This window comes from Molossus molossus, unplaced genomic scaffold (assembly GCF_014108415.1).
Source record: "Molossus molossus isolate mMolMol1 unplaced genomic scaffold, mMolMol1.p scaffold_m16_p_8, whole genome shotgun sequence".
Lineage (NCBI taxonomy): Eukaryota > Metazoa > Chordata > Mammalia > Chiroptera > Molossidae > Molossus > Molossus molossus.
The window spans coordinates 77,435,542-77,507,630 of NW_023425402.1; the positions used below are offsets into that span (position 1 = coordinate 77,435,542).

A 72,089-nucleotide genomic window follows, 5' to 3' on the forward strand; every position below is an offset into this window, starting at 1 on the left:
TGGTATAATTTTATAATCAACAAAAGCTGAACTATCAAGAACAAGTTTACACATATATCTCAAAGAAACTGTGAAATGGCTCCATAACTATACATAATCTGAAATGTTAGTGTTTCTTTTTTATCCCTTTTAGTTATTTTGATTAGTCTAACAGTAGAAAGCCATGCAACTATCGAAAATGCTATTCATCTCAATGTCATCAAAGTGCGTCTTTGATAACTACCAAAATTAATGAGATCTACGTATTGTAAAATTATCAAACAGATAAAACAAATTCATTTATTTATCCAGCTATATGTTAGGCAGGCATGGAGTCATTTGGTTTCCTAAGCCAGTTCATTTGGTTTCTGTGAACAGAAAACATCCCCATGAATGTCCATGCTCTCTAATGAAACAATGATTCATCTTTTGATGGTTGTTTTCAACATTGTCATGCTTGAGAGGTTACGTGCATCTTGAGAACAGCCTTTTAAAACTAGGTCTTGCATTTGAAGTGGTTAATTTGCTTTTAGGAGTCAGATGATATTTACCTGACATTTTGAACTTTTAGCTTTTCACATTTTTTAGAACTATTATTTGCCTTTAAAAAAACAAAACAAAAGTAGAAAAGAAGGCTATTGGAGCAGCTCTACCTAGATTTAGTAGCTCCTTGAAATTGTAGAATCACTCAAATGCAAACATGGATAAAGTATTGCCTCATGTGTTACAGTTTTCTAGTTCCTTATGTTTCCAAACAACCTAACCTCATCCTCAGTTCTGCGGACTGAAAGATAATGGTCTGTCACACAACTCACCTTAACTGGGTTTTGTTCTCCAAACTACATTTTTTTCTCCTTCTATAACCCTAGGTATTATAGAAGCAGACATGTACATGATACAACTAACCTCATGTAGTTTTTATATTTGTACTTCCTTTTCTCAGAGAAATTGCTGGACCAGGTTCAGCACTACAGTGAGGTATAAGAGGTTAAGTTATACAAGTACTGGATCAAATCTTTATTTAAAATTTTGATATTTTGTTCATCATGGATTTTTTGCATAAATTTTGATTTGTAAAATAAATATTACATTAAAATAGTATTTATCTTTATTTCTGAGGTTTGGGGAACTCCCTGAAATCTCTTGTGTTTCAGATACACTGGATCCTTCTCCTTTGTGCAAATTATTTGCATATTAACATGGCTGGCTGCTTGAGTCATTAGAACTTTCAAGTTAGAAAATATATATTTCAAAGAGAAAAATAAATATTCATTATTTTACCAAAACCAAGAAACAAAAATTACCTTAAATCCTATCAGATCATAGTTTAAGTATTTACATTTACAACTGAGATCGGATCGGGATATGCATGAAGCCAGTCCATGAGAATAAAGCTGGGAAATCAAAAGGGAAAATGGACAAGCACCCAGGAGCAATAATTTTAGCTACTTTATTACATTATCTTGGTATGACTGTTCTTGTTCTATCTCAGGCTGGGAGCCTTATCTCCAAATGACACTGTGGTCATGTAGTTTTCAAACTATCCCCTGGCAGCAGGGGAGGAGAGGAGGACGAGGAGAGTAGGGAGGGCCTCAGAACCTGAAGTTGTGTTAGCCAGAGCGATTTTGCTGTGTCCATCGTGTGCATTGGCCATCTGATAAAGAGTCATTTTGAAAAAAAAAAAGTCCTCCCCTAAAAAAAGATAAATGCAAAAATGTCCTGGGGTGAGGATTAAAAAACAAAAAATAAATAAAAAACAAGAACCCACACATTTAATCATGGAGAGGTATAACAATTATAGGGGTTTTTAAACATGCATTTTAAAGACATAAATAACAGTCTTTAGTTTTATCTAATTGACTTGAAACTGGATTCCTCTTTGCTGTTTCTACTAGATCTTTGACAAGAGTTGTATGCAAGTGTGAAAAAATTAGAACTATAAAAGTATGTTTTCTTAATCTTGTTTTTTAGGGGTGCATATTTGCATTATGTTACATAAACTTTGAAGTTTATAAAATTTTATTTTTATTACTACTTCTTTTGTGATTTTTTTAAAATTAATTTTTCTCTTCCTCTTCTTAGTTCCTTATATTCAGCCTGAACAAATAGGACTCATTTGAAGGAAAACAGTCCCAGATACAGAGTGAGAGGAACAGCAAAAACCATATGGGAAACTGGATAGAAATGAGGTTAAAAGTATCTGGTTTTGATTTAAAATTTTCCCAAAATAATAGAGTGTGCATTCAGGCAGGCCTAAGTCTAAAAGACACCTTGAAACTCAAATAGATATTTATTGCATTTCTCCCACCATGTGCAAAACATTGTGCAAGATGAATGAGTCACAGTTCATATCCTCAAAAGGTTAAAAAAAAAACCCAAAAAACAAAAAAATGAGGTGCGGAAGAGAAGGCAGGCAGTAATCAAAAATTTATAATGTGAGTGATAAGTTCAACAATAGAGGTACATCAGAGTGTTTTAGATCCCAGAGGAGGGAACCTACCTAGCCCATGGGGGCAGAGAAGGCTTCTGGGAAAGGGATGTCCAAGTTAACCCTGAATGGATGAATAGGTGTTAGCCAGGAGATGATGAGGGGCATGAGGGTAAAGAACTTCAGCCACAGGAGCAATATGAACAAGACACACAGGTGCCATTGCAGGGCGTGCCTGCAGAGCTCTAGGATTAGTGCAGGTCAGACAGGGGTGAGAATGAAGGGGAGGTAGATAGGAGTAGGGGGGTGACTCCTGGAGTGTATCATGTATTCTGTGAAGGGGCTTGGAATTGATCCTGTAGGTGATGGGGAGGCTGTGAAGGATTAATCATAGAATGACCATGAGTAAATTTACTTTGAAATAATTCTGCCTGCAATCTGTGTTAACAATGGATTTATAGGAAGCAAGAATGAGTATAAGAACATCATTTTTGATGTTGTTCAGTAGTTCAGGAAGAATGAATGGCAGGCTCAACTAGGGCAGTGGGAGTGTGGTGGAGGGAATTTGCAAAGCGCCCTATTTCCCTGAGTACCTAATAGGAACACTGCCTGTTCCTACGCCTAGTATTTTTAATCTTCCTTGTGTCAGGTGCTAAGCTCTGAGACACAAGGTCCATTCTGGGAACAGGAATTATACCGGTGTAGTTTATTTTTGGGTTCTAGGAGCATGATGGTTGGATTTTTTCCACGTGGTGGGGGTTGGTTCTGGGAATATTGGTACAATGCCTCAGGGCATTTAAAGAAGATGCAAAAGACGAAGACATATTCTACAGTCATATCCCAGAAGTGTGATATGTTTTTACAAACTCCCAAAGGTGTAGTCATATCAAATATTTTCTTTTTTCTATAGTTCTAGCATCACAAAATTTTATTTTCAATAAACAAAATATCTATTGAGCCTAGTACTTTTTAGGGTCATTTTTCAATGTCTACAGATATTTGCTGTAATGGTCAGTCATTTTGGGGGGATGATTTTCTCAACTTGACGTTAATTCCTAAAAGCATTAATGAAGTAATTATCCACCGCATTTTGTAGCTGATAATTTATAAGGCTGCTTGAAATGAAGCCTTTTTGATTTTTAATAGAAAATTTTAGTGTAGAATTGGCTGCTTGTCCCAAGAAAATCAGGCAAGTCACGGTGTTTACCAGTTTTAATTCAATAAAAAACAAACAAACAAACAAAAACAGACAAAATGCGTAAAGTTTGGTAATATAACTAGATTTTTACTTTTTCTGATTCTTCATAAATATATATTTTTATTTTGTAGGAAAGAAAGTTTATCAGAATTTCTTCCTAAACCTGTCTTAGAAAGAACAATTTAATCAGCGATTTGTAAGTATCCTTTTCTTTTTTATTGGGAACTTAAATATTGATTTTGTGGAAGAAGTAGTTCCTTCAGTAAAACATTTGACAAGATATAGCTATTCAATCTGAGCTGGCATGCAAAATTTGAATGAGAAAACACACACACACACACACACACACACACACACACACCCCACACACCTTAAAATGCAAAACAAAGAAGTCAAACCTCAATTGTAAAACCTTCCCAAATCGATCTACAGCTAGTAAAGGTTTGATTTATATTTTGGCAATTACTCTTCTTGATGTCATTTTCTTTACTGCTTACTCTTTGTGAAAATATCTTTGTGTCCACATATTTTAGAAAGTCTGTAACATCAATGAGAAGGAAGAGGAAAGGGTAGGGTGTGAACACAGGAAAGGGAAGAATACGTATTCTGCTAAAAGTTATATGGCTTTGGGCAACTTTTTACTTTCCATGAACACTTTTAGTGAATTTTTTATAATTAAAGCTTAGTCTCATAATAACTAAGGTCCATTCAGTTTTGTCATATTTGTGAAATGCCAGTTATTTAGATAAACACCCAAATGGTCAACTCAGTTTGTCCTAAAAATGTATTTATAGTAAGAGCATTTCATATTTTATTCCTTGAAAGATGTTTCAAGTCTAATGTAGTCCCATCCTGGCACTAAATCAGAGTCAGCATATTGAGTTGAAGAGCTTAGAGCCCAAGGCCCATGCTGTAAAGACAGATTAGAGAAGCAGAGTTAGGTAATGAAGGTCTGAAACTGGGTAGGTTCCTCACTAGGTGTGTAACACCTTGGACAGTTCTGGGCTTCTCAACTGTAATAAATAGTTGTGTTTGAATGTTGTTGAATGGAAATGATGATTACCTTAGATGATCTTATGGTTCCAGGAAGTCCCTAAAACATTGTTGCTTGGTAGTTAATAGTTATTTTATCTTGTTTAATATGGGATTATTATAAATATTATAGCATTCATATTTGTACAGTACTTAATAAAACCAATCAACAGGAACTGAGACAGAATTCTAACATGCTTCATCAGATAAGATCTCAGAAAATTGTTTTTTTTGGAAGGTATACTGAACTCTTAATTATGCATTCTTTAGCAATATTGGCTGTTTCTTAGCTATGTGGCATTAGTTTTCTGTTCCAATGTATCTGTGAATCTTGTGATTTTGGGTAAGTTACCTGAATTCTTTAATGCTTCAGTTTGTCAGTAAAATGAGGGTAAAAATGCCTGTTTTGCCAGGCATTTTGTTACTGTGTTAACAGGCTTGTTATGGGGATTAAATAAAATGATGAAACAATACAATCTAAATAATAATATAATAAAACTATGCTACAATCATATTTTTTTCTCTTTACTATATTGTTTCATAGATTTAAAGTTTTGTTCATGTAATGATCTTACTTTGTCAGCATACATAAGCTATTTAATGGATAATGTTGGTGTTTATTAAATCATTGAAAGAACTGTTAAAATTCAGATTGTTGGCCACATTCCCAGATATTTTAAACAAGCATCTTAGATAATTCACATAAAAGTGATCTACAGGCTACCCATTGAGATACATTAATTTTTCTTTAAAATGATCCCCCAATTGCTGTTGATTATCAAAATCATATGGGCACTTTGTAAAGTATATATATATTCCTATGGCTTCTCCTTGAAGATTCTGATTTGGCAGGCTTTGGAACTTGTGTTTTCAGAAAGTTGCCAGGCTGATTCTGATATTTGCAAACCACTGCTTTACAGTGTCATCATACCTTTAACATTTTATTGATAAAACCTTGTGTTTACCATATGTGGATGAGGGGAAATCATTATGGGTACGTGTTTCAGCTAGTCCAGATCAAGTTTACAGGAGTGGGAAGAATGACTTTGAATGTCTGCATTTGCATGCACAAACCAGACTGACAGTCTGCTCCCCCTTGGTTGTATCACAGCTTTATGGAAGTCCAAGTGCCAAGACCGTAAATTGCAGAATTCCTGAATAAGAAAAGACTCTCAGAGACCATCACTTTCAAACCTCTTCCTTTACAGAGGAGGAAAGAGGGCTCAGAGATTTGCCCAAGACCACAGGGCAAGACCTAGACTTACACTTGGATGTCTGCCCCTAGATCAGTTCCATTCCCATTACAATTCCTTGGCTCTGATTCTGTCATTTCAAGAACCTGAAACACTTGTGAAACCAGTTTTTCCGGTGCTGGTTGTAGTCTTCAAGGCAGGCACAAAGCTTTCCTACCTAATTGTCCAGCTCTCTAAATGTGAGAGCTTTTTTTTTTCCAACTCTAGTTTTCTGCCATAAATAAAAAGAGGCAGGCAGCCCTGGCTGGTTTGGCTCAGGGTTAGAGTGGACCAAAGGGCCGCAGGCTCGATTTTTGGTCAAGGGCATGTACCTGGGTTGCAGGTCTGACCCCAGGCCTGGTCAGGATTATGTGGGAGGAAACCAATCGATGTGCCTCTCTCACATCAATGTTTCTCTCTCTCTCTCTCCCTCCCTACCTCCCTTCACTCTATCTAAAAAAAAAAATCAATGGAAAAATATCCTAGGGTGAGGATTAACAACAACAACAACAACAACAAAGCAGTCCACTGAGGGCACGAAGGTACTTATGAGCATAGGCAGCCTGTTGCAGAAGTGGCACCATCTTCTCTGCAACCTTCATTTCTTAAAAAAATTTTTTAAATATATTTTTATTGATTTTTTTTCAGAGAGAGAAATATCGATGTGAGAGAGAAACATTGATCAGCTGCCTCTTACCTGCCCCCACTGGGGATTGGGCCCACAACCTGGACATGTGCCCTGACCTAGAATCAAACTGGGATGGCTCAGTCAATGGGATGATGTTCAATCCACTGAGCCACACTGGCTGAGCTTGACTCTTTTTCTTAGCTAGAGCTGTCCTTGCCTTTTCTCAAACTCCCTGACTCTTGATGACAGCGCCCTCATTATTTTAATTTGTCTTCTTATTCTTGCATAATTTTTTTCATGGTGTCCCTTATATCACTTAACTTGCCGTTATTTGGACACTATTCATCTCTGAGCACCGTTAAATTCAACAAATATTAAGTACTATTTCATTCCAAGAATGGTCTTGGGTACCAGAGATGTGAAATGAACCCAGCGTGGTTCTAGTTTCAGAAGAGGTCACAGTAACATGGTGAGGGAGACTGGTATGGAAAATACTGTAAGAGCACTTGATCCCATAGGAGACTTGAGCCACTTTTTAGAGGAGTCAAACAAGGCTCTGGCAAGGAGGTGACAGTGGTCTGTTTTGGGTTCCAAAGTCAAAACCCACAGTGTAAAAGTGTAACATGTTGAAACCACACGAAGAACATGTTTCCAAAGCTTAATGAAGAGAACTGATGTGGTTGAGATTTTCTAAGGCAGGTGTCAGCATGATGGAGAGAAAGCCACACTGCAACACGTGCCAGGAGACCTGGGTCTTCTTTCTCCTCAGGCTGCCACCCCCAATCTATATGACTGTCAGCAATCCAGTCAGACTCTCCAGGCCTCATTCGGCTACTTGTTCAATTTATTCAAATAACGAAATTCTTATTATAGGCTGTCCTATATGCCAGGACACAGTCAGGCGGAGGAATGGTGTCTCCCAGACAAAGTGCTGTCTGGACTGAGGCCTCAATTTTGAGTAGTTGTCAACCTGGTGAAGAGAAACTTTGGAAGGAGAGCACTCCAGCCAGGAGGAGCTGCATCCATACATTGGCCAGAACATGAAGGTGAATAGGCAGCAGTTTCTTTCAACTGCTGGATCAGAGGGCGGTGAAGGAGGTGAACCTGGGAGTAGGCAGAGTGTAGGTTATGTAGAGTGTTTTGAGGCTAATGAACTGGGTGACGTTTTTCTGGCATAGGAGAGCGAACAAAAACCTAAATAGTGAGATTTGCTTGGCAATGTAAAAAAAAAATAGACTAGAGGACAACAAGTCTGAGGCAGGATAATCAGTGAAGAGGATAATCTAAAGTAGAGAGGTTGACAACTTTAACTAGGATAATAAAAGAGGATGAGCAGAGCAGCTGGTCCATCAGTTGAAGAGCTATGTAGAAAATAAAGTGTATACAACTTCATGACTATGAGGAATGAGGGAGAAGGATGCCTCCTGAACTTCTACCTTGTGCATCTGGTTGGATTATAGTGCTGTACACTGAGAAAGAAAACCCAGGAGGAGAAAAAGATTTCAAAAGGAAGATGAAGATCTCTAACATGAGTGCATGAGACTAGCTGATCTCTCCTGGGGTTGTTCAATATTAACTGACCTTCCACATGCTGAGAATATCACACATGCTGTCATATTAATCTTCTCAACTGCAGGAGGTATTATGTGCCCTTAAAAGATGTGGAAGCTGAGGCTCTGAGAGCTTAATACCTAAGGTTTCTTAGCTAATAAGTAGTGGAGCCAAAGTTCAGATCAGTGTGCTAAGCCAGGTGCATTTTCTTCTGCAACACCCATACCTTGTATTATATCACTTAGCCTTCCTTTGGACTCTGACACATATAATTCTGTGCAAATAGGTCACTTGTAGAACACAAGCAACCTTAGACTTTATGGGGTGTTAAAATGAAGGCATGAACTCTACCTTCTAATTTATCATTCTTTCTTACTTGGAATACTACAATTGCCTCCAAATTCATCTCTTGAATCCACTCTTCTTATTTTCCAAATCTATCCCATTAGTTGCAGCCAAAGTGATCTTTTTAAAGTTCAGTTTTGATCATCATGCCATAGCTTTAAAACCTGCAGTGTCTTCCAATTGCTATTAGTATAGACCAACTCCTTACCATGCCTTAGTGATGTGGCTCCTGCTAACTGGTCTACTTCCTTCAGTTACTGAAATGTCTTGTACTCTTTTCCTTTCTCTATACTAGCTAACATCTATTCTTCCCTTCTATCTCAGCTTCTTCTGTCAATGAGTCAGGTTCTGATACACAACACTTTGTAATTTCTCATCTTAGACTTACCACAGTTTGTATTTATACATGGATTTGTGCCAGGCACATAATTGGCACTCAATAGATATTTTCCAAGTAAACTAATAAATTTATAAATGAATGAAGGTGATTCAGAATTAACTAATTTATATCTATTAGGTAAATTTCTATGTAGAACTGAAGAAAGAACATTTTATTTTATTCTTATTAAATAAACTGAGTTTCTATCATATACAATATTGTTTTTTTGATACCTCAATAATATAGTATTTCCCCTGATATTGCATTGTAATTGTTTTTCCTTTCTGAAGTCAGTTTTGTTTTGCTCGATAAATGAAGTTAATTCCAACAGCATAGGGGTAATTACCGAATTGACATTTTTTGGATTAAATCAATTAAATCAAAGCAATTAAAACTTGGAAATGGCAACTATAAAATAACAATATGTCATCATTTAGTGTACCAATGAAGGATGGAAGTGTGTTATAATTTGTTTTTAAATGTCACATCTTTATTGCACTTGCAAATTAAATGAGGCCTTTCCATCCTAGCTTTGCTGAAAATAATTTAGAATTTTTAGGAGTGATACATTGTTTTTTTCTTTCTAGAATGATTCTCTGCCATGTGACTATCATGGTCTAACAAATGAGGCTTGGATAAGGCCTAGGGAAGGAGGCCACTAATGTGTCAGCCTGAGCCCTCAAGCAAAGGTGGGCTGTCAGTGCTTAAAATTGGCTCCTAGGACTCTGGACTGAACAAACGATTGGACTGTAGGATGGAATTTAGCATGAGAGATGTTTGTATTCTATTCTCCAGATAATATTGCTGAGATACACCCCACCCTCGAAAACTGTCTACTGAACATTGACCATCATAATCATCTAGTCTTTCAATCTCTAAGAGCCAACTGAGAGAATTAAACACAATTTTTTGGCTTTAATAATTTATAATTCTACATCAAACTAAAAAGCTTCTGCACAGCAAAAGAAACAACCATCAAAATGGAAAGGCAACCCACTGTGTGGGAGAACATCATTGCCAATGATACATCAGATAAGGGGTTAATTTCCAAAATATATAGAGCACTCATACAACTCAACAAAAGGAAGACAAAGAACCCAATTAAAAAATGGGCAGAGGACCTAAATAGACACCTCTCCAAACAGGACATACAAATGGCCAAGAGACATATGAAGAAATGTTCAACATCACTATCATCAGAGAAATGCAAATTAAAACAACAATGAGGTGTCACCTCAAACCTGTCAGAATGGCCGCCATCAACAAATCATCAAACAAGTGTTGGTGAGGGTGTGGAGAAAAGGGGACTCTAGTGTACTGCTGGTGGGAATGCAGACTGGTGCAGCCACTATGGAAAACAATATAATGTCACCTCAAAAAATTAAAAATTGAACTTCCATTTGACCCAGTGATCCCGCTTCTAGGAATATAACCTAAGAAGCGTGAAACACCAATCAGAAAGAATATATGTACCCCCATGTTCATAGCAGCACTATTTACAATAGCTAAGATGTGGAAACAGCCCAAATGTCCATCAGTAGATGAATGGATAAGAAAGATGTGGTACATATACACAATGGAGTACTATGCAGCTGTAAGAAAGAAAGACTTCTTATCTTTTGAGACGACATGGAGGGACCTGGAAAGTATTATCCTAAGTGAAACAAGACAAGCAGAAAAAGATAAATACCACATGATCTCATTTATATATGGAATATAATGAATATAACAGTCTGAGGAATAGGGTAGACCCAGAAACACGGAAGTAGGGTACAGACGGACAACCCTCAGAAGAGGGGGTGGTAGAGGGTGGGAACAGATAAACCACAGAACTTATATGCATGTATGCATAACCAATGGACATAGACAACAAAGCTGGGGATGGGGCAGGGGGCATGGGGAGGAGGGTGTCAATGGGGTAAAAAAGGAGAAACATCTGTAACAAAAACAAAATAAAAAAATAAAATAAATTAAAAAAAAGAAACTAAAAAACATAATTTATAATTCTAAATGGATAAAGGGGTGAATTAAAAGTTGGTAGAAGAAGTCTTACATGTTAGTGGTTTAAGTTATAGTTGTTACAGGGGACAAGGTGCTGGCCACTAAGGCCATGATTTATGATAGAGTCTCGTTTTTGCCAACATGGGGATCCTGGTCTAGGATTCTGTACAATTATTAGAGGGGTCCACAAAGCCATATCTGTCTAAATAAATACTGACACATACCATATATACTACCATTTTAAAAATATAGGTTATATATTTTATAGTAACTTTTAATTTGTTATATATTTTCTCAATCAACAGATATTTTTAAAAAGGTAGATTCTTCAACCTTGAGGGGTCATCTTACCATTAAATTTTAGTAAACATAGTTACAGCTCCCATATTACAGGATGTACAATATTTTTTGTCTTCTCCACACCTAGTATTTCTGAGAATCCTTAGGTACCATGATTCTATCCTGAGTACTACCTGTCACTTGTTCTGGTCTGATGCTCTCTGGTCTCTGCTCATACTTCCTGCTGTCTCCTAAAGCCTTTTGATGCTGCTGTAGCTCTCTCTAGTTTCCATCACTTGAAGATTGTTCTCAAGGTCCTTCCTTTGTTGCCTAAAGCAGAGATATCACTCAGATGGTTGTGGTACATAGTGAACGTCACCAAAATATTGAAGATAATTTAAGTGAATTACTATATAGAAATGGGAAACCTAGAATTGGATATTCAACATTATTATTACTAGTGTCCATTCTTTGTGCCTGTTCACAGGGGGCCCCTCCTGGTTGGCTCTCTCTTTAGCATCCAGCCTATCACCTTATTTCATGTGTCTCCCCACCTTCCACAGGGAAGGCAGTTTCAATTTTGTCTTACCTCCCTGGAATCCAGGCTAAAATTCCTCTTCCTGCACATAAATAAATTGATACTTATTAATGATTGTTTTATTTGGGCAGTTATACAATTCAAATTCCAATGAATACAACTTTTCAGTTATAATAAGTAAGTAACTCTTATTATCTGAATCACATCATTACAAAGTGGATTGTCTTTTAACCAAGCCTCCTCCACCCCAACAATCTCCTCCTAAGGAAGAGAGCTTTGCCAGTCAAAGGGGTGAATGATTTTTTTTCCATAAAACTTTCAAATACAGTTTGACTTCCAAGCGAGACTCAAGATCAAGAGGTACACATGTCTTTCTCTAGTAGACTTTATATCAGAAACCTTCCCCTAAGCATATGAAGGCCTGGCAGAAGATCTACCCTCCCTTCCATCCATGCCAATCCATACCCAGAGACTGGGCCTTTTCCCTTTACAAATTATATCTGCCATGTCCACTTAGTGATCTGCTGTTAAAAAGTTATTTTTATTCTTAAAAAGTTTAGAAATCAACATTATTGTGAAGTACTGACCAGTGACATTATGTCTAAACTTGACAATTAATAATACTTCAAAATATAGAGGCTATTCCAGTTAACTGAAGATAAGAGTCTCTGCTTGCTCTCCATGCTCCATAGAGGATTTGTTGAGTACAGAAACCCACACATATAGGTAAAAACAAAAACAAAACACAAAAAAAACAATGAACATTTGTACCATTTTATATTACTTCCACATCCATAATAAAAGCTTCTAAAAGTGCCAGCATGTGCCCCTCTCTGGACCCTGTGATTGTCACTGCCCTGCACATACCCAAATGCAAGTACTCTAAGGTGGAGTATGTAGCTTGGAATTTATGAGTCAACTTGACCCAAGGACAGTTGCTTAGTGACACAAAATAACTTGAACCATTATATTCTACAAATAAGTGAGATCATGTGGTATTTGTCTTTTTCTGCTTGGCTTGTTTCACTTAGGATAATATTTTCCAGGTACCTCCATGTCGTCTGAGGAATAGGGTAGACCCAGAAACATGGAAGTAGGGTACAGACCGACAACCCTCAGAAGAGGGGGTGGTGGGGGGAGGGAAAGGATAAACCACAGAACTTATATGCATGTATGCATAACCAATGGACATGGACAACAAAGCCGGGGAGAGGGTGGGGGGGATGGGGAGGAGGGTGTCAATGGGGTAAAAAAGGAGAAACATCTGTAACAAAAATAAAATTAAAAATAAAGTTACAAAAAGTAACTTGAATCAGAGCACTCTTCATTCAAATGAAACAAGAGCTACCTTATATACACTGATTTGATTTCTCTTTAAGCTCACATTTTTTAAATGCAAGTAAGTTTTTGTTTTACTAATTTTTATCCATCTAGCTCAGAAACTTCTAAGTTTTGAGGTTATTGTAATGAATACACCCAGTCCATAAGTCTTAAAAGTGAATCAAATCGGCTTCTAAATACTCATAAATGAATTAGAATATGCTTGGATCACTACTTTCATCTTTAGTTCCTGGCAATTTCTGATGAGTAATTGGGAAATTTAGGTGGGTTAGCAGATTTGAGTGTATAGTAAGACACATGAAAAAGGTAACAGCTAAAAGCTACTTAATTACTAGAAACAAAACTACAAAAATCTAGGTTCTTCTGCCTACACTGCAAATGGAAAATAAAGGGGTGCTTTTGTTGTTGGAGAACATTACATGACTGCAACTAGGGAACCTGAGGCTCAACGAGGTTAGGAAATCCGCCCAATGTTATGCAATTGGTGGTGCTAGGAAGGACTGTTTGACTCCAACACACCTACCAACCTTAAAAATGGGCAGAAGATAAAATGCTGATGACTCAGAAAAATTTCCCATCTTTCCCAAATAACACCCTTTTTCCATTAATTTGTGTAAATGCCAACCACTGTTAATGATTTGCTTCTTTGGTGTAAGACTTTGTCTGGAGATTTTTCTTATAGGAAAAGTAGCATACTCCTGTGAATGAATTAAGCAAACACAAAGGTGGGCAAAGGTAGGTTTACAATTGTGACTATGTGAGTTTATTCTTGTATTATTTATTTGTTAGTTATTATATTATTATTATTTCTTATTATTATTAACCTACTTTTTCCCACCCGTGTGGTTTCCAAGACTGGGTTTGGCTAGGATGAAGAGGAAGAAAGCATTGGAAGATCTGTGGCAGGAGGTGGGGCAGGGCTGGAGGGAGGAACAAGAGGAGATAGCTGAAGAAAGATAGTGAAAAGTGCAAAGTTGTTGGTCTGGGAGTCTACAAGTGATCAGAGGCTGAGTGTCTCGCCGTAATGAAATGGTGCTCTAAAATGTGTTCTATACTGATTATTCAGTGTTGTCTCTCCTTTACTTCACTGCCTTTGTATATTCATTCTCAGTATTTGTCCTGTTACCAAGAGCTGTTTTGCATTGATCGCATTTCAAACACCTGCTTCTGATTTTTTATTCAGAAGATGAACATCTATCAATGATGCCCCACAAATATTAGTTGAATTAAATGAGATCTTCAATTATGTCTTTTTCTTAGTTCATTTTTTCACAATCTCTTTGAGATACTCAGAGAGATCTTAGTCAATATCATCCGGTATGTTCTGGACTCTCAGGTCTACTCCCCAGGGTGAAAAAGCTTTGGTGAACAGTTCCTTCTGCTATTTTCAATGTATTCATGCTTCCTTCTCTCCTCACCTATCCCTACTAGAGAGGATCTTTGAGAAATGTCTGTAATCATACTAATTTTTTATTATTACAAATAAATCAGATTTTTAGTATTTTCTTCAGTTATTTTAATTATGATGGATTCGGGAGAATTTTTCCAACTAACATTCTTTAGCATCCTTAGTCAAGGATAGCAATGAAAAACCTGATGTGACATGGGTAAGAGTGGCAGGATGACTTGAAAGGTCTTTCTTTGTTCAGACACACTGCCAACTTAGGCTATTCACAGTTCAATAACATAGGCTTCATATCCACACAGACAGGATCTGCAAATGATGTGGACTGCGCAGCCAGATCGATATGAAGTTTATTCAGAAAGCACTCATTGAACACCAGGACTCATTGAAGTCCACTGTCCAACTTAAAACCTATTTGTTCTTGCCTCCAAGAAGGTATGGTCTTCTCGGGAGGAGGAGGTAAAACAAGTTACCTACATAGAATGTTTAGTGAACAACAAACAGATTACACTGATTTAGTGGTGAATTTCAGGGTTGGTTATCAGAGTGAAAGGTGAAAGAACAAGAGATGACTAATGTAGCCAAGGCCAGCAGATCTGGACAGAGCTAGTTCTGCAATTCATTTAATTTTTAATTTGCTACAAAGACATTTCTAATAAGGTCTGAAATTGGATGAGTAGATCTCCAAGGCTGTGTATATGCATTGGTATACTTTGCTAAAATGACCAGTAGTTTATTCTTTCAGGCGATACATATTGTTAGACCTTGAAGCAGCAACATAATTTATGGTTTTATGTGTTTTTCAGTATTAGAGAAAGATAGAGGAGAATCTGGCTTAATTTGTACTCTAATTCAGTTCTTATCAAACTTGTGTGACAACAAGAATCTCCTAGGGTACTTGCAATACATATGGTGCAAACACTGAATCCAAGGCTCTAAGTAAGGCACTAGGGCTCCATAGTGTTAACAGACGTCCCAGGTGAGCGTTTGAGCAGGCAAGTTTAGGAAACACTGCTCTAGTTCAGCTGCGATAAGACTTTAGGCTTTTTATTCACCCTTGCTCACTCTTCCTCCATCTCTCTCCTGCTCTATTAAGATTTTTTAAAAATCATAGGAAGAGCTCATTTGCTTTAAATTAATTCTGTTAGTCTCCAGGCAGGCATAGGTGAGATAAATTTTTCCAGAGACTTCACTTTTTGTCTTTTCATTTCCACATTTTAATCAAGTGTTAAGGTGAAAAATCTAGTTCTCTGTGGCATGGCTCATAAGACAGAAGAGGAATTAATTTACACTGCCTGGTGTCAGGATGTAATATGATTATATTGGCAAAGCTATAAAAAGAAAGTATCCAAAGCTCAAAAAAAAAAAATTTCTAAGGAGGTCACATTTAGAGCAGATGGATGAAGCTGAATGCCTGATCATTTAGCAGCTACTGAGCTAAAAGGATATTCGGGCCAAGGTGCACATAGCTAGGGCAACTTGGAGGTCACCAAATCGTAATTATAGCTTTCAAGAGGAACATTAAAAAATTTACAGTAATATGCATGTTTATTTGTCATGCTTTGTAAAAATGACTAGATAGTATGGTAAATACAGTGCAGTCAACTGTCAGTTACCTCCAGGGAATCTAATAGTGGGTTTCTTTTGCTGCATTCTTTGGGGCCTTCTCTTCTTTGTTATCAGAAAATCTTTCCATTAAATGCAAACTTATTTTTGTATTTTTTTTTTTATCCTCACCCGAGGACTTTTTTTTCCTTTTTTGTTCAGAGTGGGAGGGAGAAAGAGGAAGAGAGAGAGAGAGAAACATCGACGTGAAAGGGGCACATCGAGTGGCTGCCACCTGCACAACCCAACCAGGGCCGGGGACAAACCGCACCCGAGGCACATGCCCTTAGTGGGAACCAAACCTGGGTCTCTCCAAACTGCAGGCCGACGCTCTAACACTGAGCCAAACCGGCCAGGGTTTATTTTTGTATTTTAACAAAAAACTATAAAGATAAAACTCAGCAGTAAGTAAAGTCTAAAATTAACCCCCCCAAATCTTAGAATTTTTAAACAAAAGTTTATATTGACCTCTTAAGTCTTTTCGATGTTAATTGGTGTGTCATTGCAGGTTAAGTGGGAAGGTAAAACTAACATACTTGAAAATATCCGTAATTAAATTATAGGTCATATTATACCAGCAACAATAGGACTTTGCTTTCATGTTATTCTGTGAAAGAATTTTAAGGCATCTGAATGTGTGTATTCACAGATTATATAGTTATATTATCTATGTATATTATGTAATAGTGAGAATTATAAAGAAAACAAAAAGTAATTTTTGTTCAAAATTGTGTATATTATTTCAATCATATGGTCTTCATCTTTTTAAGATTCAAAATTGAATTAAAGTTTTTTTAAATTTTTATTGTTGAAAGTATTACAGATGTTCCCCATTTCCCCCTCATTAACCACCTCCTCCCCACTCCCACCCCTCTCCTGCTTTCCCAAAACTATTGTCTTTGTCCATTGGTTATGCATCTATGCATATAAGTTTTTTAGTTTATCTCTTCCCAATCCCATCACCCCCCACTTTCCTGAAAAGTTAATTAAAGTTTAATATCAGGTAAATGTTTTGAATTTGGTTCAACACTATGGAGAATATGTGGTTCAACGAAAGAAAACGCTCTTGCTGAAGTGATTCGTGCATATGGTAGATGGCATAGTAGGTGAGTTTAGGTGGCTTCTAGGTTCCTAAGTTTATACCTAGCAATGTCTGTACTATTTTAATCTCTTCTAAATTTATACATGTTCATGACTCTAGAAGGGAGGCAGTGTAATGAAATGATTAAAATCCTATGTCTTGAAATCACACATAACAGGGCTTAAATCTAATTAAGAGCAAGTTCCTAATGTCAGAAAGACTTAATTTGTCATCTCATTTGAATTATGGAGATAATCTCCCCAACCTGTGTCTCTGACATTTGTGGTAAGGATTAAATAAAAAATAATGTATATGCCATTCCTGGTGTAGCTCAGTGATTAGAGTGTCGCCCATGGACCAAAGGGTCATGGATTTGATTCCCACTCAAGGGCACATATCTGGGTTTCAGGTTCCATCCCCACCCTGGTTGGGGTGCATGTAAGAGGCAACCAATCAATGTATCTCTCTCATTATCAATATTTCTTTCTCTCTCTCTCTCTCTTCTCTCTCTCTTTCCCCCTCCTTCCCTCCCTTCCACTCTCTCTAAGAATCAATGGAAAAAATATCTTTGGGTAAGGATTAACAACAACAAAAAATAATGTATATAAAACAAGTGTACTACTTAGCTAAGTAAGGGCTCAATTAAAAGTAGCTTTTAAAATGTATATAGATGATAATTATTTTAATTCCCAACTAAGATATATTTTACCCCTTTGCCACTTCTTTTAATGATTTCTATAGATACTCTTTGCTGAGGAATAGTACCTGTAACCTACAACAAAAGTTAACTTTAGTTTCTGATTGATTTTTTAAGTGCAAACAAAGAGCCATAGTCTTGAGTTAAAGTTGTCTCTGGAAATATCCTGACTTTTTGAGAGAAGAGATTTTTTGAGCTATCTGACACTGGAGAACTGAGAACAAACCTTAGAGTGGGAAAGAAGCATATGGTGACATAAGAGTTAGTTTTATGTTTCTGGGAGGGGATTGAATAATTGACTAGCTGGTGGGAGTAGAATGCAACATGTGATGAAGGCCTAGGCATTGTTTGAGTCCCTGGGAAGGTGCCTGGGACCCCGGTTCACTGGGTTGAGCCAGAGGGGGATTAAATACTAGGAATTTGAATGGGGTTAGAAAATCCAAGTGTAGAGAGGCCTTTGCCTTAATTCTCAGGGAAACTGAACATCTTAAAGAAGCTCTATGTCTAGTACAACCTTCGAAAGACAGAGAAGCAATGGTGAAGAGATGTGCCTCAGCAGACGGGCCTGAGTGTTGCCTCAGCGGTTCCCAGGCCCTCAGAGGAGTGCCGGAAGGTGACTGAAATGACCTCATGAAGGGCAAAGAGTGGCTTAAATAGACCACGGACCCTAAATATTCTAGGGTTGTAACAAACAAGATGCAGATGCACACACCTCCACCTGAGGTTATGGTTATACCTGAGACAACAGCAATGGATCCCAGTGCACGGTGATGAAATAGAACAATCCTCATTGCAACACACTGGACACAAGATATTGTAAACCTCATGCCTTGTTCTCCCTATACTTAAGGCTCCCTCTCAGGAGAGAAAGATAAATAGTGTTGGTGGTAGGGTGTTTTAATTGTAACCTATTCTCCCCATTGATGAAAGAGGTATTCCCAGCCTCGGTTTATGAGGATTCATGACACCTGACACTGGACAGGTGAAATCAGATGAGATTGACAGTGATTTATTAGTCATGTATAGTCACAGCCTTAGGGAGCAGGACCCCATGTAGGGTCAAGCAGGGGCTGCACTTGGGAACAACGAGGGCTATGGGAGACAGACCTCAGAATTAGCAGGGTGGGATGGATCTTGGTTCCTGTGGGAGAATATTATTGGTTTGTTTAAGTTAAGTCTGCATGCAGGCAGGGATCTGAAACCTGCTACTCAGGGATGAGTGGGAATTGTGCCTGGTGCCTTTTATAAAGAGGGTTGATTGGCTAAGGACCTTGTCTGAGTGGGGAAAACTTGGGTTATGCCATTCGAGGCTTATTTTATCAAATGTCAAGTTACCACATAATTCCAATCCTTAATTTTTGGCCTTATGCCACAATTGACCCCTTGAGATCTTGACATCAGTTTAAACTGAGATAACTGAGACTTTCAGGGAGCAAAGTAGGCACTGGACCAAGAGGGAGAGGTGGTTGTCAAAAATATGAACTTTAGAAGTGTTCCCACTTATAATCAATAAAGGCAATTGAGAGTTCTGTGTGGCATTGGTGTAGCAAGTGGGTATCTTCAGGGGGTGGGCATAAATTGTCCACTTTGTAACTTAAGTAGTTCTTTGAGAAGCCCCTTAAGCCTCTCAATTAAGCCAGCTGCTTGGAGCTGCCTGGCTGGGGCCTCTAGGAGAGGTGGCAGTTTGATTGAACGCCTTCTTCAAAAGCCCAGCACCATGTATTCTGAGAAGTAAGATGAGTGCATTGGTCACAATCAGTAGGATCTGGAACTCCAAAGGAAATACAGGGTATCCTGGAGAGGCCATGTATTGTGGCCTTAATATATAGAGAGAAATCTTTTACCTTGGTTTACATTTTGGGTATCTGTGAAGCAAGAGATTCCCAGAGTTCTTTACCCTAAAAGGGACAACTCATAGGTAAAGGCCTAAGATTTTGAAAAAAAATGTACAGATGGGACCAGTTGTTGATTGAAGTGTGCCAGTTGTGCTGACCCTCGGTTTCCATGGGTAGCCTTGTGTGTGTGTACCTTCAGTGATAAAGACAAACTGCGGCTGAGAGGCTATTGAAAATAGGTGTTAAACAGAACATAGTAGCCAATTTTTTGGTAACAAAAGATTTACCATTTGCTTGGACTGCAACAGAGACACAGATAGCAGAGTGTTGCAGGAGTAGAGTGCTGGACCTACCACCCAGACTTGATGGGCCAAAACCGTCCTCCACTACAGCCCCACCTTTTCTGTCATATAGTCTTCCTTCTCCCCCCTCACAACCCCCACCCTCTACAAATTCCCTGAGAACATTTAGGGCCTCTAGCCATATAAAGTTGCAGCTTTCATTTTCTGTCTGCACAATCACCTGTGGTGCAGACCTTCTGGGTGTTTATGGGGAAAGGTTCTGGAGTTTGGTATTCTCTCTTGTAGATGGCAGCCTCTTCCTAGAGAATGCCAGTCTTTCTGGGGTCAGGGTCCACATCCAGTAAACTCATTTTGTCTATGGCTTCGATGGAGGCCACAGACAAATGATTGCAAGTTTAGCTCTTTAGTGTGCCAATAAGCAGCAGTACTGAGCAAAGCTTAGGTGCATTGGTTATGGAATTTGCATAAGGAGAGCAGTTGAGTACCAAATGCTCCTTCCTCCCCCTACCCTTTTTGTTTTCACCAGCCCCTGGGCCAAAGGCCACCATGGATGTGCACCTCGATACTCCTGGGGTTCAGGAGAGTGCAAGCAACAGCAGCAAGGGAAGCAGCAGCACAGGAGATCAGCAAGGTCACTACCCTTGCGTGAAAAACAACAACTGGGATGCCATGCTTAATTTTCTGTGGGGTGGTGGTCTCCTCTTTTTCCCATTAGCCTCACAAAGAACTGTCTCCGGGCCTGTTCCAAAGGTGCACAATTACAGTGTCTGTATAGCTTCTCCAAGCAGATAGTGATGATCACCAGGCAAGATGCAGTGACCTAACCTAACCCTTGGTAAGCAAGACTGAAGCTCTAACTGGTTAAGTCACTGTGTTTTCATGCCTTCACAAATGGGAGCCTCAGAGACCACCTGCCAAACACAGGCTAAACCTGACAGCACCAGGTTATGCCAGGGAATATCAAATAACAACTATTCTTGTCTTGGGAACAAGAGGGTTTACAGTGGAAAGAGATGGCAATTGCTGACAAAGACAACAGAATACCCCACAGGACATAGCTCAAACCTGTTCAGCAATTAGAGGTTCCATCTCAGGCAGCCTTCATCATATCACAAAACCAGTTAAGTTAGCCAAGAGCAGTTAATTAAAGCTGACCAGACATCCTTGTTTGTAGTTGGGTGTGTCATATGTTTTGTGACACCAGTGGTTTTATTGGCTCCTATTCACCCATTGGTGATGGAGAGATTCCTGCCCTGGGGATATGGAGTTAGCTAAACACACATTTGACACTGGACAGATGAGATCGACAGCAGTTGATTAGCCGCATATGTTCACATCCCAGGGAAGACATCATAGATCACACAGGGCTACATGGGGATTATACTCAGGAACAGAGTAAATAACCAAGGGTTGTGCAAGGCAAAACAAGAGAATGTGCTGCCTCCTGATTCTTACAAGAGAATGTGATTGACTTGTTTGAATAATTATACAGGCTGTGAAGGAACTGAAAAACTACTGCTCAGGAATAAGCAGGAACTGTGCCTGATCCCTTTGATAAAAGGGCGGTTGTTTGGCTAAGGTACCTTATCCATGGGAGCAGAATAGAGAGGGAACTTTTGAAGCACTCCCAATTTTACTAGATGTCAGGGCAGCATGTAATACTGAATTTTAGGCCTTACTCTCTTTTTTTTTTTTATTTTTTTATTGATTAATTTTTGTTACAAATGATTCTCCTTTTTTCCCCCAGTGGTTCCCCCCTCCCCCTTCCCTCCCTGCCCCTTCCCCCGATTGTTGTCCATGTCCACTGTTCATGCCTATATGCATATAAATTCTGTTGTTCATCCCTCTCTCAGCTCCCCACTCCTTAGGGGATTGTCCTCAAACTGTTATGTTCATTATATTCCAGAAATCAGTGAGATCATATGAAATTTGTCTTTCTCTGCTTGGCTTGTTTCACTTAGGATGATACTTTCCAGGTCCCTCCATGTAGTCTCAAAGGATAAGAGATCTTTCTTTCTTACCGCTGCGTAGTACTCCATTGTGTATATGTACCACAGCTTTTTAATCCATTCGTCTACTGATGGGCACTTGGGCTGTTTCCAGATCTTAGCCATTGTAAATAGTGCTGCTACAAAGATGGGGGTACATATATTCTTTCTGATTGGTGTTTCAGGCTTCTTAGGGTATATTCCTAGAAGTGGGATCACTGGGTCAAATGGGAGTTCAATTTTTAATTTTTTGAGGTGACACCATATTGTTTTCCATAGTGGCTGCACCAGTCTGCATTCCCACCAACAGTGTACTAGAGTCCCCTTTTCTCCACACCCTCGCCAACACTTGTTGTTTGATGATTTGTTGATGGCGGCCATTCTGACCGGTGTGAGGTGATACCTCATTGTTGTTTTGATTTGCATCTCTCTGATGATTAGTGATGATGAACATTTCTTCATATGTCTCTTAGCCATTTGTATGTCCTGTTTGGAGAGGTGTCTATTTAGTTCCTCTGCCCATTTTTTAATTGGATTATTTGTCTTCCTTTTGTGGAGTTGTATGAGCACTCTATATGTATTGGAAATTAACCCCTTATCTGATATATCATTGGCAATTATGCTCTCCCATACAGTGGGTAGCCTTTCCGTTTTGATGATTGTATCTTTCGCTGTGCAGAAGCTTTTGAGTTTGATGTAGTCCCATGTGTTCATTTTCTCCTTTGTTTCTATTGCCTTAGGTGATGTGTCAGTAAAAATTCTGCTGCGTATGATGTCTGAGATTTTGTTGCCCACAGTCTCCTCTAGGATTTTTATGGATTCATGGGTTACATTTAAGTCTTTTATCCATTTTGAGTTTATTTTGGTGTAGGGTGTAAGTTGATGGTCTAGTTTCATTTTTCGGCAAGTAGCTGTCCAATTTTCCCAGCACCATTTATTAAAGAGGCTGTCCTTACTCCACTGTATGCTCTTGCCACCTTTGTCAAATATTAATTGAGCATATTGCCTAGGGTCCATTTCTGGGTTCTCTATTCTGTTCCACTGGTCTATATACCTGTTCTTGTGCCAGTACCAGGCTGTTTTGATTATGGTGGCTTTGTAGTATAACCTGAAATCTGGTATTGTGATCCCTCCCACTTTGTTCTTCCTTTTCAAGATTGCTGTGGCTATTCGAGGCCTTTTTTGGTTCCATATGAACTTTTGAAGTAATTGTTCTAATTCTTTGAAGTATGCCGTTGGTATTTTGATGGGGATTGCGTTGAATCTATAGATTGCTTTGGGTAATATGGACATTTTAATGATGTTAATTCTCCCAATCCATGAACAGGGTATGTTCTTCCACTTTTTTACATCTTGCTCTATTTCATTTTTCAAAGATCTGTAGTTTTCTGCGAATAGGTCCTTTATCTCTTTGGTTAAGTTTATTCCTAGGTATCTTAATTTTTTTGCCGCATTGGTAAATGAGATTGTTTGCCTAGTTTCTCTTTCTGTGAGTTCATCATTGGTGTATAAGAATGCCATCGATTTCTTGACGTTAATTTTGTATCCTGCTACTTTGCCAAATTCATTTATTAAGTCTAGTAAGCTTTTGGTGGAGTCTTTGGGATTTTCTATGTACAGTATCATGTCATCTGCAAATAATGACAATTTCACTTCCTCCTTTCCAATTTGGATCCCTTTTATTTTTTCTTCCTGTCTGATTGCTGTGGCTAAGACTTCCAGTACTATGTTAAATAGGAGTGGTGAAAGTGGGCATCCTTGCCTTGTTCCTGTTCTTAAGGGAAATGCTTTTAGTTTTTGCCCATTGAGTATGATGTTGGCTGTAGGTCTTTCATATATGGCCTTTATTATGTCTAGGTATGATCCCTCAATTCCCACACTGGTGAGCGTTTTTATCAGAAATGGATGCTGGATTTTGTCAAAGGCTTTTTCAGCATCTATTGATATGATCATGTGGTTTTTATTCTTCAATTTATTTATGTGGTGTATCACATTTATGGATTTGCGAATATTGTACCAGCCTTGCATCCCTGGGATGAATCCCACCTGGTCATGGTGGATAATTTTTCTGGTGTATTGCTGGATTCGATTTGCTAGTATTTTGTTCAGGATTTTGGCATCTATGTTCTAGGCCTTACTCTCTATATGGAGGTATGAATGCTATGGAGTAATGTGGAAGTGAATGGTTTTACTTTGAATCACAAGACTGTTTTTTACTATAAAGAAGAAATGGGGCTCTGGGAGTTAATGTAAAGTTTGCTAAAGAACAATGCAGTTACATTATTGCACATTGTTTTTGGTGACTGAAGGAAATGAATATCTTGCTGTTACTTGGATACAAAATTATTGAATTGTCACTAGAACTTCCTTTTCTGGCACTTTGGAAGACTTAATGTCCTTTAAAAAGCCCTCATTGACAACACACTAAAATGTAGGATAATGTATTTTCAAAACTCTTTTTAAATGCATTTCCATATTGACAAATAACTAAGAGAATAGTTTTTAAACCCAGAATGACAAGAAATCACAAATTTAGAGGCAGGTGAGTGCTACACTCAGAGGCTTTCCTGAGTTCCCTGGTGTCTCAGAACTCCTGTTTTAAAGAGTCATGTTCTTGGGACAAGGGAAGAAATTTAGGACCCAATCAAGGGTAGGGAATCAGATTGGGTCCCCAGCATAAAACTTAGACTGCTAGAGAATGACATATTCAACCAAAGGGTAATGTGGCAAAACCTTATCCTTTAAAGAAAAAGATCAAGGATATTTGCCAGTCTTGGCCTTCTCTTAGGTAGAAAAGGGGGAAAAATTCTACTCATTTATTACCATAAATAGAACCTCAAATGTTTGAAACTCTGTAGTCTGTGTAGTCTGAACACTTCTGTGTTGATAATTTAAAGCTAACCAATTTAGTAGTGACCCTAGACATCCAGTAGAAGCAGATTCAGAGCTCATGTAGAGGAAAACACTTTAACTCAGATCTCAGGTCACTTCAAGGAAGTTGTAAAAAAATATAAGCTCACAACCCAAAATCAAAAAACTTGCAAGGAAATAAGCTACCGTGAGAGATTTTTTGCATAAACAATAAACAACAGAATCAGACTATAAAGAATTCAGATGTTGGATTATATAAAATTTAAAAACATGGGCCTAATATATTTGAAAAGTATAAATGAGGATATTTTAATTATGTGTGATTAAAGAACAAGATACTATAATACAATGAGGCAGACTTGAAAAAGAGCTAGATTGTCTAGAAATGAAAAATATAGTTAGAAATTAAAACTTGGTGTATACCTTATGGAGCAGATTAGACACAGAGGAAGAGAGAACTCATGAACAGGAAGATACATCTGAAGACGTTATGCACAATGCAGTATAGAGGGACAAAAGATATGGAAAATATAAAAGAAATGTTGAGAGGCATGGTCAACAGAATGAGAGTATTTATCTCATATGTGTAATAGGAATTCCCAATTAAATAATAAAGGATGGAAAGTGATATTCAACAAAATAGTACCTGAGGATTTTCCAGAATTGATTAAAGTCACAAATTTAGGAATCCTAATAAATACTAAGGAAAAAAAAAAGTATCTAGGCACCTTGTAATGACATTCAGAAACACCAAATATACTGCTTCGCAAGTGTGGCTCAGTGCATTGAGCGTTATCCCATGGACTGAGAGGTCCTGGTTTGATTCTTGATCAGGGCACATGCCCAGGTTGTGGACTCAATCCCCAGCAGGGGGTGTACAGGAAGCAGTCAATTGATGTTTCTCTCTCACATCGATGTTTGTATCTCTCTCCCCCTTCCTTTCTCTCTAAAAATATCAATAAAAATATATTTTAAAAAAACACACCACATTGCTCAGCTGGTGTGGCTCACTGGTTGAGCGTCAACCCATGCACCAGGAGGTCGCCAGTTTGATTCCTGGTCAGAGCACATTCCCAGGTTGTCTGCCCAATCCCCAGTGGAAAGCATGCAGGAGGTGGCCAATCAATGTTCTCTGTCATCGATGTTTCTATCTCCCTCTCTCTCTGAAATCAATAAAGGAAATAAATAAATAAATAAAATAAAAAACACAGACCACAGATATTAAATTCTCAAAATATACTAGAAAAAAAAGACTCTATAAACCACAAAAAAATATGGCAATTATGTCTCAGTGTATTAGTCAGAGTTCTCCAGAGAAATAGAACCAATAAGATATATATTTATCTGCTATAAGGAATTAGCTCAAGCTATTATGGAGGTTAAGAATTCCCAAGATCACCTTGGCCAGATTAGCTCTTTAGAGTGTTGGCCCGAGGACCAGAGAGTCCGGGGTTCGGTTCCCACTAAGGGCAAGTACTTTAGTTGCAGTTTGTCCCTGGCCCTGGATGGGTTCGTGTGGGTAGCAACCACTCGATGTGTCTCTCACATCGATGTTTCTCTCTCTCTCTTCCTCCCTCTCTCCCTCCTACTCTATCTGAAGATAAATGCAGAAAAGTCCTCAGGTGAGAATAAAAAACAATTCCCAAGATCTGTAGTCAGCAAGCTGGAGACCCAGGAGAGCCAATGATATAATTCCAAGTCTGAAGGCCTGAGAAATTGAAGAGATGGTGATATAGTCTGAGTCTGAAGGCACTGGAAGACCCATGTCCTAGTTCTAAGACAGGCAGAGAGAGAGCAAATTCTCCCTTACTCAAACTTTTCTCCTGTTCATGCTTTCAATGGATTGAATGATGCCCATCCACATTTGGGAGGGCAATCTGCTTTACTCAGTCTTTTGATTCAAATGTTAATCTCATCCAGAAACACTCTCACAGTGACACCCAGAACAATGTTTAAACAAATACCTGGGCACCCTATGGCCCAGTGAAGTTGACACATAAAATTAACCATCACAATCAACAAGCTTCTTAACAACAAAAATGGAATAAAGTAGGGTGGAATTGTGACATGCTTGTAGAGGTAACATACACTTAGAGTAATATACCTTGCAAGAATGAGAATAAAATAGATCTTCTCAGACACAGAAAAACCAATTAATTCCCCCAAAGGAATTTCTAAAGGGGAAACAGTTTCCTATATCCCAGAATTGCAACATGCTGGAAAGAATATTGTGGAAATATAATGGTGATATGGATATATAGAAGAATCTAGTTCTTAAAAGTTACTTGCTAAAATATTTAGATGTGAAGTATTGTTATTTGCTGCTTGTTGTCAGATGGTTGAACAATAATTGTGTGTGTGTTTAGAGAGAGAGATTAAATATTGCAAACTTTTTAACAATTATTGAAGTCAAGTGGAAGTTATACATTGTTTTCTCAACTTATCTGTATAAAAATATTTAAATATAGAATTCAAGAGAAGATACCATAACTTTTTGTTATAAATATACTTTTCATTTTTTTTCCCATGATTGACAATCTCCCCATCAATATCTAGTTTTCTGGTATTTCCTCACTGTGAATTTTCCAAGACCACTAGCAATAGTTCAGTGACCACATCAGTAGTTACATCCTTTGTTACAAATCAAAGTATATGTGTCTATTTCTGGGTTCTCTATTTTATTCCATTTTTCTACTTTTTTATCATTGAAGAATACCATACTATCTTAATAACTAATACTCTACAATGAATCTTCATACCTGAAAGTGTAAGTCTTGAAACTTTATAATGAATCTTCACATCTGACAATGTAAGTCCTACCTCTTATCTCCTTTTTTTTTTCTTTTTTGGTACGTGCCCCTAGCCACTAGGGCCTAGCAGGAACTGAACCTGGGACTCTCTAGTCAGCAGGCCAACGCTCCAACTGCTGAGCCAAACTGGCCAGGGCTCTTATCTTCTTTTTTAAATAAGAAGCTATTATTGGTCTGTTGCATTTATAAATTATAAATTTTATAATCAGCTTATCACTGTTATTAGGGTGAATTTGCTTACAAACTTCTTTTTCTAACAGCCTTCTAGTGATTCTCCTTCATATCAGTTCTTTTCAGACAATTCATATGATGTATACCTGTATTAGGTGAGTTAGAAATTTTCATGGCTCCCCAATGCTCACAAAGTGCAATCTTGTTTTTGTATTTTTCATTTTTTTATAATCTTCCCCTGAGGATTTTTTAAAAATTGATTTTAGAGAGAGAGGAAGGGAAAGAGAAAAAAATCAACATAAGAGGGAAACATTGATCGGTTGCCCCCTGTATGAGCCCCGACTGAGGATTGAACCCACAACCTAGGTATGTGCCATGACCAGCGATCAAACCCACAATGTGTGTGTGTGTGTGTGTGTGTGTGTGTTGTATAATGATTCTCCAACCAACTGAGCCAATCTCATTTTTTAATAACATTAATTTTCCTTGCAACTTGGGTTCTAGTTATGACTATGGTCCAACTTTTTTTTCAAAAGATATAACATTATTACTGTCACATGTGTCACATGTTTCCTCTCCTCTGATTCGGAACTTGCTTTTACGCTCCCACTTTAATGATTTAGCTTAAGATATTTTTCTGGCTTGGTAAACCTTTTCATTTTCTTTCTAACTTATATAAATCCCTTCCAAATATTAAGGCCTAATATGTGTTCTACAGCTTCTGTGAAGTCTCTCTTAAATTGCCCCCAAATTTAATAATTCCTTCTAAATTTTATAGTATTTTTAATTTATAATACTTATTTGAATATATCATATGTTGACTCCTGTTTTTACACTTCGTTTAATATGCATATAATTTCATTTGTACAATTAGGTCACACAATTTTGTGTGTCCCTACTGTGTCTATCACAGTGTTGAGTCTTATTTGGTACTATTTTTTTTATTATCTGGCAGAGTGAAAGACATATTAGAACTAATAAAAATTAGTTGAATAAAAACGGAGTCTTTTTTCAACAGATATTTGGTGAGGTGTGATAGAAGGAGCAATGAATGAGGTCAGATGAAATGAGTTCTGGTCACGTTTCTGTCACTTGCTAACTGGATTGCTTTGGCCAAACCATTTCATTTTTATCATCCTCAGTTTCCTGAGTTTTAAAATGAAGATAGTAATGACTTCTCCTTCAGTGTAGAATCACATGAGATACTAGTTCTCATTAAAGTGCTTTAAACAGTATATACTCAATACATGTTTATGCTATTTCTATTTGGAAAAATCTTTGTTATAGAAATTTGAAAAACACAAAAGTCAGAGAAGAAAATAAAACTAATTTATAAAGCACTACAAAGAAAGAACTACTGTTAAAATTTTGGTATATTCCCCTTACCATGTTCTTTGTACATATATAATTTTTAAATTAATATTATATATACTCTGGATTTGAACTTTTTATCTCATATGTCTACTGAATATATTTTAGATTCATTTTTATTAACTGTCTCTTTTTTCCTATGTAACTTATATCATTAAATAAATATAGTAACAGAAGTTCTTATTTTTACAGAAGGAATTTGTAAAAGTTATATGCATCCATATCAACAAATTTACTTTGATTAACTTAATTGTAGGTTAATACCAATATACATAATTTTCTGAACAAAAATATTTCAGTGGTATGATTTTTCTCTCTAAGTTATTTGCTACTTGGTTAGGAATATTTTCGCCTATATGACCCAGAAAAACCTCAAAACAACTTTTAAATTTTTGCTACTGTGATTTTGATTGAATTTTCTGTTTGATGAATCACTAAAATGATTTCTTCTCCTGCAGAGGAAAATAAAGTACTAAAGAGAATGTAGAAAACAAATCAGAGCTTGAAAGGCTCAATCATTTTCTCCCTTTTCTCAGTTGAAAGAAAAAAAATGATGAAAATTAAATCCATTCAAAAAGGCCCTAAGGGACATCCCAAAGAATTTTTCTTTAAATTAATAAAATAGAAGAAAAAAAGGCATTACTGAAACTTTTATTTTATTTATTTATTTAAAAGAAAATTTTATTGATTTGTTGAGAGAGAGAGGAAGGGAGAGAGATTCAGAAACATGTGAGAGAAAAACATCGGTTGGCTGCCTACTGGGGATGAAGCCCCAAACCCGGGCCTGTGCCCTGACCAGAAACCGGGACCTCTCAGTCCATGGAATGGTGCTCAATCCACTGAGCCACACCAGCCAGGACCATTACTGGAACTTTGAAAGTGGTACACAGTTTTGTGTGTTCCTACTATATCTTACCTATATATCAACTTTATGTTTGTGAATAATTCAGGCCTCAGCCATGTCCCTTACTTTTGCTGTTGGTAAGGATATTTTTCATAGTTAGTCTACACCTTGAAATATTAGCTTTCTAGAAAACAAATTTTATTTGTGTGGTTGTTAACCAAACACATTTATATCGGTTAGTTTGTTTGATTAGAAGGTAGTAAAATAGGTAATATTAATCTTACTTTTGGTAAATATGGAAACTTAATTAACAGAGAAATCTCATTAGAAGTCACAATTCTGTTATAAAGCAATGCAAGATTCATCTTCGGGAATGTTCACTTTTAGTCAGCCAAATTTTCTGTTCCTCCATTTAGACTGTTGAATATACATGAGGACTAGTTTAAGGGCTGTCATCCCAAGGGTGTGTTAATGTAGTTCAGTAATGTCATTGTTCAAAGCTGCTTTGAACTCTTCTCTTAAAATCTTTTCTTCTGAATCTACACAGGTCTAAATGACTTAAGGAGGTTTTGAAAAGAACCTGAAGTCATGCTTAGTACAAAGAGATGATGATCAAATGGAACATACAGTTTTAAAAAAATTATTATTTTTCCATTACAGTTGACATACAATATTATGTTACTTTCAGGTGTAAAACACTGATTAGACATTTAATAACTCAAAGTGATCACCACAATAATTCTAGTACCCACCTGACACCACATATTGTGATAACTATGTATAGTGTTGGAACATACTATTATTAATTAAAAACAATTTATTGTACAATATAATATTTTAAATGTAGTATTATTCTGCCATTATATTATATACGAATATGAAGTCCATACCAGGCAGAGTCATTTCTAGTGTGACCACAATGGTCAGAGTTAACTTCCCCTCTCTCCTTCCTACTGATGTCACTCTAAAACCACAGTCTCATGAAAAAAGGAACCGACTTCTCAGGTCTTACATTTAAACCCCCTACACAGAGAGGCAGTGTTCATTATGAGATGGGAAGGGTGCAAGCAAACCATATGAACCTGAGAACTGTAACATTTTCTCACTAGTACAAATTCAGTTCTTGGGCTTTTGTGAGCTTCGAGAATCTTTGAGCCCCTTTTGTAATCTAGGATCACTGTGTCCAAAAATGGTTGGAAGAGAACAAAGATGACAAATGGGTGGTCTGAGAGCAGTCTCTCACTGGAATTTGCTTACCCCTTCTCTGGGACCCCACTCTAGTGTTATGTTCCCTGGGCAGCCCTGCCCCATTTTCTCTCGCAATTAACCACTCCCTCCTCTGTGCATGTGAGCAGCCACCTGTTGTTAACCACTCCCTCCTCTGTGCATGTGAGCAGCCACCTGTTGCAGCCTTCCTGGCTCTCCAGTTGAGACAGGGGAAGTCCTTATTTATTGTGGCTGATCCCACAGTAACTAGCACGGTGCCTTACACAGAGTTGGGATTATTAAATATTTTTTGAGTTGAATCCCAAACACTTTTTTTCTTAAGCTCTAGGAGCTTAATAAAATGAGAACCCACGATATTTGAGTCACTGTCTGGAAAGGGTAATGTTACAAATAAATGAGATGGAAGAAACATTCTAAAGCAGGAAGGGCTTGAGGTAGGTGGGGAAAAAAAGAGAATGGTTCCTTCTAATCCCTGCTAAATCCTCTCAATTCTGATCTCTCAGAAAGATAGAGATGAAAGGGTGGAAGGTAAAAGGGCAAGACTTTATAAGATGTAAGATAGGAAGGACGCTCTCTGCTATGGCTTATAACCATTTAGAATTACTTACACTGATTTAAAGGAAAACTGAAAATATCACTCTGTATCCTGGATACCACCCCTACACACAACACACACACACACACACACATACACACACACACACACACACACACACACGAGAATGTACTAATAAATAGGAAAGCTGTTTTGAAGATTGAACAAGGCCAATCATATTAATGGCAGAAAGAGTACTGTGGGAATTTAGGAAAGACTTTGACAGAAACTGGCTGTGCTATATTAATGTATCACTTAAGTCTGAAGTCCAGAAGGTTACACTGTAGGGTCCTTTCAAATTTAAAATCCTTCAATAATGGGAAATGTTTTATGGTCCTTTGGGGAAGTTGCAAGAGGTCAAGGGAAGCCCTATGATGGCCTAATTGCCAACAATTCTTTATGGAGGGTGTGTATTAAAGAAGTTTCTCTAGCAGGAAACTAAAGAGAGTAGGATGGCCAGTTAAATGGGACCCCACCCCCACTCAAGGGGGTTACATGGTTTAATGCAGTTAGTCTTATTTTTCTTTAGTCACATCAGTCCGTATTATTATTCTGACTGCCCCATCTTAGTATAACAAGTGTCATTGTGCTAGGAAGGTATTCAGATTTGTTCATTACTTTACCTGGAAGATTATGGGAAAATCAATTGGCTTTGCATTTTGAATTTTATAGTTTAGTTTAATCTGTTAAAATTTTTCTGTGGTAAAAATCACCCCATGTGCCTAACAATTACATGTTGAGGAGTCTTTTTAAGTCATTATCAAACAAGAACCTAAGTATAAAAAAAAAAAAATCTGCGTCTACAGAAAAAAAGGGAGAATTTCCTTTGGTTTATATTTGAAACACAGCAATGCATCCATATATGGAGGGATTTTTAAAAAGAGGAAGGTCTCTATGTTAAAAAAATAATTTTATGCATGTATACATAATCTATGTAAGCTCTATTTAGCCTAAAATGATCTCAGTACTTAAGTGAATAAGAGATTTGGTAAAGGGTTTACATTTTAGAGTGAATACTTTTACTTGATTTGAGTTCAAGAAAAGTCATGGAAAAGATCAGAATGTGTTTGATCTCACCAGAATGTGAGTTTCTTTTTGTAGCACTTGTGGGCCTAGCACAGAGCCTGGCATTTAATGTAGTGAGAACTTGATAAATGTTGAGTGGGTAAATAAATAATTATCTGTTTCTGTTGGTCCATATTAAGAGGCAATTGTTATAGTTTTTTGTTTGGAAGAGTTTTGTACATTTCAAAGAGAAAATCATACAAAAGTATGACCCGTAGGCGAGAAATAAAGAAATCTAGCATAAGGTATTAAGATATTAAAAGCTGGAGAGACCATTACCAGTTAAGACCAGTGTTATGTCTTTATCTCTGGCTGTCTTTTGGCCAGGAGGAACACCTACTTTCCAAAATGCATATTCTTCCTTCTTTATTTATTACTTTAAGTGTTTTTTCAAATAACCTGACTCATACCACCAGAGCACTAATTTAGTGGGTCAGAAGTTTATTTCAAGTTCTACATACAAAAGAAGTAGTGATTTCACTGTGGGAGATCGGGTGCGTGAATGGATCCAGAGAATAGAAAAGAGGTATTCACCTCCTTGCAGGTTTGGCTTCAAGTAAGAAAACTTTAGAATGCCCTGGCCGGTTTGGCTCTGTGATTAGAGCATGGGTCCTCGGACCAAGGAGTCTTGGGTTCAATTCCAATCAAGGGCACATACCTCAGTTGCGGTTTGGTCCCCAGCCCTGGTCGGGGTCATGCGGGAGACAGCCAGTCGATGCGTCTCTCTCATGTTGATGATTCTCTCTGTCTCTCCCGCCTTCCCTCTCACTCTATCTGAAGATAAATAGAAAAATATCCTCGGGTGAGGATTAGGAAAAAAAAAAAAAGAATAAGTGTGAGCTAAAAGGATGGACTGTCTCAGTTGGGGAAAAAAGAGCTTGCAGACCCTTCTGTTTGTGTATAAGTATGCTTATAACTTAATAACATACACTTTTCTTAGCAGGCTCCTTTGAGCCCACTGAGAGCTGACTAGTGATTTAAAAACAATATATATATATATATATATATACATATATATATATATATAGTGCTCCATTTAGCTTAATCATATTTTTCTTCTTCATGGTGCTGCTGTTGCAATTTCAATATTTCAGAGAATGAAGAGATGCTGGGATGTATGTGTGTATGCTTGTGTAACGGTCTTTTGTTATGGCATCCTGAAATTTGTGTATTTTCAATAGAGATGAAAGTTTGTCCCAGGCAGTGTAAATCACATTATCTTGCTGTGGGCATGCAAGGACTTCTGTGAAATCTGCAGATGTCCAAATGGTTTCATCTCCTGTAAGCAGCCACAGTTGATAAAGCAGAACTCATCCAAATTTCTTTGCTAATTCTGTAGAAGAAAAAGGAAGAGTTGCTAGTGAGTCAGCTGCCTTGGTTAGCAAACATAGTTAACTTTTTAAGCCTAGAAAACTAAAAGAACCTGCAAATTATCTCTCTTCTGTTTTTCTTAGCAGTGTTTCTTCATCTGTCTGTAGGTTATATACTTTTTAAATGTCACACAGCATTTGAAGTGAGCAATTCTCGTATACATATATATCATCCCTTAAAAGAAATCAAGCATAGACAATTATTGTTGCATAGGATAATAACAGACAAGTAAGATGACTATTTGGATGACAGAGTGACTTTTAGTTAAAGATAAGCTGTTATTGGTTACATTGCCAAAATGTTAGTTTTAGAACTTTTCTGTGCTAGAATATCTGTGTATTCATAATTTTGCCAGGTGAATATGTTTTAATTCTTTTAAATTACACAAGTAACATGCTCATTATTACAAGTTAAAATATGTAAGGAGGTACCAAAATATGGTAAATATTCTCCTTGTTCCCACTTACATTCCCAACTAGCATTTTTATTCTGTTTACAAGGTTGAAATTACATTATATTCATTACCTGCCCCCCTCCCCAACACATACACACACACAAACACAGTAAATATTACTTTTTGAACTTGCTTTTTTTCATAATGTGTCATGGACACATCTTCATAGGTAGATATAATTGGATTTAATGCATTCCTTGCCATAGCTGATAATATAATATATACAGCGTTTTCAGCCTTTTTTTTCCTTTACAGCCTTTCAGATTATTTCCAATGCTGTGATTACCCTCCTTACAAAAGAGCCCAGTTAAGAATCACCCTGTGGGTTCAAATGCTCCTGCCAGCAATCTCTAAATCAGAGATACATTCTGTCAGGAAGATCAGGTGACTTCACTGTAGCGAGCTTCCTCTCCCGTAGCCCTGTGGGACTGGGCTGGGTGCAGTGTTTGTTCTGTGGTGGAGCATGACATCCTGGTCACTCACTCAGCACTGGGCTCTGAGGGGAAGAGGGTACCGAGTGAGCCTTGGGAAACGACCAAGTAAAGCTCCAGGGAAAGGCAGCCTGTTGCTTGGCCTCCCCACACACCAGTTTATTTTTTATCTTAAAGGGACACTTAATGATTTAACTTTGACAAACTTAGTTCTATGATGAGCTTGTTTTCTAACACTAACCTATAAAGGACTAATTTAGAAAAATAAAGACAAAAGCAAAATCTTCCAAAATAGCAGCCAGCAGCAAAGAAACTTTGACATAAACTTGGAGCCCAGAATCTCCTCTTCCGTGTTGATGGCCTACTCTACAAGCCACTTTTTGGAAGTTTCTCTCAATATACAAATGCTAACTCAATACTCCTTTAACATACCCATTTTGCTAAAACAGACTACCCATTTTATTTAACATAAGTTATATAACATATAATTCTTTATCTTAATTTGTTCCATCTGTTGTTATCTTCAACTTTAAGATTTGAGACTCTCAAGCCAGTAATAATCGAGATATTCATGGAGCTGCTCCTCCAAGCTTAGCATAGTTAACTTATTTGTAGTTACACAGGAAGATGTTTTGCAGAAATAAACATTTGATCATGGCCATGGCTTCTGATGTGATTTGAATTGGCTGAGGACAGAGTGGAGGCCTGCAAATGAGGTCTGTTTCCAAACTGGCATCAGGTACTTCTCACAAGCTACAGATCTCACAAGTAGAGAAGAGATCTCTAATTGAAGTTCATGCATCATGAACTTCAATATATATATATCCCCAATATATATATTTTAAATTTAAAATAGTAATGAAGGGCCCAGCCAGTATGGTTCAGTGGTTGAGTGTCGACCCATGCACTGAGGTCAGCAGTTCAGTTCCCAGTCAGGGCACATGCCCAGGTTGGGGGCTCGATTCCCAGTCGGGGGCATGTAGGAGGCAGCCAATCGATGTTCTCTCTCATCAATGTTTCCATCTCTCTCTCCCTCTCCCTTCCTCTCTCTCTAAAAATTAATAAAGAAAAAAAAAATTTTTTAAGTAATGAAGGAAAGAATCTAAAGTAGCTGTTGTGTAGCTATTTATTTATACATATCTCATATATTTGAAAAGCTAATTTTGTGGAAATTCATGGCACCTTGCTTTCAGAGTAAGCAGAAACTGGGCACCAGATGAGCACCTTTGCAGCTCTAAAAAAAGTCATTTAATCCCCCCCGATCCTCAGTTTCCATATCTACATAGTGAGGGTGATTTCTCACCACCTCATAGGATTATTGGGAGGTTTAAATGAGACCAATAGACATAGAAAATGCTCACACAGTGTTAAATAAATGCTGGTTTCTCTTAGAAAACTTAAGAGGTCTTCCAGTAGGAAGGTATTTCTTGTTAGGGTTAAAGTGGATATATAGGAGAGTGATAGAGTAAATAAAACGTAGTGAGACATGGGCAATGATGCCAATAATCAAACATATGGTTTTATAGTTACAAAGTGTTGTTATGGCCTGTATCTCATGTTTTGCATAATAATTCTGTGAATCAGTCAGGCCATTTTTTATAGTGGCTCCAAGAAATTAAATAGATGAACCAATATCTGTTAAGCCTGTAATGTTCTTTTGGACTAATAATCCAGAGCTCTTTACATTAACCTGTACTGACTGTCAATGCCGGAGAGTTAGCAAATTAAAGTTAGAAGTCTAATTGATTTCAAAATTATCTAAAAATCTAGCATTGGTCTCAAATTTTCCATAATTCCTGGGACAATGAAAATATCTGGAAAGGTAGCCTAGATTACTCCTGGATTCCTCAGGCTGACACTAAGCTCAATGTGCATGTCTGAGTGCTATGGACTAAAAGAGTTGCATTTTAATATCAAATGCACATGCTTTGTGACTATTTCCCTTCATTTTTAGCATTTCCTGAATTGAAGTTAACTGATTGGGAAGGGCTTTCTTCATGAAAAGTTTGATTTTCTTTGTGCATGTAGGCCAAGGTTCACATGTTTCTGCCCTCAAGTGCTACAAATGCTGATTATCTCCATCCTTTGGTTGACACTCAGCACAGTCTGTGTTATCTGTCCTTGTACATATATCTTCTTCCTTCCCTTTGAGAGTGTAAGTCTCCTAAAAACAGACAATATATCATTCCTCTGTACTCTCAATGCCCAGCTGAGAGCCTAACACTTTATAGCTTCTCAATAAATGCCTGTTCCTGTTTCTGCTGCTTTTGAGATACTGTTTAGTGTTGACTTCTTAGAAAAGATTCATTAGAAAACATCATATGATACAGAGAACATTTTGATGGTTGCCAGAAGAGAGTGGGATTGGGGAGAAGGGTAAAAAAGGTGAAGGGATTAAGATGTACAAATTGTAGTTACAGAATAGTAATGGGGATATAAAGTATAGCATAGAAAATACAGTCAATAGTATTGTAATAACTATTTATGGTGTCAGATGGGTACTAGATTTATCAGGGTGATCACTTCATAAATTATATAAATGTCTAATCAGGTGGTTGTACATCTAAAACTAATATATTATTGTATGTCAACTGTAATTTTTAAAAAATGTTAAAGGTCAAAAAAAAAAACCAAAACATTGTATGAAATAGTTTTAAAATAAGTAATATCTGCTACCTTCCTCCCTGTATAGTAAATGGTCTCTTGAGGATCTTTTCATAGAGACAGACAATTGCTGGGAAGATAGAGGATACTTAGGAAAGCACTGGTAATTACCATGTCCTCTTGAAGACAAGAAAAGGTTAAGCAGGTCCTACTCTCCCCAACATGAACATGCAGCACTGAAAATTAGGTCTGAGAAGAGAACAGATAGAAATACACAGCTGTCACTGGGGTGGGGGTGGGGGGAGCCTTTGAGATAAAGTTGAATTTTGTATTTCTAAAGAGTAGGAACAGCGTGTGTTTTGTTTGCTCCTCACAAATTATAGTGATTTGGTTTCAGGCTGAACAAGCACCCGAAGCAAATCCTGGCAGGCAGAATCTGTACGGGAGTGGCCAAACAAGTCAGTGTTCATTTCCTTCCCAGCCCTCTTTGGCTGATCCTTCCATAGAAAAACAGAACAAAAGGCAAGAGATTGCTGCACCCTAAAACATCCAAGTGGCTCTTTTGGCTCAGGGGTTATTTATAGCAACCTGGCTCACACTGAGAACTTCCTGCTCTATTCAGTGAATGTGCAAATGGAAACTCTGGAACCAGAACAGTAGACATAGACGCAGGGTGTGATCAATGATTAGATTCTCAAGCCTGTCGTGTTTCTGATCAAGCCATGCCTTTCAGCCAACATTGTGAACGATCACCTCAGAGCAGGCTCATCCTCTTCTTCACGTGCTCATTCTGTTTGTAGATGTTGCTATGAGGACAGATTCATCAGAAATGACTGATGTGGAGCCTGTGGTCAACACTTTTGCATCTTCAGCAAGGACAGGCCGCCGGAATGCCATCCCAGACATCCAGGGTTCCGCTGGGACAGGCGGAACGTCTGAGTTGCCCCTCAAACTGGAGGCTCTCTCCATCAAGGAAGGTAACAGTAAACACTCTTAAAGTTAGCAGCACTTCTCTCTTGACCAGTTCTTTCCTCTGGAACAGTCTCTCTTCTAAGTACTTGTTTTCTTACTGTTTACTAAAACCCTTCGGCTTTTGTTTAAAGGCTAAGTCGATTTTTCAGGCTTTCTGAAAGTGCAGTTTCATCTTTTTATCTCAGGGTGTGTATGTGGGAACTGAACATTTATATATTCATCGGATGTGTATTTTCATGCACAGTGCTGGTGATTGGGAATAAAAGGTGAACTTCCCTCAGTGAACTTGCAGAATTTATTGAGAAGTACTCAGAAATAACGTAATTTTTCTTCTGCTAACCACTGACAAATCACTTTGGAAGCTTCTGATTCACAGCAGTATTCTGTAAACTTGGCAATTTCTCTTAAAGTAAGTTTATTATCATCAAGATATGATATCTTTCAGGTAATTGTATAAAAGGTGATCATTCTTCAGCCAGTAATTGAATCAAGAAAAAAGGAGAGCTGTCAAGCCAATGAAGAAAAATCTTGGGTCTTTCTCCCCATAGTTTACATACAGTTTATATAGCTTGCAGAATGTAGTTTTCTGAGAATAAGTATAAAAGTTTTAAAAAGTCTCTTCATTTAAAAACATTCAAAGAGGTTAAAGTCAGTTTCAGTTCCAAGTTATTACCCAAATACCTGTGCCTTGTGCCCCATTTTATTCATTTATTTATTTTTAATTGAATCTATTGGGGTGGCATTGGTTAATAAAACCATGCAGGTTTCAAGTGTACAATTTAGCACATATTTGCATACTGCACTGTTCACTCACCACCCAAAGGAAAGTCTCTTTCCACCACCATTTGTTTTCTGCTCCACCCTCTCCCACCTCCCCCACTCCTCTTTCCCTCTATCACCACACTGTTGTCTGTGTCTATGTGTGATTTTCTTCTTCTTCTTAATCCCTTCACCTTTTACACCCAGCCCCCTCAACCCCACTCCCTTCTGACAGCTGTCAGGATGTTCTCTATATCTATTATTCTATTTCTGTTTTGTTTGTTAATTTTGTTCATTAGATTCCACATATAGGTGAATTCATATGGTACTTGTCTTTCTCTGACTGGCTTATTTCACTTAGCATAATGCTCTCCAGGTCCATTCATGCTGTTGCAAAAGGTAAGAGTTCTTTCTTTTTAATGGCCACATAGTATTCCATTGTTTAAATGTACCACAGCTTTTTTTATCCACTCATCTACTGATGGGCACTTAGGCTGCTTCCATCTTGGCTATTGTAAATAATGCTGCAATGAACATAGGAGTGCATACATTGTTTGGGATTAGTGTTTAGGGATTCTTAGGCTATATTTCCAGAAGCGAAATTGCCGGGCCGACTCATTTTAGCGGTCAAAGAGGACTCCGTGTGTGTAAAAATGTATTCCTGGTGGCACTGAGGCAAGAGAGAGCTAGAAGCTTCTGCACATCTACCCCATTAATGAGAGGCCCAGAGGAGGGCTCTTACTTCTTTGCCTCAGGAGGTTATTTACTACTTGGTAAAGTTACAAATTGTTCCTAGTTTGATTCCTATTAAATAAATATATCATTGTTAGGCCAGGGACTGTGGTCAGATCCTGGAGTCCCACGGTTACCTCAACTTTTTCCAAAGGTCATTGCATTTCTTATATGGGACACTACAAGTAAAAGTTTTAAAAGTATGCATATAAGCCCTGGCTCGTGTGGCTCAGTTGGTTTGGGCATCATCCCATGCACTGAAAGGTTGCTAGTTTGATTTTTGGCTTGATCAGAAGGCAGCCGACTGATGTTTTACTCTTAAATTGATGTTACTCTCTCTCTCCCCTTCTCCTTTCCTCTCTCTAAAATGACATAAAAAAACTTTTTTTTTTTAAAGTATAGACCTAAGATGAAGAAAAAATGAAATAAATAAAAATAAAAGAAATAAAATATGTGTAATGTTTTTGGCTTTTTACATTTGAAAATGTCATACACAGTAGTTCTCCCTTATTGACAGGGAATATGTCCTATGACCCCCCAATAGATGCCCAGATGATGCCTGAAACCACAAAGAATATATGCTATTCTTCTCCTATACATACATACCTACAGTAACAGATTAGCAACAATGACTAATAATAAGGCAAAAACAATTACGGCAATATGCTGGAATAAAAATTATGTGAATGGCTCTGGCTGGTTTGGCTCAGCGGTTAGAGCGTCCGCCTGCGGTCCGGAGAGACCTGGGGTCGGTTCCCGCTAAGGGCACGTACTTCGGTTGCAGTTTGTCCCCGGCCCTGGTTGGTCGTGCGGGTGGCAGCCACTCGATGTGTCCCTTCACATCGATGTTTCCCTCTCTCTCTCTTCCTCTCTCTCCCTCCCACTCTATCTGTACAAAAAAATGGAAAAATGTCCTCAGGTGAGGATAAAAAAAAAAAAAAAATTATGTGAATGGTTTTGGGGCCATTTTAAGTAAAATAAGGGTTACTTGAACACAAGCACTACAATACTGCAACAGTCCATCTGATAACCAAGATAGTTACCATGTGACTAACGGGCAGGGAGCATGTATAGCCTGGAGACACTGGACAGAGGGATACTTCACTTCCCAGCTAAAACGGAGCAGGATGGTATGAGATTTCATCACACTACTAGAACAATGTGCAGCCGTGGTAACTAAAACCGCAGAAAATAAAACCGTGGATAAGGGGGGACTACTGTATGATTATCAGAACATGATATAGCTGTTGAAGGGCCATACTCAATAATGAGGTAGAGAAGTTACTTGTTAATATAAAAAGGCCTACTTAAAGTTTATAAACACACACACACAAACCAAAATACATGTTGACATTGTTTACTTAAGGCAAAGAGAACACATATACTGTAGGAGAATCAGTAGTCTTCATTATTTTATTCTGGTCACACTAGAGAGGCCATTATGTGAAAGATTATTATTACTATTTTATATCTTTATTTAAATAATTGCAAAATAACATCAAAGGCATTGAATGAGAAACCTAAACTGCTAAAAATACAATCACTATGTAGCACCAAATAGTAAAGAATATACAAAAAGAAATGTATTTACAGAGGTAGATGGCATAGACAATGTTTTATTAACAGAGCTATAAATAAATATATTAAGGCCTATTTTCTTTTTAATTAGCTAAGTACAAATATTATTAAGGGTTTAAAAATTAATAGTTTCCAATTGCTAAAAAAACAAAAAGCTGGGGTCTGAGTTTTCTTTGTGTAGTTTCCATGTCTAGACTGATGGCAAAATATGTCTTAAGTAGAAAATGACTAGGGTGCAGAAAGGAAAAACCAATGGTTTTATTCCAATGTAATAAAAATATATCAATATATTAAATATATGAATTAAAATTATTATTTTTTAGATGTAAAAAAGCAAGAAGAAGAAACAACACAAGACCAATTGGAAAAGCCCCCAAATGAAGGCTCATAATCTGTCAAAAACTGCTGAATTTCTGCAAGGTGAAAGACTTTAGTGGCTCTGCTTTCCTGAGATGTTTGATCTGGTAGTAACCATGGTAACACTGCAGCCCTAAGCAACATGTGTGTACTAGATAATCTTGTTATGATGCTGCTCACTGGGATTGCAACCGTGATGTCCAATATAGGTTATTAAAAGGCAGATTACTTCCAAATTGCACCCAAGGAAAAATTAAGAATGCATATTCTGTTTTAGATTTATTTAGCCAGATGTGTTTTTAATTCTGTTTTTATGGGAGTGGGTAAAAAGATTTCTCAGTAACTATAAACCAAACAGCATTAATTTAAAACTTTATGAAATTTGTAGAAAATTATGGTAGGGTCTTTTGTTTGTTTGTTTGTTTGTTTGTTTGGGTAAGAAGAAATAATGAGTCGAAACTACAAGGATAGAATGTTTGTTTTTAACCAAATTTTTTTTGGTCCCAAACCCTCAGAAGATTTGGGGGGAAATTGTAAAAGCTTGACAACCTAAATATCTCTAGGATGTTTTTTGTCTGATATGCATTGCTTCTAGTTTATGCATACTGTAGTTTTTCATGTGGACTCTTAAAATGCAAAATTTGTGACACATTGTTTATATGTAACATGCCTATTAAATCAATTTTACTATCTTCCTCAACTTTGATGTGTGTATGTGTATGCGTACGTTTTTATTTAATGTGAATTAGCAAAACATCTTAATAGTTGCTTTACACTGTCTTTTCTTATTCTTAGGGCTTTTGTGTATATATGACTTGTTTCTGAAATAATTTTCTCAGGAATGCAGACCTTAATTTTTTATACCTTTCCTAAAGTCAGTAACATAAGAGTAGGCACTTAAATATTTGGTTAGTGATGTAGGTACAATAGTAAAATACTTGCTTTTAATATATATTTAAGTATATATTTTAAAAGAAACCAAACCAAACCAAAGCCTTAGTAAATGTTGATTTATTTGACATTTTAGGAAAATAATAGAATTCTGAATTTAAAAATGTTTGACTAATGAATTTATTTTTATTTTCAGATATATATGCATGCAGTTTTATTTTATTGTAACTTAGGCCAGGTCTGTATATGGTAATCAAATAAACTCTTTCACTGTTAAATCTGTTACTGACACAAGTCTCCTTCATTTGTATCTTCTAAAGTATACCAGGTGAAAAATGGCATCACATTTTAAAGGAGGAAGTTAATATTGTGATATAAAACACCTCCTGCCTATTATTTCACTGATGATGTTTACCTTTATATCTAAAGTACACCTGAGGAGTTGATTTCAAAGACCTGATTGTTTTATATTCTCAAATATAAGTATTTCTTTATAAAAAATCTAAAGTACTATTTCAGGTGTACCACATTTAATATTCAGTAAAATATATTTTATCCATTAAAATGATATTTCCGAGTTATTTAATGACACAATATTATATAACTATTATACAGATGGGTTGGAGTAGAACAGTGGTCTATAAGCTGGGGGAGTGGTACTTTTACCTCCTAAAGGTCATTTGGCAAGGTCTGGAGACATTTTTGGCTGCCACAAGAGGGCAGGGGATGGGGAGAGAAGAAACTACTGGCATCTAGTGGGCAGAGGCCAGGGATGCTGCTGAACTACTAAGCATCCTGCAGTCCTACAGGGCAGGCCTCACAGCAAAGAATTACCTGGTCAGGTGCATCAGTAGTGCTGAGGCTGAGAAACCTCAGACTACAGCATAACTGTCAAGCACATGGCTTCTGGATTCAGATGATGGGGTTTGAGTTTTAGCTTTGCTACCCACTACCTGTGTGATCTTGGGCAATTTACACCATGTCTCTAAGTCTCAGTTTTATCCTCTTGGGATGGTGTTAATAATTATGCATAAGTTATAGGGCTAGGTCATTATTTTGTTCAATGTTGTTTCACTACAATGTTGAGGAGGGAAAAATATCGAGTCCCAGCCAGGGCCACTGTCTGTGTGGAGTTGGCACAGTTTCCCACGTCTGTGTGAATTTTCACTGGGTACTCCTGCTTCCTCCCACACCCCACAGGTATGCATATTAGGTGAACTGGAGTGTGTAAATTGTCCCAATCTGAGTGAGTACGGATGTGTGTGTGTGAGTGCGCCCTGCAGTGGATGGGCATCCTGTCCAGGGTGGTTCCCGTCTTGTTCCCTGAGCTGCCAGGAGAGGCTCCAGCCACCTGCAACCCTGAACCAGAACAGTCAAGTTGAAAAATAATTCTTACTTATTTTTATTAATATTTTTAAAGTTTATGTGTAGCTCACTTTTATTTCAATGTTTAATGTCAGAAGGGTTTTGGGTATTGATTTAGAAGTTTGGTGATATTTTTGTGACCAGAAATATGCCATAAGAACTTAATTCTTGTTTATATCAATTAGCCTAGGGATTTGGGTGTCGTTTGTCACACACAGTTTTATTTAAAGTTGCAGTTTCCAAGAGCCTATTGACAACGTCAAATGAGGACTTGCTGTATATGTAAAACACTGGACTAATTCCTGGCAAAGAATTATTCAATAAATATTGGTTATCATCACCATAATTTTTATTCCAGATGCTTTTGACATTATTCTCTGGTAGCGAAGGTGCTGGGCAGCTGGATTTGTTCATTTGGCTACCTCTGCCTTCCTCTGCAATTCCATAGACATCACAAATTCTTGGTGCTGGGAGAAAACACTACGATGGAAATTGACAGTTCATGGTAATTACTACATCAGTGCCAATTCAATCATGCTAATGAGCTGCTGACATTACCCTTTAGCAATGAGTCACTCACTAGTGTTTTATGACAGTTACTGCAACAAAACAGAATTTTATGTCAGTATCCAAATGAGTAACTTGTTTCATGAGTATGTAGAAGACAAAAGCAACCTATCTCTTGGGTCACAGTATTATTGGGTGTTTATCTCTCATTTAGAAGACCAGAAATAAAGCCATGTTCTTCCTCATTATTGCTAGTGATGACATATATTTCTAATGCTGTATATGCTAAGTCACTTATTCATCAAAATGCACACATAAATGTCCCAATATATACATATTTGTAGGTATTTTGTATTATATAAAATATCAAACTTATTGAATATTTGCCAACAGAAGATTATTATAATTATTCTGCTGAGAAGGAATTCAGACAAAGGAGAACAAGAGATTAATAGTTTAAAGACAAAGTTGAATTCATCTACTGATTTTTTAAAAATCAAGCTATTTGGGGGAATGTGTGGTACAGTATTTTGTCACAGCAAGTAGACACTTTCAACAAAGCTACCTAGTTGGGACTCATTACAGAATGTCTCCATGCCCATTTTTTGCCATTTTCTTTTTACAAGACTTGTGCTTTAGTTAGTGACTGTAAAGTCTTAATTAGTACTGTGAGCTAAACCAAGACAAAAGGGGACGACAAACCAGCTGTCTGGAAACTTGATTCTGTACAAAGGAAGAAAAAGAACAAAAGGAAACTATTTTGTGTTGTGTGCTGAAAAGATTTGAACCTTCTTAGACTGTGAGTGACTACACGTGGAGGGGGGAGGTGGGGGGGGTGGGAGGGCAAGAAGAAGTGGTGTATTTGTTTCAGTTATGTGAGCTCAGGTGGCTTGAGCAGCTTGGGCAGGTGATGGAGAGACAGAGAGAGAACAGAGGAAGAATTACCAAAGCACACTAACCTGACGCCTCATCTGTGGAAACTGACACCTCAAGTTCAAATTACAGATTTGCCATTTGCTCTCATGACTTTGGTTATTTTACTCTTTGTGCTTCAACTTCTTCAATACCTAACATGGTGAATTACTATACAAATTAAATTAGTGAACACAGATAAATTGCTAAGGAAAGTGCCTGATAAATAGCAAAAGCTATTATTATTCTTATTCATTTTTTGAGCACAAAAGGTGGTGGTGACTTTAAGGTGGGTGTTCTACATCCATTGATTTTCTTTCTTTTTTAAAGAAATATTTTTATTTACTTTTAGAGAGAGAGGAAGGGAGAAGAAGAGAGAAATAGAAGCACCGATGAGAGACAGATAGAACATCGATGAGACACATCAGTTGGTAGCCTACACACCCCTCCCCACTGGGGATCCAGCCCACAACCCAGGCATGTACCAGTGACCTCTTGGTCCATGGGTTAATATTCAACTACTGAATCACACCAACGGATGTGGCTCTTTTCTTTCTTTTTTAAAATCTTTATTGTTGAAAATATTGCCCTCCTTTTTTTCCCCACTGACACCCTTCTCCACACACCACGCCTCCCCACCTTCACCCCACTGTTGTCTGTGTTCACTGGTTATGCATATATGTTCTTTGGTTTATCTCTTCCCACCTCCTACCCCTCTTCCCTCTGAGGTTTGTCAGTCTGTTCTCTATTGACATGTCTCTGGATCTATTTTGTTCATCAGCTTATTTTGTTCATTATATTCCACAAATAAGTGAGATAATGTGATGCTTTCCTTCTCTGACTGTCTTGTTTCACATAGCATAATACTCTCCAGGTCCCTCTATGTAGTCTCAAAGAGTAAGAGATTTTTCTTTCTTACAGCTTCATAGTATTCCATTGTGTATATGTACCACAGTTTTTTTTATCCATTCGTCTACTGATGGACATTTGGGCTGTTTCCAGATCTTAGCTATTGTAAATAGTGCTGCTATGAACATGGGGTTACATATATTCTTTCTGATTGGTGTTTCAGGCCTCTTAGGGTATAGTCCTAGAAGTGGGATCACTGGGTCAAATGGCAGTTCCATTTTTAACTTTTTGAGAAAAAATCATATCGTTTTCCATAGTGGCTGTAACAGTCTGCGTTCCCACCAGCAATGTACTAGAGTACCCTTTTCTCCACATCGTCTCCGGCACTTGAGGATTTATTGATGGCCATCATTCTGGCAGGTGTAAGGTGATAATTAATAGTCGCTTTAATTTGCATCTTTTTGATGATTAGTGACATTGAGCATTTTTTCATGTCTCTTGGCCATTTGTATGTCCCCTTTGGAGAAGTGTCTATTCTGGTCCTCTGCCCTTTTTTTTTTTTATTTTTTATTCTTCATCCAAGGATACTTTTCTATTAATTATCAGATAGAGTGGGGGGAGGGAGAGAGAGAGAGAGACAGAGAGAAACATTGATGTGATAGAGCCATATTGACTGATTGCTTCCTGCACAACCCAACCAGGGCTGGGGACAAACCACAACCAAGGTACGTGCCCTTGTCCAAAACTGAACCTGGCTTGAGCCAAACCAGCCAGGGCCCTCTGTCCATTTTACAATCAGATTGTTTTTCTTTTGTTGAGTTGTATGAGTACTTTATATATTTTGGAAATTATATTTATATATATTCTGGAAATTGACCCCTTATCCGATGTATCATTGACAAATATATTTTCCTGTATAGTAGGTTCCCTTTTCATTTTGATGCTGGTTTCTTTTGCTGTTCAGAAACTTTTCAGTTTGATCTAGTCCTATTAATTTTTTCCTTTGTTTTTCTTGCTCTAGGGGATGTACTGGTGAAAATTCTGCTACGTGTGATGTCTGAGATTTTGCTGTCTACACTTTCTTCTAGGATATTTATGGTTTCACAACTTACATTTAAGTATTTTATTCATTTTGAGTTTATTCTTGTGTATGGTGTAAGTTGGTGGTCTAGTTTCATGTTTTTGCATGTACCTGTCCAATTTTCCCAACACTGTTTAGACTGTGTTTACTCCATTGTATGCCTTGCCACCTTTGTCAAATATTAATTGAGCACAATGTCTTAGGTCAATTTCTGGTCCTCTATTCTGTTTCATGGATCCATATGCCTGTTTTTGTGCCAGTATCAGGCTGTTTTGATTACACTTGCTTTGTAGTATAACCTGATATATGGTACTGTGATCCTCCAACTTTGTTCTTCTCTTTCAAGATTGCTGTGGCTATTCGGGGTCTTTTTTTATTCCATTTAAATTTTTGGAGTATTTGTTCTAAATCTGTGAGATATGCCATTGCTATTTTAATAGGGGTTGCGTTGAATCTATGGATTGCTTTGGGTAGAGTGGACATTTTAATGATGATTCATCCAATCAATGAAAAAAGCAAATGCTTCAATTTTTTTATATCTTCCTCTATTTTTTTCAATGCCCTGTAGTTTTCTGAGAACAGGTCTTCTACCTCCTTGGTTAGGATTATTTCTAGGTATCTTAATTTTTTTGTTGCCATGGTAAATTGGATTTTTTTGTTTGTTTCTCTTTCTGAGTGTTCATTATTGGTGTATAAAAATGTCATTAATTTCTGAATGTTAATTTTATATTCTGCTACTTTGCTGAATTCATTGGTTAAGTCTAGTAGTTTTTGTTGAAGTCTTTAGGGTTTTCTATGCACAATATCATGTCATCTGTGAATAATGACAGATTTACTTCCTCCTTTCCAGTTTGGATGCCTTTTATTTTTTTCTTTTTGTCTGATCACTGTGGCTGACTTCCAGTAATACATTGAATAAGAGTGGTGAAAGTGGACATCCCTGTCTTGTTTTTGTTCTGAAGGGAAATATTTTTAATTTTTGCCCATTGAGTATGATGTTGGCTGTAAGTCTTTCATATATGGCCTTTATTATGTTGAGATATGGTTCCTCTATTCCCACTTTGCTGAGTGTTTTTATCAGAAATGGATGCTAGATTTTGTCAAATGCTTTTCTGGCATATATTGATATGATCATATGATTTTTATTTTTCATTTTGTTTATGTGGTGTATCACATTTATTAATTTGAAAATATTGTACCAGCTTTGCATCTCTGGGATGAATTCTACTTGGTCATGGTGAATACTATTTTTAATGTACTGCTGGATCCTATTTGCTAATATTTTGTTGAGAATTTTAGCATCTATGTTCATTAGAATATTGGTCTGTACTTTTTTTTCTTTGTAGTGCCTTTATCTGGTTTTGGAATTAGGATTATGCTGGCTTCATAAAAAGAGTTTAGAATTCTTTCTTCCTCTTGAATTTTTTGAAATTAGTTTGAGAAGAATAGGTGTTAGTTCTTCTTTGAATGTTTGGTAACCTCCCCTGTGAAGCCATCCAGACCAAGGCCTTTATTTGCTGGGGGTTTATTGATTACTGCTTCAATTTCCTTAGTTGTTATTGGTCTGCTCAGGTTTTCTGACTCTTCCTGATTGAGTTTTGGAAAACTGTACGATTCTAGGAATTTGTCCATTTCACCTAGGTTGTCCAATTTGTTGGCATATAATTGCTCATAGTATTTTCTTACAATCCTTTTTATTTCTGTGGTGTCAGTTGTTACTTTCTGTCTTTCATTTCTCATTTTAATGATTTGGATCCTCTCTCTTTGTTTTTTGGTGAGTCTGGCTAACAGTTGATCGATCTTGTTTATTTTTTCAAAGAACCAGCTCTTAGTTTCATCCTTTGTATTGTTTTTTCAGTCTCCATGTCATTTATTTCTGCTCTGATCTTTATTATTTCTCCTTCTACTTGCTCTGGATTTTTCTTTTTGTTCTCTTTCTAATTCTTTAAGTTGTAGGTTTAGGTAGTTTATTAAATTTTTTTCTTGTTTCTTGAGGTAGGCCTATAATACTATGAACTTCCCTCTCAGGACTGCTTTTGCTGTGCTCCATAGATTTTTTGTGTTCATTTTTATTAGTTTCCAGGAATTTTTTTATTTCTTCCTTGATCTTGTTGATAATCCAGTCATTGTTTAATAACATGTTATTTAGCCTTCATGTGTTTGAATGTTTTTGAGTATTTTTACTGTAATTGATTTTTTAAAAATACATTTTTTATTGATTTTTTTTTAGAGAGAGGAAGGAAGAGAGAGATAGAAACATCAATGTGAGCCCTGGCCGGTTTGGCTCAGCGGTTAGAGCATCGGCCTGCGGTCCGGAGAGACCCGGGTTCGGTTCCCGCTAAGGGCACATACTTCGGTTGCAGTTTGTCCCCGGCCCTGGTTGGTCGTGCGGGTGGCAGCCACTCGATGTGGCCCTTCACGTCGATGTTTCTCTCACTCTCTCTCTCTTCCTCTCTCTCCCTCCCACTCTATCTGTACAAAAAATGGAAAAATATCCTCGGGTGAGGATAAAAAAAAAAAAAAAAAAAAAAAAAAAAAAAAGAAACATCAATGTGAGAGAGAACCAACAATTGGCTGCCTCCTGCACACCCCCCACTGGGGATTGAGCCTACAACCCAGCTATGTGCCCTGACCAGGAATTGAACCAGTACCTCTCAGTCCATCAGATGATGCTCAGTCCACTAAGTCATACTGTCTGGGCTGTAATTGATTTCTCGTTTCATGCCATTGTGATCCAAGAAGGTGCTTGATATGATTTCAATCTTCTTGAATTTACAGACACTTATTTGGTGTCCTAACATGTGATCTATCTTTGAGAATGTCCCATGTGCACTTGAGAAGAATGTATATTCTGCAACTTTGGGGTAAAATGTTTGTAAATATCAATTAAATCTATCTGATCTAGTGTGTCATTTAGGGTCTCTGTTCCCTTGTTAATTTTTTGTCTAGATGATCTATACACTGATGTCAGTGGGATTTTAAAGTCCCCTACTATGACTGTATACTATTAATCTCACCTTTAAAGTCCATCAAGAGTTTTCTTATACACTTAGGTACTTCTGTATTGAGTGCATATATGTTAACAAGGGTTATATCCTCTTGTTGGATTTATCTTTTTAGTATTATATAATGCCCTTATTTGTCTCTTGTAATAGCCTTTATTTTGAAGTCTATTTTGTCAGATATGAGAATTGCTACCCCAGCTTTTTTTTTTCAGTTCATTTAGATAGAATATTTTTTTTCATTCCTTCACTTTCAGTCTGTGTGAGTTTTTTGTTTTGAGGTGGGGCTCTCTCTTGTAGACAGCATATATATGGGTCATGTTTTCTTATCGACTCAGCTACTGTATGTCTTTTTATTAGAGCATTTAGTCCATTTACATTTGTTATTATTGATAGGTATTTATTTACTGCCATTGTTTTCCCTTTATCACTATGTTCCTCTTCCTCCCAATTTCTTCTTCTTTTTAAAGCCCTCCCTTTAAGATTTTCTGCCATGCTGGTTTGGTGGTAATGTACTCCTTTAGCTTTTTCTGGAGGGGTTGTCTGGAAAGCTTTTGATTTACTTTCAATTTTTAAATGATAGCATTGCTGGATAGAGTAGCCTTGGATTCAGGTCTTTTTTTTTCATTACTTTGAATATTTCATGCCACTCCCTTCTGGCCTGAAGTGTTTCTATTGAGAAATCAGCTGACATTCTAATGAATATTCCCTTGCAGGTAACTTTCTATCTGACTGCCTTTAAGATTCTTTGTCTTTAATGTTTGTCATTTTGATTATGATGTTCCTTGGAGTGGGTCTCTTTGAGTTCATCTTGATTGGAACTCTCTGTGCTTTCTGAACTTGTGTGACTTTTTTCTTCACCAGGATAGGGAAGTTTATTGCATTATTTCTATAAACAAGTTCTCTTATTCCTTGCACATTTTCTCTCCTTCTGGCACCCCTATGATGTGGATGTTATGTTGTTGTTTTATATTGTCCCCAAGTTCCCTTAAACTAACCTACTTTTTAATTCTTTTTTCGTTTTGCTGCTCTAATTGGGTGCTTTTTTTCTAGCTTGTCCTCCAAATCATTGATTTGGTCTTCTGCCTCATTCATTCTACTTTTGATTCTTTCCAGTGTGTTCTTGATGTCAGATATATTATTCTTCATTTCTTCCTGATTCTTATTTATGTTTTCTATTTCTTGTTTCATGCTTTTGTAGTTTCCACTGTTTCCTGAAATTCTCACTAAGTTCCTTGAGCATCCTTGTAACAATTACTTTAAACTTTATATCTGACAAAATGTTTGCCTCCATTTTGTTTAGCTCTTTCTCTAGAGTTTCCTTCTTTTTTTTTCATTTGGGGGTTGTTTCTTTGTCTCACTGTTTTTGCTAACTCTTTGTATTTGTTTCTATGTATTAGATTAACCTGCTATGCTTCCCTGTGTTCATGGGGTGGCCTTGAATAGTAAGTGTTTTGTGGGACTCAGTCATGCATTCTCTTATATCTCCTGAACTAGGTGCTCTAGGAATGACCCTTGTGTGATTTATTTGGGTTCTCCTGTTATAGTTGGATCTTGAATGTTCTTGTCCTGTTTGTGGGTGAGATCTCCCCTTAGGCTGGCTGATTGTGAGGCTCACCCCTGACCATGTTGTGTGAGATGTGCAGGTGCTGACAGAACAAAACTAAATACAACACAACATAACAAAAACATACAAAAGACCCCTACAACCACAACAAAAACAACCGGAAAAGAAGAGATAATTAGGAAAGAGAGAAGAAACAAGAATACAAGAATAAAAGGGAAATACAAGAATAAAAGGAGAGAAAAATAAGGGGAAGAAAAAGTGTTATAAAAGGGCAGAGGGGAAAGAAATAAAATAAGAACAGAGACTAGGGGAATAAAAAAAGAAAACAGGAAGAAAAAATTATGAAAAGGAACATAGAGGAGAAAGCTGAAAGGAAAAAAAGATAAAGGAAGCTTTAGGAGAAAGAAGAAAAAATAAAGTAAGAAAAGGGAAAGAAAAGAGAGGCTAAAATAACATCAAATCAATAAAAAAAAAAGAAAATAATGCAGAAAAATGAATGAAGTGGCATTGTCTCAAAAAAATTAAAATTAAATAAAAATTTTGTAAAAGTTAAGTGGCAATGGTCTCAGCAGAGTTTTAGTGCCTCCTGGAAGCTCCCCTTGGATTCTGCTCTACTTAGGTGTTAGACATAGTCAGAAACTGTCCTCCTTTGGCTCTTCGCAACCTGTTTGGAGCTTCAAGCTCTCCAAGGTTGTGTCTGCCTCCACAGAAGCTGGCTGCGTGAGGGAGGGGCCAAATTGCACTCTAAAGCCAGTTTGTCTGCAGCATGGGGCCCAGGCGAGGGTCAGCATACTTCCCCAGGTTCCCTGGGCTCCACCTCTTTCCCCCTTTGCCTGCTGGCCAGCTGTCAATCTTAGTCACTGAAAAGTCTATTTCTGAAAGGGTTTTAGACAGAATTGGGTGTATAAAACCTCTGAGTCTCCTGTGAGGGGGAGGTGCTGTTCAGTTTTCAAGGAATGTGGTTGGTGTGTTTCTCTGCCTCAGAACTAGAGCTACACCTCTCAGAGGGATCCAGAATATTTCCCTGCCCTCAGCCTAGGCAGAGATCCTCCTGTGCAGTCCAGTGGGTTCGGCTGGAAACCAGGAGTCTCTGTCAGCTCTTCCGTAAGGGGAAAGCACCAGCCAGGTTCCCCGGGCAGTGGGGCAGATGACCTTACCACCAGCCAGTCACGGATGCTCCCTGAGCCTGTGCAAACCCATAGGATTGACCCCCACTGCTGTCTCCTCTGCAAGGGTGGAGATGCAGGATGTGGCAGGCAGTGTTCCTGAGGATGGATGAGCCCTATTACCTAGGGCAGAGTTTTTTCCTTTACCTGAGCTGTGGCTTCTGGGAGGGGCCAGCGCCCCTCAGGAGAACTGGCCACTTCAGTTTGAGGGTGGCACGACTGGATTCAAGTCACCTTCTGACTGCTTTTCCACATCCTTTCCCAATACTTCCCACCCCAGCCTCTCCTGGAGCACCTTCAGTCCACACCATCCTTCCTCCCCTAGAGACTCAGGTGAGTAGATGTAAACAAAAATCCTGTACTCTGGTTTGTTGAAAACAAACAAAAAACCTGTGACTTTATCTTGGACTGGCTCCGAACTCCTCAGTGGCCAGAAGCCATGTGGCCTTTCACTGCTGGATGTTATATGGATTGTTTTTTTGTTTGTTTGTTTGTTTGTCTGTTTTGGCTCTGGTGCTCCAGACTGGGGTGCCCAGCCTGAGGACTGGGCCTCAATCCCCTCAGGGATACCTGTATGGCCACCAATTCCCTCTTCTCCCGTTGATTTTCTTCTATGCTATTTGCCAAAGTAGATTTTCCTTCTTCTATTTGCTTTCTTTTCTTTTCATGAGCTGCAACTCATTAGCTAAAATGAAGACTGATTAATCAAAGTGGATTTTTTTCTGAGTTATTGATGACCAACCACTCTAAGAACAACAATCTGCAGCAATTTGAAATAAAAACAGTGGCTCACACAAAGGGCTAAAGGAAGGTACTGTTGCTCCCTGTTAAAATCCCAGAACATATTCCTTAGTGAGCACACATCAATAGGAATTATTTTATTATTATAACCACACTTTGTGTCACTGGTGATTACTCAGCACCCTACTAGATCCTTTTGAAGTTTCATAATAATAATCATACAAAATCATTAATAATGTTTCTCATTTTACAGATGAAGAAGATGGATTTAAGGATTGCCTTTGAGAATTCACACAAGTATAAAAGCGGCAGCAGTGGTCTGAGAGAGGGTTCTCAGGCACAGGAAATGTGCCACCTCTTTGCACCAAAAGGCCCCTCTGCCCCAAACCGTCAGTCACATCCATGGGTCTCGTTCTTTTTTAATTTTTAAAATTTTATTGAATTTATTAGGGTAACATTGGTTAATAAAATTATATGGATTTCAAGTGTACAATTCTACAATACATCATCTATAAATGGTACTGTGTCCACCACCCAAAGTCAAGTCTCCTTGGCAGCTCTGATTAGCAGAGAAGTACCAGAAGTACTAGACGGGGATCACCTATTCTTCTCAAAACAAGAAATTAAAGAAAGGTCTTGCCCCACCTTGCAGTGTATGAAACTGACTTTCGCAGCTCTGTGAAGGCTCTCACAATGCGTTAAACATATTAGACATTCAAATATTCCTATTTTATAATAAAATGTTCACCTAAGGTGAATTTCTATTAGTAGAAGAGATTTACTTTTTAAATATTCCTTTTATTTTATATTGTAGAGAGAACAATAGAAAAAAGGGGGATTCTCAGTCAATAAATGTGGGTTTTGACCTAAATTTAACCCAGCTTGACTGTATGTGTATTCCTTTGGGTAAATTGTTTTCTTCAGTTTTCATTTGCGAGATTTACTCAAAGTTGACACTAGGTGGTGCTGGCATTACACGTCTTACCAACTTCAAAAAGTCTAATTTAATCAGACTTCCTCAAGTTTCCAATTTGTTTTGTCTTGTTTACCACTTCTGCTAGGTGTGATGACCAGGGTCATTGTAAAAACAAGATAAAACAAACACAAACTACAGTACTTCCAGCATAATTTTTCTGAGAGGCAATACGGAAAGGAAATTATAATGGAAAGTATGCTTTCTATCTTTGGCTATTGATTATTTAGGATACCCCATGTTCTTAGGTATCAAAAGAGAGTCCTCTAATGCATCTTAAAAATACATTTTTCAGGATTGTAAAGGTAGAATGTTTACTTCCAGGCAACAAAGAGTTCTTTTTTCTGTATGGTAGGGGTGACTGGATTTCTTTCCTTTTTAAAATTTAAAATAGTCATGCACAAATCATTAAAATCAAGCTAAAAACAGTTCTGAATTTTCTCCAATGCTAGATTTAAAATTGACCTTTGATAGTTTTCAATTTAAAAATACTATTTTCAATTGTGACTTTGAGACGTTGAAAAGCCCGTGGCACCTTGAGCCCAAGTAAACGGTTGTGTGAAAGTGTAGTTTTATTCTTGATTTAATTTAAAATATCTTCTATCACTTAACAGTGTTCTCTTCCACTTTGGAGAAAGACAGGTCTCGTGAAAACAGAATAGAGCAGGAATAAAAATAGGGAAAATGTTTCCCACAAGTCCTGCTGTTTGTTGTGTGGGAAAGTTGAGTACACAAAGGGGATGCTGGCCAAGTAGTCTTGGCAAGGTACCTGCTGGGGGCAAGAGGCCCTGAGCACAGCTTCTCGGTATCTCTGCAGTGCTGTCACCGGACAAGAAGTCCTGTATTCAGTGACGGGCCACATGTGGGTGAGTAGGGAGGGGAAGGGGATAATGCTTAATATGCATTACCGGCTAACACTTATTATGCATTAAAGACTGTTTTGAGTGCTATATGTGTTATTTATTTAGTCTTCACAGTAGCCCTAAACATGAAAAAACAGGACCAGGGAAGTCTTTGCCAAAGGTCACACTAATAAATGGCAAAGCCAGATTCAGAAAAAGCAGGTCAAATCCAGAATCTGTGCTTTAACCACTACCCTATAACATCTCCCAAATAAGAGCAGACGCGTCTACAGTGACTACTAGATGCCAGATACTGGTACTGTAATACTTGCTTTACTCATATTAACTCTTTAATTCTCACAACCCCATGAGGTAGGTATTGTTCTCATTTTATAGCTGAGGAAACTGAAGTACAGATCACTTAAAAGGTTATGATAGTGATGGAAGTTGAGAGTGTGCTGAAAGGTAAGACTTTATTATTATTATTTTTTAAAAGCTGGTCCTTTCTTTATTTTTTTATCCTCACCCGAGGACATTTTTCCATATTTTTGTCCAGATAGAGTAGGAAGGAGAGAGAGGAAGGGAGAGAGAGAGAAACATCAACGTGAAGGGACACATGGTGTGGTTGCCTCCCGCACGACCCAACCAGGGCCGGGGACAAACCACAACCGAGATACCTGCCCTTAGCGGGAACCGAACCCGGGTCTCTCTGGACTGCAGGCCGATGCTCTAACCGCTGAGCCAAACCGGCCAGGGCAAAAGGTAAGACTTTAATAAAGCCCATTTGAAAGATACACAGCAGGTACAGAAATCAGCTCTGACCTCCTCCCCGCTGGCTCCTTTTCCTTGAGGTTGTCTTACTTCCATGGAGGCCGCCCCTCCAGGCTGTCCCCGGAGCCTCACTGCCTTTCTGTGGTGATTTAAGTCTAAGCAGGAATGAGCTTCTATTCTTGGTGCTTCTTGTTAACGCTGGGATTTAAAATAAATTCATAAATAAATAAATACATAAATAAATAAATAAATAACACAAGACACTAAATACAGAGAAAGAATAAGAAACACTAATTTCCTCTGCACTGAGCACTAAACCCTGAGATAGGGCTACCTTTTATTTATTTATTTATTTATTTATTTATTTATTTATTTATTTATTTATATTTTTTAGTAATTTTTTTGTATATTGGTTTTAGAGACAGAGGAAGGGAGATGGAGAGAGGTAGAAACATCAATGAGAGAGAACATCGATTGGCCCCTCCTGCATGCCCCCCACTGGGGATGGGGCCCACAACCTGGGCACGTGCCCTGACTGGGAATTGAACCGGTGACCTCTTGGTGCATGTGTCGATGCTCAACCACTGAGCCACACTGGCTGGGTGAGATAGGTCTAATTTTGCAGCAAGGTTCTGGGGACAACTTCACAGAAGCCTACCTGTTTCTCCATGAATGCATCTATCTGCCCTCCATGAATGCATCTATCTACCTACCTTCAGCTTCCCTCCACCACCTCAGGGCCTTGGGACTCCTCTGCAAATGTTCGTCCCCTCTCCTATAATTAACAAAGTGAAAGCCACTCTTCCAATGAGAACACCTGCCTTCCTACAGCAATGGACATTTAGATGGTTAGTCAGGAAACAGTGTGAGGGGGAGTTTGCTCTATCGAAAGGCAAAGATCTAAGGAGATAATGTATTACTTCACCTATTAGTAGAAAATGAGGCCAAGGGGTCTGATGTTTCTGTCACAAGTAGTCACAGAAAATCCAAAAGAAGAAGAAAGAGTGTTTTTTTTTTGTTTTGTTTTTATTTTTGCCTTCCTTTAAAAGGCAGGTTCCTTTAAAATAGCATCTTTTATTTCTTGAAATTTCAGTTTTCTTATATATAGAATAAAGTTACTGAAAAATCCTCTGAAGTCTACCTAATTTCGATAGTCTCTGATTTTGGGACTCATTCTAAGATATTTTGAAAGAATAAAACTGAGAGAAATGAAAATATCAGGAATAGTTGCACATGTGTAAGTTCATATTGTATTTTGTTTTGTTCGTTTTAAAGTTGTTTTCTGTGCTACTTATTTCAATCTCCAAGCTGAGAAGAAACAGACTGGACATTGTACGTGCAGTCTTCACAGCTGTGTCCTCAACACTGAGTGATAATGCCAAGTTTCAGTATTAAATTGAAGAAATATCAGAATCTGCACAAGTAATGCTATATAGAAATTTCACTTATTCAATTGCAATCTTTCTTAAAGTGGTCCTCACTCTCCCCTCACTGCTTCTTCAAGGTCAGAAACGGGCAGCCCCACACTGACGGTGTCTGGCCTGCCCCTGCGCCCTGAAACACCGTGTTACACTCAGTGAGAAGCCACCCATCTCGGTGGCCAGCGACCATCAGGACATTTCTCTCCCACAAGACTTTCATCCCTCATCATGTCCTTATTCTTAGTGGCTCTGGAGTTACCACATTTGAGGTCTTTTGGCAACTGTGGTCAGAAAAGGGAGGAAGGGAAACCACTCGAGGCTGCCTTTCTGGGCTTTCTTTTAGCGCTTCTGCTTCCTCGGTGAATACAGGCCCAGCGGCACGTGATGGACAACACAATCCGTGGGACCGAGGGAGCTTTTCAGATGGGACTAAGGGTCGGAGAGGAGGCAGAAATGCCCCAGGCATATTTGAAGAGAAAGGGGCTGGTGTGTTCAGCATGAAGGTGCTGGGAGCAGCCGTGGGAGACACGGCAGGTAAGACCGGAAATGCGATTCAGAGCAGAGTCTGGAGACTTGGCCAAGGCAGGTGCAGTCGCAGGCACCTGGGCCTCATCCTGTAGGCAACAGGAAGGCTTGGAAACGATTTTTGAGTAGTGAAGCAATGAGATGAAACCTATCAAACACCCCCCCCCTTTTTTTTTAAGGTTTTATAAATGAAAATCTTTAAGACCTTATTTTCCATCAATAAGTGGGAAGTGGGTGGCCCCTGACAAGAACTAGCTGACTCCATCAAAAGGATCTCCACATCAGAGAACAAGGGCTGGATTCTGTGGGAAACCTCACTCCGTACAAATGACTGGTGGACATTCACACATTGCCCTCCGAGGACACTTGGTGTGTTTCTTGCATATTGACTGACCCTAGCTGGTCATCTGCTAATAAAAGTGATTTCTCCTCAGATCAAAGTTTCTTCACCCTTTCTCTTTGTTTCTTTTTTTTTTCTGGTGTTGTTTAAGAAATAACATTTCAAATGCCCTCAGCCTTCAGACAAGCAGGTGGATGTGGAGATTAGAATCCGAACCACTGTTGTCTTTATCACTAAGACTTCTGCATTTTAATAGGCTGGATTTTAACAACCAAGCTCTGACAGCATAAATAAACAACATTTCCACAGTCATGAAGGATCAACTGTTGATTTTTTTTTTTTTTAAATAAGGAACAAAACAGTAACCAGATGGTAGCTGACAGGAGAACTTAAAAGGCAAGTATTTGTTTTGATCTCTTTCCTAAGGGGGAAAAAATAGATAATTAATAGAAGAAAAGATGTTAATGGCAAACAGTGCCAGATGTTCCTGGCTGAATTAGGCCTCAGTCCTTGAGTTTGGCTAAGAAAGAATTCAGAATCAAGAACTCAAAATCAAGGAAAGCTGATTTAGAAGTGAGCCAGCTGGACTTCCTGGAGTCAGGAATCAAGTTATAGAGGAGAAAGAAGGGCCCTTGAAGCTTAAAAGAAAGAAAGCAAAGGTACACACCTTGAGGGGAAATGGGTGGAGGAAAGGTGTGGGGTGTGTATGGGGGAGAGAGAGAGAGAGAGAGAGGGAGAGAGAGAGAGAGAGAGAGAGAGAGAGAGAGAGAGAGAGAGAACTGGATCCTTGTCTTAAGGACTTCCAAAGGTGGGATTTTAGGGGAGGATTCAGGGAAGGATCTCAATAGAATAGTCATCAGCTTTCTAGGTATGTCCTTTCAGGCTTGTGGTCTCTACTGGTTGGCTGGCACTGCAGTAGGGGGCCATAAGTCATTGCAGCTTGTCCTGATGTCAGCCATGGTGCAGTCTGGTTTTGCTGTTTTTCTGGGCTTGAAGCTGAAACACAACTAACAAGGCCTGAATGTTATCTCTAGTTTGACCCAAATTCTGCCTCTGTGGTCAATAGATCCAAGGCTTTGTTCTCAAGATTATTTGATGAGGCCAGAACCTCATTACCCTAAGAGCTTAATGCTAAGGGAGTGGTGGGGCAAGTACTTATACGGGGGTCCTGTGAAGATATTCTCTGACCACTTGTCCCTCCTCTAAGGGGCTCTAAAACACATGACTGGCACATGCCAAGGGAGGAAAGGTCAGGGGAGAGTCTGAACCCAATGACCAGAAATATGGAAGGTCAGGGGGTCTAAACCGTATCACCAGCAATATACTAGGGGAGGAAAGTTCATCCTGCAGGCAAGGTCCCACCCTATAATACTTGCTTTCCCAGTTTTGCTTGTTAAGCACCTGGGGCTTTCTACCCTGGTGACCTTCTGTACCTGGCCTATCATTCCTACTCGCTCATGACTGTCTAACTGCTTACTATATCAAAACGACTAAGAGAGAAAAACAAAAGGAGAAAAAGTACTAAAAATAATATATAAAGAGAAATGTGAGGAGAAATGGATATTAGAAAATAAGGGGGACAAATTAGCCAGTCTAGAAAAATAGAAAGCGAGAGGAAAAATATAACTATAGATATTTCACCAAATGGTTGCCTAGGAAACTTCAGTAGGAGAGACTCTCCTGAATCGCTGTTGAAGAACATACTGTATTTAGAGTCTGTTGGCTCTGGCAGTAGCAACTGGTAAATACGTTTCAGACATAATAGTTCTGAGCACCATATTTTCCATATCATGCTTTCTACCTAACAGGAGAAGTGTTGGATTTAAACAATTTTAGAGGGTAATAGGAGAGAAATGGTAAGCTTGAAACAGGCATGGTGAAATTTTTGAAAAGTTAGATTAGTCTAGGATGGCATGTTAGTATGTGTAACATTAAGTAACAAACAGTGGAAAAAGTAAATTAGGAGCAGCTCAAAGTCCATTTGGCCATGTGAGATCATCTTTACAGTTTGACTAGCATGCTGTCGGAAAACATTTTCCATGTAAAGAGCTTAGTACATTGGAAGTCACATAGTGTAAAAACAAAAGAAATTTTACATTACAAAGCAGTTTTTTATCTTCCATTTTTATGCAGCTCCTATGAATTCTATTATCATTGGTTTCCCTTTAATCAAAAGATTTTAAAGAACAAAGAGCATTAAAAAATGCTTGACTACTTCAAACTGGATGTATCTTTTTTAGAGTTTACTATATTTTCCAGAAAATGTTAATGTTACATTTTTATAAATAAACCCATTTCTATTATATAGCTTGGGGTAAATTCTTGGGGTGTGTGTGTGTGTGTGTGTTTGTGTGTGTTTAGAGTAGTGTGGGGAGGGGCAGGGGCAACAGGATTGAGAGATTATTTTTCATTACAAGTCGTGAAGCAATGAGATAAAAGCTATCATATTTCCTAATTTTTCTCATACCATCTCTTTTTCCTAAAAATAAAAAAATAAAAAGTTAAGAGTATGAGAATTTGTGCTGTTGTTTGGAAACATACTTTGGTTACATCATCCTGTTTTTCCTTCACATTAACACAGGTTTTCTATAAGGGAAAACCATATTATATCCTGTGGGGTAGAATGAATCCTAGATCATAAATATTTATGCTTATAGAAAATAAATTAGAAAGGTATAGTATTAAACAAAGAAAAATACCTTTGGCTTTTGGCAAATGCTTGAATTTCTTCCTTTGAATTTATTTTGTCAATCATTTATTCCTCCTTACTTCCACTAGCACAGAATAAAGTAAAATCTAAGAAGTTCACAACAGGACTACAGTAGCAAAGCAAATGTAATGCTCAATCTTCAGCTACCTATCTGGATTAAGGCCAAGATTTCTTTCAAAATAGAAATGGGTCAGAGAAAGTCAAGAAAAGTATGGTAGATTTTTTTTGTTCTGGTTTTATTTCTTTATTTTACTAGATCTAGGTAACCCTGAAAAAAAAAAAAAGTCAGGTATACATATCACATCTCATATATTTTAAATCACTTAGGCATAGTTTATATATGTATGTATGTATGTATGTATTTTGTAGGTCTTTATGTTTTAGTTGAGGAAGACGCCACACATTTTAATTCTAATAAATCTTACAAAAGAGTAAAAAATTATCTCATTCAATAATAATAATTATAATAAAACAAATAATTTTGAAAATCCCAATCAAATTTTTATTAAAAACTAAATATGGTATAATATAGTTAATATAATATATTTCTTAGTTGCTGCCATCCAAGTTATATTCAGAGATTTGCAATGAGCTGTGTATGTGACCTTGGTTCTCTTCAAATATTACATGAGGAACTGGCCAAGATGCTCTTCTAATAATTCTGAAAAAATCCTGTACATTTTACTATTTAAGAAAACATTTCTTTTATTTTTTATTTATTTTTTAAATAAGTTTTTTCCTTTATTGATTTTAGAGAGAGAGGAAGTAAGAGGGAGAGAGAGATAGAAACATCGATGAGAGAGAACATTGACTGGCCGCCTCTTGCATGCCTCCCACTGGGGATTGGGCCCAAACCTGGGTACGTGTCCCAACCGGGAATTAAACTGGCAACCTCCTGGTGCATGGGTCGATGCTCAACCACTGAGCCTCACCGGCTAGGTCCCCAACAGTTAATTTTCTAATTTGATTGAGAGAAAGACCAAGGAGCAAAAAGAAAGTATCCACAATTTATATTTCAAAATATTCTTTTGTTCTTATAACTCTTTGTGTCCTGAAAAAGAAAACTAAATTCTCATTTAGGTGCATTTTCCCCTGTATGTAATCAAAAGAGAAAGAACCAGTTTTCTATACAGTCTATTGCAGAAGAGGAGTAACTTTCTCAGTATGCAATGAAGCCTGCGGTTCTCTGGGTGACATTTCCTCACCCTTTGCAGGGTTAAGCCTTAGTAGTAGGTTCCATATGCAACTCGACTAGAATTGCCAGTCATTGTTCAGGGGATTGCCCTCCTTTAACTGCTGGCCTAGGCCTCTCCCATCCTTCCTGACCTTCCTCTGGGGACGGGATGCAGGCTCAATAAGCCCTGATGAAACTTCTTGTCTATGAAGTGAAGAGTTGGCTTTGCTTATAGTTCAGGTGCTTTGAACCCTTTGTCTTAGTTTCTGACACTTTTGAAAGTGAAAGGTGACACTGTTAATAATTATAGGTGTGATCTGGAATATTCTTTGTCCCACCCTGCCAACCAAGCTTTATAGCACTCAGTTCACAGACAATCTAGCTGCTTTCTCAACCAAGGTTCTAACCATATCCACTCCATTTACATGGTGACCACCTAGTCTTTTGCCATCAGTTGTCCAAGAAAGTATTGGGTAAGCTTAGGCTACATAGAGTCAGGAGCTCCTCTGTGATTTGTTGAGTCCTCCTAAGCCTGTGTGGCCTCTCTTGTTTTTAGCTTTGGTTTCTTTTTAAGAGCCTCCATTAAGAACAAAGTGCTGTTTTCATTGAGGCAAAAAAAAAAAAGGATGAAAGGAAGAAAAGAAAAATGCTTGCTCCATACTAAATGCTTAGCAGGTAGCTGTCTGGAACAATTCTCTGACTGGGACTGAGTAGTTCTCTCTGGCTCTACCACAAGTCCAAACTCTCCTCCCTAAGGACTGTCTCCCAACGCGAACCCCAGGCCACTGCCTGATGGAGGCTCTAAGGAGTAACTGGGGTTCTCTGTCTCACTGTGCTTTTGTAGACAGCTTTTTAAAGAAATTCAGAACCTAAGGAATGGACTCTAAATATAACTTCACTCCTTCCTAGGTGCTCTCTAGGGATTTAGAGAATTAAATATCCATAGCAGCCATTTATAAGACTCTATTAACTCCTGTTTCTTTCCATGTAGAGATTCCTATGCATCTACTGAGAAATTTAAAGCATTCAGTAATTTGCTCACACCCAGTGGTTTATCTGAAATTAGTATTGACTTTGGTGTCTGTCTCATCCCCACACAAAAATTCTCTCCCATCTATCAGGTCAAGATGATTCAGTTCTGCAATGCATGCATTTGTTATACAAAAGCTCCTAGCCTAGTGTCTACCACTATTAGCCCACAAGTTTCAGTTGTATAAAAAATGTAACTTTATTTTTATCGTTTCAAACTTAGTTTCTATAGCAGCCATTTGTAAGAAGTGTTCAAACCTGTAGAGAATTTTTTAAAAGTCTTTACTTGAGCCAAACTGGTGACATATGCCAGGCAGTAGGGTCTCAAATACTTTGGAGAAGAACAGTTAGTTTGTTTATGCATTTGATTATTTAAAATGAATCTATTGGAGTGACATTGGTTAATAACGTTATGCAGGTTTCAGGTATACAGTTCTACAATACATTATCTGTACACTGTATTGAGTGTTTACTACCTCAAGTCCAGTCTGAAGTTCACGTGGAAATGTTAAGAAGATTGCATGATGGTAGGGGAAAGCTAGGCAAGGATTGGATTATCAGATAGTTAAGATTATATGAGAAGGAAGGGTCTGAAAAGGGGCATTTCAAACATGTGTTAATCTAGATGCACAGATAAAATGAACAAGGCTTGCTTTAGGCAAAGATAAAGCTTTTATTAAAGAAGTTATATGCCTGAGGCATGACTATCCACTGTGGAATTTATGATCAGATCACCCTGTGAGGTTATTTTGCATAGAACCCTTTTTCCGTTCACATTTCAAATAAGAGTTCTATGAAGTAATTATCTCTGTCAATTTTAGATAATCTCAGTTCATTTCAGGTTTGTTTAGGGTTGATGGATATGGCATATTTATAAAGAAAATCAGGCAGACGTCTCATCTTCTCCCATCAAATCCACTAGCTTCCCTGCTCTGCCTGCCCCTCTCTTACAGTGAAAGAAATGTCTCTACTCTTCTGAGGCACCTTCACTGGGCTATAAATCTCAGGTCCTTCCTCTTTTTTAAAGTCTTACATCCTGAAATTATTCCTTTTTCTTAATTTTTCCTTAGACCTTCGAGTAGTTTAAAAGGTCAGGCTTTTTCAACTCAAAAGCATTAACTACTAAATTTTTTTGTCTCACCCTCCCCTGCCACACCTCCTCCACCCCCTCTCTAGCCCTCCTTCTCTTCCGTGGTGGCCATAAGTGCCTTGAAGTCTAGTTCGAAGAGTCGTGAGATAAAAGAAAATTTCCAGGATGAAAAATACATTGGTTAAATAGCACAACATGTATTATACTACTGCATTTTGATTTGCAATGTCACTGCATCTCCTTGAGCTCTGACCTTACCCATAGTAGTCTCTAAAGTGCTCAGTACCTCTACTGAGACCACTGCTGCTTCCCACCACTATAAATAGTCTAAGATACCATCTCCATAAAGGCTTTAATGAGGACTAAACAGACTTCCCCTTGTAGACAATCATTAGGAATAGTCTTACTGCCCATGATGTCCAAGCCTCCCTGGTCATCTCTTATAACTCATATTCTCATCCTTTATGGCTTGAACATAGTCCTTCTCCAATCCCCTAAAACTCCACTGTACCAGCCTGCAGAAATACACAGTCCATCATAAGCAAAACCCTCATATATGCACTCTCTTATCTAACAACCATTTATTTTCTTTCCAGTTCATTACTTCTAATAGTGCTGACCCAACAATCCTTGGAACCACCAGGGATCTCCAATCTATTAAGCCTACCATTTCTGTGCCTTATCCCTCTCACTTCCTTATTTCTATCAATACATGGCTTATGCTCCATGATTTATTGCTATACTCCCCTTTTTGTATCATAAATTATGTCCCTGATCCTGTGTTCTTTTGCTCACCTAAGTGCTTTGTTCCTACAATCATTTCCTATCTACTGCACAATTCTTATTCGTATACTAATATCACTCATAGTAAAAACAAAACAGTTCCCATAACTCCACATAACCTTCCAATCACTTCCCCAACACATTAGTTCTTCTTTATGAACAAACTTTTTAGAATACTTCTTGGTATTCACTGCATTCAACTTCTGTCTTAGTTTCTCTTGAGCCTGCTGTCATCCATTCTACAGAAACCTCTCCTATCAAAGGCACCAATGACTTCCATGTTACTCAATCTAAAGATAAATTCTGTTCTTTTTTTTTTTTAATTTTTATTTTTTTAATCCTCACCTGAGGACATTTTTTTGCATTTATCTTCAGATAGAGTAAGAGGGAGAGTGGGAGGAGGAGAGAGAAACATCGACATGAGAGAGACACATTGAGTGGTTGCTACCCACACAACTCTGACCAGGGCAGGGGACAAGCTGCAACCAAGGCATGTGCCCTTAGTGGGAGCCAAACCCGGGACTCTCTGGTCCACGGGCCGAAGCTCTAACCACTGAGCAAAACCAGCCAGGGCAAAACTCTGTTTGTATCTCTCCAGATTTCTTGTCTACATTTGGCAAAATTAATCAGTTACTCCTTTATGAATTGCTTCTTCCCTTGGCTTCTTCTATGTGACGCTGGCTTTGTTTTCCTCCCATTTCATTGACCACTTCTCAGCTTCCTTGCCTGGAACTTCTACTGATTTATCAATGATTCACTTCTCTGTGTTTCTACATTCACTCTTTGGAGCATACAAGTTAGATGATCAAATTCATTCTAATGACTTAAAGATCCATTATATGTTTCTGTTGGCTCCTAAATGTATATCTTAACCATAAATTTCTCTTCTGACCTCTAGGCTGTCATATTCAAAAGTTTACTTGATATTTGCCTTGAATGCATAATAAACATCTTTAACTTATCATTTCTAAAAAATAAATGCTGATTTACTCCTTCTAAACTAGTTTTTTCCTTACTTTCCTTAATGCACTAAATGGAATCATAATTCAGTAAGTTGCTCCAGCCAAATGTTTTGTAAACTTGCTTGATATCACACTTTCTCTCATGTGGGAAAGGAAATATCAGCAACGGGTATACTGTGACGATGCCATGTCCAAAGAAGATGACTGAGGACCAGAAGTTGTGATACCACCGTAACAACCAATTTCTTTCTGGCCCCTGGCGCTTTCATCTCAGTCACTCTCTTCAGATTTTAGATGAAGTCCCTCATGGAGGTGGAAGTGAGAGTCCTTAAAATGACTTAGTAAAAACCTAAAATGCCTCAATAATCATGAATTTCACCAAGTTTCTAGAAAAGGTGACTATATAAAATATTTTTATTAGTTGAATATGGGAAGTTGAGTTATGAATCCAGTTCACGTACAAAAACAAAGATACATTATTATATGTAGCTCTGGACTGAAAATTCATACCCACTCTCCTTGAGGCTTTTCTTTGTCTTCTGTGGCTTGTGGCCCTTCTTTTCTGATTGTTTTCTGAAGGAGGGTACATGAATCCCAGTGAGTCTGCAAAGTAATCTACTGAGGTTCCAGAAGAAAATATGAATACTCCCTTTTATATTTAATTTTATATAAATGAGGTATAAATTAGTCTCTACTAAGATTTATATATGGATTAACATTGGTCATTTACTCAGGCATATGTCACAGTCTTTGTCATGAAGTGTCCTGAGGAGAGAATATGTGATAGACACTGAAGTCTCATTTTTTCATCCCATTTCAACTTACAATATGATTTTCTGTCTTGTGTGTGGATCCAATTAAACAAATTTATAAATAATATTATCTGTTTTCATTTCAACTAAGCAATATAAAATGAAATAAAAACATTAGAAAAATGTCTTTATAAAACTGAGGATTTAGAATAATGCTAATAATGCACAACCTAACAACAAAAAGTGAATGTTAATATGCATTCTACTCTTAATTGTCAGCCACATTTTAAGGTATAAATTGGGAGCATAAAAATAATTTTAACAAAAAAATTGGCTCAGGTTCACAAAGTTTACAAGAAGACTAGTTGAACTGTGAATTTACATCTATTATTATGAAAAGTAACCCTCAACCCAAAGTGTATATTTATATTGCCCTCAGACTAGTATTAACAGTAATATGGGGCAAGACAATATATCAAAATATTATTTATTTTCATCTTCATCTCATTGTCTTCAATTTACATTTTATATGTTATAATACTCATGCTATGTTAATAGGGTGATATATGCATATACATTTTGAATAAATTAATACACATATGAGGTGGACAAACATTTTATTGACGGAGCACAAAATAAAATATATTTAGTGAACATCACTCAATAGGACAGTAATTAGAACAGCAGTGCTGCTTCTAAATCTTGTAGTAAAAAAATATTAGAGCTCCACAGTGCTTTAAGAAATTTCTTAAAGAAACAAGCTCCCTTGGGACCAATATCGTATTTTGTTCTCGGGTTTTTTCTTTGTAAAGTTATAAAACAGGGCCTCTATTGTCACATATTCAGAATCACTCCCATAACCTCTCATTTATTAATTTATTTAAACATATATATTACACACATCCTATGTGTAGAGTAATACAGAACAGAGTCCATAGGTCCCTCCAGAGAGTTTCTAAACCAAGTAATAAGAATGCTTGGCAAACATTTTAAGTTGTATTTGGTTGCCATCTTTCCTCATAAGGTATGTGCCAAGTATGCAAATCAAAATTACAGGAAGAGGTTTGTTATTGCCTAAGCTAAGAAAATCTAGACATGCAAATTAATTCTAGTTAATTCCTAGTTTAAAAACTGATTCCCAGTAAAGAGATAATTTTCTTACTCCTCCTCCTCTTATTTTTCTTCTTTCGCTGCATTAAAACAGTGTTACAGATTGTCAGAAGAATCCATTGTTAATCAGGGTTAAGCAGAGGATAGATACAGAATAGGATAATAGCTAACATATACTGAGTACTTGCTGTGACATTATTTTAAGCACTTTATTTGTGTTAACTTTCCAATGACCACGTAAGTATGACAATGCCCATTTTAAAGAGAAACTTCAGCACAGGGCAGTTAACTAATTTAGTTAATTTGATATGTAGTAAGGAGTAGAAGCAGGATTTAGTCCCTGGCAATCTAGCCAAAGAGATGTGTTCTGAATCACTGTGCTATGACACTACTCTAGCCCACTTTTGGTTCAGTTGTCAAAGGTCAATAGTTTTCCTTTTTTTTTTTTTAACTTCATTAAGATAGAATGTACATAAAATAAATATACCCATTTAAAGTGCACAGTTTGATACTTTTGACAAATATGCACATTCAAGTATCTAACAAACTAATCAAAATGGAGTTCCCTTGTGTCCCTTTGCAAGAAATAGCAATTGAGTATGAAATATCCCTGTTTAACCCTAAAAAAGTCCCTTGTCCTGGTCTACTTTGTTTCATACTAACGCAATACTATAATACTTCTGCTTTCTTATCATTAGCATTAGCATAATATTTTTTCTATAATTTACTTTTAACATATGTGACTTTATGTTTAAATAAAATTTCTTGTAGACAGCATATACTTGGAATATATATATATATATATATATATATATATATATATATATGACTGGTGACTAATTTACACTAATTATTAAATTGATCACGTGAACAGTTAATGTTTTATAAGTGGTTCTTTTAAAATAATAGTAAATAACCCTGGCCGGTTTGGCCCAGTGGTTGGAGTGTCATCCTGCGGACCAGAGAGTCCTGGGTTCAGTTCCCACTAGGGGCATGTATCAAAAACAAAAACAATAGTAAATAGCTTAATTTGTTATAACATTACATTGAAATGATTTTATTTAAATTAAATAACATTGTTATGTTACGGTTGCCAAAATAGAATGAAAGCTACAAAATACAAGAAATAAAAAGATGAAGTTTTTAAAAAGTTGAATCTGTAAGTGTGGCTTCCTTAATGTACTACTGGTTTCAAAATGGATAGGAACAATAAAATTAGTCTTTGATAAACATTTCTTTGAAGCTGACGAGGGCCATTTTGTTAATCATAATACTTGAAAGAAAAGAGCGAAGTGAACATATATCACTATAACAACTTAAAATTAATGTTTTTGTAGTTTTGTAAATAATTAGTATACAGTTCCTTATTAACTAAATAATCAGGTTTTATTTATTTTTATTTTTTATTCTCACCTGAGGATATTTTTGCATTTATCTTCAGATAGAGCAGGAGGGAGAAAGGGAGGAAGAGAGAGAGAGAAACATTGATGTGAGAGAAACACATTGACTGGTTGCCACCCACTGGGGCCAGGGACAAACTGCAACTGAGGTATGTGCCCTTAGCGGGAACTGAACCCAGAACCCTCTGGTCTGAGAGCCGACGCTCTAACCGCTGAGCCAGACCGGCCAGGGCAATAATCAGATTTTTAATAAAACTCACATTGAAACAAAATTTGTGATATTTCCAGGTTATATCCAGCTTGATTCACCCAAAAAAATCAAACATGGGTCTTTAGTACCTTTTCCCTTTACCAATTCCTTCTTCAGAAAAAAAATTTAAAGTGTTTTCTATCTCAAAGTTTTACTTTAGTAGAATTGTTTTATTTGCCCTGAATTAAAACACTGAATGCATCTAGGTGAGTGGTTCTCAACCTTCCTAATGCCGTGACCCTTTCATACAGTTGTTGTGATCCTCAACCATAAAATTATTTTCGTTGCCACTTCATAACTGTAATTTTGCTACTATTATGTCTTAGGCAACTCCTGTGAAAGGGTCGTTCGACCCCCAAAGCTGTCGCGACCCACAGGTTGAGAGCTGCTGATCTAGGTGATCACTTCATGAGGTATGAGGTATGGAGGCTCTTTCAAAGTGACTGGTTGACTGTTAACACCAGAAAACAGACCAACATAATGTAGACACACCAAAAAGCCCTAGGAATTAGAGAAGAAGGAACATGATGATCCAGAGTAGCAACCATCATTTAGAGATTATGATTTAAATGCTAACAAGATTAGATAATTTATCTAAGGATAAATATACAGATAGTCAGTGGAAGAAACCCTGTGTTTTGAACCTGACTAGTAATTTTTCAAAGTAAAAAGAAGACAATCTTCTCATAATAGTATTATAATATAGGGCAGTCAAAGATTATTATAATAATGTATTTAAGTATTGGATTTGAGCAGATTTAAGATTAAGAATGCTAATCCCTGAGTTTTGGAGTTGTGCTTTGTTTTGTTTTTGTTTTAATTATTTTTGAAACCTAAGGCAATGTTGCAGAGAGTAAAAGGATTAAGAACACAGAAGTGCATGTAGAAAATGAACACATTACTGAAAGAAGTATCCCACATTTGAATAATTGGAGGTAAAACCTTATTGTCTCTAAATGGAAAGACTACATGTAATAATGATTCAATCCTTTCTGAAAATAATTATAAATTTTAATTCAATTCTGACCCTTTGAAGTTTAGAAAGGAAGATGTTCAAAGAAAACAGAGAACAATCCTATCCTTCAGGATCCCCAAGAAATCCTAAGTGAGCTATTACTTCAATCTTTATTACCTATTCTCTCTTTGATAAAAACTACATGTCTTCCCTTGACATTGTAAATCAAAGCAATGGCTATTTTGACCATGGTTTCTTAAACTGAACACATCCATCCATCCTGTGCCAAAATCCTCCCCACAGGGAAGGGATGTGTGTGTGTGTGTATCTTTCCTGTGTGTTGAAAATCAGCACCTTAAAGTGCTTGCCATTGTTCAGAATCTGTACTTGATCCCGAGGATTTTGAAACATGATTTGACAGCAAAGCTGGATCTTGTCTCAGAGGCAGACACAAGTCAGCTAGGCTGTTAAGACTGAAGTTCGCAATCAGAATTTACTAATTTGCAAGAGAAATATAATTGTAGAATATAATTGAAATATATTGTAGAGAAATATAATTGCAGAGTAAATTGGGTTCTGTTGCTGAATGTACTTACTCTCTTTCTGCAGATAAGCAACACATAAAAACATTATCGTGAGAATGCTGGTTGAGTTTCAAAGAGCAAATCTCTTCTATATTTACATATAACAACAACAACAAAAAGGAGTCATAGTATTTTTTCAACCAAAACTCTGTAATAATGTTCGATATTTATTTGGTAACTAAGTGTTACAATGCAAAGACAAAAAGTATGGTCAGTGATACTTTTTAAATAACATTTTATGCACATTTCTCTCTGACTGAGGTTTATTGGATTTTTCCTTA

At 37.5% G+C, this 72,089-nt stretch overlaps 1 protein-coding gene across 1 annotated transcript; it reads left to right on the forward strand.

Annotated features, from left to right (window-relative positions):
• Positions 1–3,757: 3,757 nt before the first annotated feature.
• Positions 3,758–42,500, forward strand: PKIB (cAMP-dependent protein kinase inhibitor beta). Its single transcript, XM_036249138.1, has 3 exons — positions 3,758–3,801; positions 38,459–38,635; positions 42,023–42,500. Exons 2-3 carry the CDS (start codon positions 38,467–38,469, stop codon positions 42,088–42,090), a joined length of 237 nt encoding a protein of 78 aa, XP_036105031.1. The 5' UTR covers positions 3,758–3,801; positions 38,459–38,466; the 3' UTR covers positions 42,091–42,500.
• Positions 42,501–72,089: the final 29,589 nt, after the last annotated feature.

What these genes read in the sequence shown, in the direction of transcription:
- PKIB (XM_036249138.1), top strand. Translation starts at nt 38,467, where the DNA reads ATGAGGACAGATTCATCAGAAATGACTGATGTGGAGCCTGTGGTCAAC. An exon ending in GGCTCTCTCCATCAAGGAAG is followed by an intron (nt 38,636 to 42,022) that starts GTAACAGTAAAC and finishes ATTATTTTTTAG; the next exon opens with ATGTAAAAAAGCAAGAAGAA.